This window comes from Stegostoma tigrinum, chromosome 32, assembly GCF_030684315.1.
Source record: "Stegostoma tigrinum isolate sSteTig4 chromosome 32, sSteTig4.hap1, whole genome shotgun sequence".
In the NCBI taxonomy this organism is placed as follows: Eukaryota; Metazoa; Chordata; class Chondrichthyes; order Orectolobiformes; family Stegostomatidae; genus Stegostoma; species Stegostoma tigrinum.
In genome coordinates this window covers 37,649,208-37,721,296 of record NC_081385.1, presented here as the reverse complement: position 1 = coordinate 37,721,296, position 72,089 = coordinate 37,649,208, and the positions used below count along the sequence as shown (strand labels likewise).

At 45.9% G+C, this 72,089-nt stretch overlaps 1 protein-coding gene across 2 annotated transcripts; it reads right to left on the bottom strand.

Moving 5' to 3' along the window:
* Positions 1 to 15,802: 15,802 nt before the first annotated feature.
* tmem45b (transmembrane protein 45B) lies at positions 15,803 to 69,314 on the bottom strand. Of its 2 annotated transcripts, none has more exons than XM_048562141.2 (6): positions 69,158 to 69,314; positions 49,673 to 49,868; positions 31,359 to 31,571; positions 24,778 to 24,962; positions 21,852 to 21,997; positions 15,803 to 16,795 (listed from the first exon to the last, which is right to left on the bottom strand). In XM_048562141.2, exons 2-6 carry the CDS (start codon positions 49,845 to 49,847, stop codon positions 16,687 to 16,689), a joined length of 828 nt encoding a protein of 275 aa, XP_048418098.1. In that variant the 5' UTR covers positions 49,848 to 49,868; positions 69,158 to 69,314; the 3' UTR covers positions 15,803 to 16,686. The 2 variants fall into 2 exon arrangements, with proteins under 2 accessions (XP_048418098.1, XP_048418099.1); XM_048562142.2 differs by lacking the exon at positions 69,158 to 69,314 and adding an exon at positions 68,830 to 69,085.
* Between the last annotated feature and the right edge of the window lie 2,775 nt (positions 69,315 to 72,089).

The following is a 72,089-nucleotide window of genomic DNA, read 5'->3' as shown; positions in this document are numbered from 1 at the left end:
CTCGATCCCCTTGATAATCAAGAACCTATCTATCTCAGTCTTAAATGTACTCGATGACCTGGCCTCTACAGCCTTCTGTGGCAGTGAATTCCATAGATTCACCACTCTCTGGCGAAGAGGTTTCTCCTTATCTCTGTTTTAAAAGGTTTTCCCTTTAAGGCTATGCCCTCGGGTCCTAGTTCCTCCTACCAATGGAAGCATCTTCCCAACATCCATTCTGTCCAAACCATTTAGCATTCTGTAAGTTTCAGTTAGATCCCCTGTCATCCTTCTAAACTCCAATGAGTATAGTCCCAGAGTCTTCAAATAGTCTTTATATGTTAAGCTTTCCATTCCTGGGACAATTCTCGTGAACCTCCTCTGAACGAACTCCAGGGCCAGTACATCCTTCCTGAGATATGGGGCCCAAAACTGCACATAATACTCCATATGTGGCCTACCCAGGGCCTTATAAAGCCTCAGTAGTATATCCCTGCTTTTATATTCAAGTCCTCTCAAAATAAATGCCAACATTGCATTTGCCTTCCTGACTACTAACTCAACCTGCAAGTTTACCTTGGGAGAATCCTGGACTAGAACTCTAAAGTCTCTTTGCAGTTCAGACTTATGCATTTCCTCCCCTCTTAGAAAATATTCCATGTTTTTATTTTCTTACCAAAGTGCATGACCTCACTTTCCCACGTTGGACTCCATCTGCCACTTCTTTGCCCACTCTCCTGACCTGTCTAAATCCTTCTGCAGCCTCACCACCCTCTCAATACTACCTGTCCCTCCACCTATCTTTGTTTCCTCTGCAAACTTAGCCAGAATGCCCACAGTTCCTTCACCTAGGTCATTAATGTATAAAGTGAAAAGTTGTGGTCCGAACACTGACCCTTGTGGAACACCACTTGTCACCAGCTGCCATCCTGAGAAAGACCCCTTTATCCCCACTCTCTGCTTTCTTCCATGCAGCCAATCTTCTAACCGTGTTAGCACCTTGTCTCTGACACCATGGGCTCTTATCTTATTCAGCAGTCTCCTGTGTGGCACCTTGTCAAAGGTCTTCTTGTAGTCCAGGTAGATAACATCTATTGTCTCTCTTTGGTCTATCCTGCTCATTATTTCCTCAAAGAATTCTAGCGGCTTTGTCAGGCGTGACCTCCCCTTGATGAGGCCGTGCTGATTTTGCCCTATTTTACCATACACTTCCAAGTATTCAGAAATTGCATCCTTCACAATGGACTCCAAACTCTTAGCCCCGACTGAGGTTAGGCTAATTGGCCTGTAATTTTCCATGTTTTGCCATACTCCCTTTTTAAACAGAAGTGTCACGTTAGCAATTTTGTAGCCCTCTGGGACCCTCCCTGACTCGAGCGATTCCTGAAAGATCACCACTAACGGTTCCGCTATCTCTTCAGCTATCTCCTTTAGAACTCTGGAGTGTAGCCCATCTGGTCCAGGGAATTTATCCACCTTCAGGCCAATCAGTTTTACCAGCACCTTTTCCTTGGTGAAGGCCACCATACTCAGCTCTGCCCCCTGACTCTCTTGAATTTTTGGGATATTAGTTGTATCTTTTACTGTGAAGACTGACTCAAAAGTAATTATTCAGTTTCTCGCTATTTCCTTGTTCCCCACTACTATCTCGCCGACATCATTTTCCAGTGGTCCAATGTCCACTTTTGCCTCTCTTTTTCCCTTTTTATACCTAAAGAAACTCTGCAGTCTTCATTTATATAACTGGCTAGCTTACCCTCATACTTAATCTTCTCCCTCCTTATTTCTTTTTTTGTTGCCCTCTGTCGGTCTTTGTAAGCTTCCTAGTCCTCTGGTTTCCCACTGCCCTTCACCACATTATATGATTTCTCTTTTGCTTTTATGCTATCCCTGACTTTCTTAATCAGCCATGGTTGCCTCATCCTCCCTGAACTTTTTCCTAGGGATGAATTTTTGCGTCTCCTGAATTACTCCCAGAAACTCCTGCCATTTGCTGTTCCACTGTCTTTCCTGCTAGGCTCCTCTCCCAGTCAGTTCTGCCCAGCTCCTCCCTCATATCTCTGTTGTCACCTTTATTCAGCTGTGATACCGTTACCTCTGTCTGTGCCTCATCTAGAGAGTCCCCTATCACAATCAATCGCTAGGAACCTGGCATACCCTTCGTTATTGCAGAGCAGTCTCAGTACCAGAAACTTGGCAGTCTGTGTTACGTTCCCCTGTCACTTCATCACCCTCTGCATTTTCCGAAACAGAATACTTGTTTGAGATGTGGATAGCCACAGGGAACTCAGGCACTATCTGCCTGCCTTCATCTCCTACCTTTCTTGGACGTAACACATCTACCTGACTGACTCAACGGTATTTCCAATCTTCCTGAAACTACCATCTATCACACCACAGCTCCTTCAAATACCACTCCAACCTATCCTTGTGACCCGATAGGATTAGCAACCAAAAACACTTCTTTTTTCCCTCTGAGATAATGGGAACTGCAGATGTTGGAGAATCCAAGATAACAAAGTGTGGACCTAGATGAACACAGCAGGCCAAGCAGCATCTTAGGAGCACAAAAGCTGACGTTTCGGACCTAGACCCTTCATCAGAAAAGGAGGAGGGGGGAAAGGGTTCTGAAATAAATAGGGAGAGAGGGGAAGGCGGATCGAAGATGGATAGAGGAGAAAATAGGTGGAGAGGAGACAGACAAGTCAAAGAGGTGGGGATGGAGCCAGTAGAGGTGAGTATAGGTGGGGAGGTAGGGAGAAGATAGGTCAGTCCAGGGAGGATGGACAGGTCAAGGGGGCAGGATGATCTCCCCTCCCCCCACTGCATCCCAAAACCATCCCAGCTCGTCCCCACCTCCCTAACCTGCACCCTCTCCCCCCACGTCCTTTTCTGATGAAGGGCCTAGGCCCGAAACGTCAGCTTTTGTGCTCCTAAGATGCTGCTTGGCCTGCTGTGTTCAGCCAGCTCCACACTTTGTTGTCTCTTTTCTTTCTCTATTCACTTGTGGCATGTGGGTGTCACTGGCCGGCCAGCATTCATTGCCTGTCCCTAGTTGCCCTTGAAGAGGAGGTGAGCTGCTGCCTTGAACCACTGCAGTACACCTGTTGTAGGTTGACCCACGGTGCTAATAGGGAGGGAATTTCAAAAATTTGACCCAGTGACAGTGAAGGAATAGCGATATATTTCCAAGTCAGGATGGTGAGTGACTTGGAAGTGGTGGTGGTCCCATATATCTGATACTCTTGTCTTTCTCAATGGAAGTGGTCGTGGGTTTGGAAGGTGCTGTCTGAGGATCTTTGTTGAATTTCTGCAGTGCATCTTGTAGATAGTACACACTGCTGCTTCTGAGCATCAGTGATGGAGGGAACAGATAATTGTGAATGTAGTGCTAATCAAGTGAGCTGCGTTGTCCTGGATGTGTCAAACTTCTTGAGTGTTGTTGGGGCTGCACCCATCCAGGCAAGTGGGGAGTATTCTATCACACTCCTGACTTGTACATTGTAGATGATGGACAGGCTTTGATGAGTTCAGGAGATGTGTTGCTTGGTGTGATATTCCTAGCTTCTGACCTGTTCTTGCAGCCACTGTGTTAATGTGGTGAGTCCAGTTGAGTTTCTGGTCATTGACAATACCCAAGATGTTGATAGTGGAGGACACCATTGAATATCAAGGGACAGTGGTTGTATTGTCTCTGGTGATGGCCATAGCCTAGCATTTGTGTGGCGTGAATATCACTTGCCACTTGTCAGCTCAAGCCTGGATATTGTCCAGATCTTGTTGCGTACGAACATGGACTGCTTCAGTATCTGAGGAGTCATGAATGGTGCCGAGCATTGTACAATCATCAGCGAACATCCTCAATTCTGACTTTATGATAGAAGGAAGGTCATTGATGAAGCAGCCAAAGATGGTTGGACCTAGGACACTACCCTGAGGAACTCCTGCAGAGATAACCTGGAGCTGAGATGATTGACTTCTCACAATCACGACAGATGAAACTGCAGCTTGCAGATTGGTGAGGATGAGTTCAAGGATGTTTTTCCTTCTTGTTGGTTCTTTCACCACCTGCCGCAGACCGGTCGAGCAGCTGTGTCCTTTAGGACTTGACCAGTAGTACTGCTGCCGAGCCACTCTTGGTGGTGAACATTGAAATCCCCCACCCAGAGTACATTTTGTGCCCTTGTCATCCTCAGTGCTGCTTCTGATTGTTGTTTAACATTGAGGAGTACTGATTCATCAGCTGAGGGGGGATGGTATGTGGTAATCAACAGGAGGTTTCCTTGCCTATGTTTAACTCTGAAGCCATGACACTTCATTATGTCCCTAGTCAATGTTGAGGACTCCTAGAGCAACTGTCTCCTGACTGTATGCCACTGTGCTGCCACCTCTGCTGGGTCTCTCCTGCCAGTGAGACAGGACATATCCAGGGATGGTGAGGGTGGTGTCTGGGACATAGTGATACTCACAGAATCGTACCTTGTAGACAATGTCTGTCTGTTGCTTGACTAGTCTGTGAGACAGCTCTCCCAATTTTGGCACTATCCCCCAGATGTTAGTGAGGAGGACTTTGCAGGATCAACAGGACTGTTTCTGCCATTGTCTTTTTCAGTGCCAAGGTCGATACTAGGTGATCCGTTCAGTTTCATTTCTCTGAGACTTTGTTGTGATTGTTACAACTGAATGGCTTGCTTAGCCATTTCAAAGGGAAGTTGAGAGTCAACCACATTACTTTAGAGGTGGAATCACATGTAGGCCAGGCCACATGATGATGTCAGATTCCCTTCCCTGAAGGTCATTTGTGAACCAGATGGGTTTTACTGACAATCAGCAATACTTTCGTGGTGATTAGCAGATTCTTACTTCCACTTTTTAAAAAATTATTGATTTCCAATTGCACCATCTGCCATTGTGGAATTTGACCTTGGGTCTCCAGAACATTAGCTGGCTTTCTGAATTAATAGTCTCGTGACAATACCTTTAGGTCATCGTCTGCTTCTTGTACACATAATCATCATTAACATTGAAATTCTCCCTAATCTCTCTCATCCAACAGGAAGAGCACATCACTCTACCATAGGCCACCTTTGCACCTTCACAATCTACAGACCCAGAAAATAGCAGTCTTATTGCTCTAAAAACACTGCTCTGGGATAACATGGTTTATGTTTTATGTTTTTTAAAAGTTTAATTAAGAAACATGTCTCAATAAAACATATAAACAAAAAACCCCACGTGACTCACTATTGCAGATTTAAAAAAACAAGGTTAGACTTAAAAAAATTAAAACACTTAGTTGTTCCCCTGCTGTGAGTAGTACTCCTGAGGTGCCTCCAAGGTCAGTTGTGAATTTCACTATTTGATGATTTTTCTTGGACAAAACTTGGATGCCCACAGATACTTGAAACTAAACAGCACAGGCAGTCTGCTGTATGAGTTCACTGCCTGGTCTGTCAGCTGTGCAGGTTCGCTGCTCCTTTTTCACCTCCCACGTAGTACCTGCTCTCTCCCTCTTCCCCTCAAAGTTCCAAAACAATGCAACCACTTATAATACAGTAATCATTGCTCCAAGAAATCAAGGGAATCACGAGCAGCTGTTACAGCCTCAATTTTTACCCGTCCTCTATCTTGGATTACCCAGAATCCTAGATGAGGGGAGTGAAGATATGGTGGATAAATTTGCAGATGACACAAAGATAGGTAAGAATATCGCAAAGAGGAAATAAAGAAGTTAATGTTGGATATGCTGTTGGAGAGAATCCTGAGGGATAGGATTTACATGTATTTGGAAAGGCAAGGATTGATTAGATAGTCAACATGACTTTGTACATGGGAAATCATGTCTCACTAATTTAATTGAGTTTATTGAATAAGTAACAAAGAGGATTGATGAGGGAAGGGTGGTAGATGTGATTTATATGGACTTCAGTAAGGTGCTCGACAAGGTTCCTCATGGTAGACTGGTTAGCGAGGTTAGTTTACATGGAACACAGGGAGAATTAGCCATTTGGATATAGAACTGGCTCAAAGATAGAAATAGAGGGTGGTGGAGGGTTGCTTTTCAGACTGGGGGCGTGTGACCAGCGGTGTGTCGCAAGGATCGGTGCTGGTTCCACTGCTTTTTGACATAAATATAAATGATTTGGATGTGAACATAGGAGGTATGGTTAGTAAGTTTGTTGATGACACCAAAATTGGAGGAGTAGTGGGCAGCGAAGAAGGTTACCTTCAGAGTACAATGGCATCATGATCAGATGGGCCTGTGGGCCAAGACTTGGCAGATGGAGTTTAATTTACATAAATATGAGGTGCTGCATTTTGGAAAGGCAAATCAGAGCAGGACTTATACATTTAATGGTAAGGTCCTGGAGAGTGTTGTTGATCAGAGACCTTGGAGTACAGGTTCATAGTTCCTTGAAAGTGGAGTCGCAGGTAGATAGGACGGTGAAGAAGGCATTTGATATGCATGCCTTTATTGGTCAGTGCTTTGAATATAAGAGTTGAGAGGTTATGTTGTGGCTGGACAGGATAGTGGTTGGCCACTTTTGGAGCATTACATTCAATTCTGGTCTCCTTGCTATAGGAAATGTTGTGAAACTAGAAAGGGTTCAGAAAAGACTTATGAGGACCTTTCCAGTGTTGGAGGGTTTGAGCTGTGTAGAGAGGCTGAATGGGCTAAGGCTATTTTCCCTGGAGTTGAAGGCTGAGGGCTGACCTTATAGAGGTTTATAAAATCATGCGGGACATGGATGGGGTAAATAAATAAGGTCTTTTCACCAGGGTGGGTATTCCAAACTTAGAGGGCATAGGTTTAAGATAAGAGGGGGAAGATATAAAAGCGATCTAAGGGTCAACTTTACACAGAGGATAGTGGATGTAGGGAATGAGCTGCAAGAGGAAGTGATGAAGGTGGGTACAATTACAACATAGGGTTTAGAGGGATATGGGCCAAATGTTGGCAAATAGAACTATTTTTTGTTCTGAATGGACAAGTTGGACTGAAAGGTTGTTTCTGTGCTGTATATCTCTGAGACTTAGGTTGAGTGAGCAGACAAAGATCTGCCAGAGTACAAGTTCATTTTGGCAGAAAGAAGAAACTGAGAACAACTGCAGAATTCCAAGGTACGGAGGCATCTCGATGTTTCGGGACAAGAGTCACAGTTACAATTCATTATTCAGAAGGCTAGTGGATTGCTACGTTTTATGAGAGGAATTGAACATAAAAATTAAGGATGTTTTTCTTTGCTTAAGCAGGGCATGGGTGAGTCTATGTCTGCAATACTTTGTGAAATTTGATCACCTTATTTAAGGAAAAAGATTAAAATTATTGAGAGCAGTTCAGACGACAATTACTAGATCGACACCTAATGAGGACAGGTTGGACAGACTGGGTTTGTTTTCACCAGAGTTTAGAAGGGTGAGGGGTGACCTGACTGAAGCGTAATAATCTTGATAGGATAGACATGAAAAAGATATTTCACTTGACAGACTAGAACCATCATTTTAAAATTATTTGTCAGCATCCATTTAGGACAGAGATGAGAATACAACTTAAGAACTCTTTTCCAAAAGGCAGGGTCATAGAAATACTTTTCATAAGAGATCATAGAATCCCTACAGTGTGGAAGCAGGCCCTTTGGCCTAACAAGTCCACACTGACCCTCAGCGTTCCACCCAGACACATCCCCCTAATCTGCTCATCCCCGATCATTGCAGTCAATTTAGCATGGCCAGTCCACCTAACCTGCACATCTGTGGATTGTGAGAGGAAACTGGAGCACCCGGAGGAAACGCACGCAGACACGGGGAGAATGGGCAAACGCCGCACAGACAGTCGCTTGAGAGTGGAATTGAACCCAGGTCTCTAGTGCAGTGAGGCAGCAGTGCGAGCCACTGAGCCACCGTGCTGCCATATTAATGTAGATGTGGATAGATTTTTGTTAGCCAGAGGGATTATAGGTTAATGGGGTTAAATGGGAATGTGGGATTTGTAATACAAACAGATTAACTGTGAGCTTATTGAATAATGGTGCATTCAAACCTAGAGAGGCCAAATGGCTTAGTTCACGTACCCATCTCTCTCATATTTTGACTTCACATGCTGCAGTCTTTCCCTCTTTATATCTTAATATAGATTCCCCTGACACTCCATTGCATATCAAGTCCACACTCCGTTCCCTGCTAAAGTTACATGGTAGCATATTTCCAGGATATTTTGTTAAATAATAGTAAGTATGAGATGGAGTGGAAGGCACTATGATGCATAGTGTGCAGTCTCAGGCTGGAATGAAATTGTCTGATTGCCCAGTGATGAGATCTGAGCTTGATTCTTGTACACATCCAAGCCTACGTGAATAGTTATGAGTGTGGGCTCAATTCTTGCACCAACTGAAGTTACCATGAAGGACTCTCTTTCTCAACCTTTGCCCTCAGCTGAGGTGTGGTCATCCTCAGGTTAAACCACCACTAGATGCCTGTCTGTAATGAGGCAGCCCTATGGTGTGGATTGTGACTTTCATATAAGTTATGAACAGCTTTACCTCTCGCTCTCCAACTGCTAATGCTGTTTTAGTACCTGAGACAGTGCTGGTTGCTGTGAGGTTTCTGTTTGCTGTTGTCTTGTGGTATATTTCCTCACATTTGGTTTCTTATTGCTGTCTGCGTTTTCTGTTATTTTTCCCACAGGTACTGCAAATGCAGTGGGATTTGGTACAAGCTGAGGTCATGGCCAGTGGAGGACATGCATGTTGGTACGAGCTGCTGCTGAGCATGGGATAGAACCCTAACAATCACTAATGTAAAAGCCCACAGGTCAGGAAGAAAACTGGCCTAACCAGTCAAACAGCAATTTTCATACTTGCATCAGGCACAACACATTTAACCTGCAAAGGAATTCCAGCACAAAGCTGTTTGAGAGTCAAATTCTCATTATCAGCAGAAACCAAAAAGATAAAGGAAGGGGAGCCTGAGTCCTAAGTGATTGCATATAGAAACACACTATTTAGCCATGCCGATCTCTGGTTATTCGTGAGATAACAAGGTGTGGAGCTGGATGAATGCAGCAGGCCAAGCAACATCAGAGGAGCAGGAGAACTGATGTTTTGGGCTGAGGCCCTTCTTCACAAGTGGGGGAGGGGAATGGGGTTCTGAAATAAATAGGGAGAGAGGGGGAGGAAAATAGAAGATGGATTAAGGAGAAGATAGGTGGAGAGGAGACAGACAGGTCAAAGAGGTGGGGGTGGAGCCAGTAAAGGTGAGTGTAGGTGGTGAGTTATGGAGGGGATAAGTCAGTCCAGGGAGGACAGACAGGTCAATGACCCCACCCCCGATCACCGAACCATCATCTCCCAAACCATCTGCAACCTCATCACCTCAGGTGACCTTCCACCCACAGCCTCCAACTTCATTGTTCCCCAACCCCGCACCCCCGGCTTCTATCTCCTTCCCAAAATTCACAAACCCACCTGACCTGGTCGACCCATTGTCTCCGCCTGCTCCTGCCACACCAAACTCATCTCCACCTATGTGGACTCCATTTTCTCCCCCTTGGTCTAGGAACTCCCTACCTACATCCGTGACACCACCCACGCCCTCCACCTCCTCCAGAACTTCCAATTCTCTGGTTCCCAACACCTCATTTTTTCTATGGCCGTCCAGCCTCTAAACACCTGCATTCCCCTTACAGCTGGCATAAAGGCCCTCTGCTTCTTCCTGTCCTGCAGGCCCAGCCAGTCCCCCTCCACTGACACCCTCATCCGCTTAGCCGAATTTGTCCTCAACCTCAACAACTTCTCTTTCAATTCCTTCCACAGACAAAAGGGGTGGCCATGGGTACCTGCATGGGCCCAAGCTATGCCTGCCTCTTTGTAGGTTGCGTGGAACAATCCCTCTTCCATACCTACTCTGACCCTAAACCCCACCTCTTACTCCTTCACATTGATGACTGTATCGGCACAGCCTCGTGCTCCCATGAGGAGCTCGAACCACTTCACCAACACCTTCCACCCCAACCTCAAGTTCACCTGGACCATCTCCAACACATCCCTCACCTTCCTGGCCCTCTCTGTCTCCATCTCAGGAAACAACTTAGAAACCGACATCCATTTCAAGGCCACCGACTCCCACAGCTACCTAGAACACAACTCCTCCCACCGACCTTCCTGCAAAAATGCCATCCCCTGCTCCCAATTCCTTCGCCTCTGCCACATCTGCTCCCAGGATGAGGCATTCCACTCCCACACATCTCAGACGTCCTCATTTTTCAAGGACCGCAATTTCCCTCCCGTAGTGATCGAGAATGCCCTCGACCATGTCTCCCACATTTCCCGCAACTCATCCTTCACATCCCGTCCCTGCAATAACCACCAAAAGAGAATCCCCCTCGTCATAATGTACAACCCCACCAACCTCCAAATCCAACGCATCATCCTCTGACACTTCCGCCATCTACAATCTGACCTCACCACCAAAGACATTGTTCCCTCTCCCTTTCTGGGGGGACCATTCTCTCCCTGACTCCCTTGTCTGCTCCGTACTCCCCTCCAGCCCTACCACCCTCGGCACTTTTCCCTGCAACCGCAGGAATTGCTACATCTCGCCCCTCACCTCCATCACAGGCCCTAAGAAGACTTTCCACATCAAGCAGTCATTCACATGCACATCTGCTAATGTGGTATACTGTATCCGCTGTTCCTGTTGTGGCCTCCTCTACATCGGGGAAACCAAGCAGAGGCTTGGGGACTGCTTTGCAGAACACCTACGCTCGGTTCGCACTAAATAATTGCACCTCCCAGTCACGAGCCATTTCAACTCCCCCTCCCATTCGTCACATGTCATGTCCATCCTGGGCCTCCTACAGTGCCACAGTGATGCCACCCGAAGGTTGCAGGAACAGCACCTCATATTTCGCTTGGGAACCCAATGGTATCAATGTGGACTTCACAAGCTTCAAAATCTCCCCTTACCCCACTGCATCCCCAAACTAGTCCAGCTTGTCCCCACCTCCCTAACCTACCCTTCCTCTAAACTATCCCCTCCTCCCACCTCAAGCCCCACCCCCATCTCCTACCTACTAGCCCTCATCCCACCCCCTTGACCTGTCCGTCCTCCCTGGACTGACTTATCTCCTCCCACCTCCCACGTACACTCACCTTTACTGGCTCCATCCCCGCCTCTTTGACCTGTCTGTCTCTTCTCCACCTATCTTCACCTCTATCCACCTTCTATCTGCCTCCCCCTCTCTTCCTATTTATTTCAGAAAGTCCTTTTCCTCCCGCATTTCTGAAGAAAGGTCTGGGCCCAAAACGTCAGCTTTCCTGCTCCTTTGATGCTGCTTGGCCTGCTATGTTCATCCAGCTCCACGCATTGTTATCTCAGAATCTCCAACATCTGCAGTTCCTACTATCTCTCATTATTCATGTTCACTTCGGGTCTCCTACAGTTACCAGAGGTTACAATGTCTAGACAGTAATTTATAGCTCTAAACATATTGCAGTTCAGCTCTGATTTAACTGCAAAAAGATATTTGAATTGTCTGTTTCTTCTTATTCAGCTTCCCTAATGAGCTCTATCCAGCATTAACTTCTGCTCACATAAGATAAGGTGTTGCCTTCTTGTCTTGTACTCAGTGTTTGATTGCCCAAGTCCTCTTTTAATCCCTTGAAGTACTGGTCATCTGACTCAATTAGGCCAGTAATTTCTGACCACACAAACTCAAAAACTGTTTTTTTTCTGTTTACTTGGCAAATTTAAACATCTCGTGCACAACTTTGTGCTTATATTTCCTAACATTTTGTGAGGGCATTCAGTGTTTTCTTGAGCATCTTTGAGCTCCCATTGTTACATTTGTCATTGGTCTTTTATGAACAATAGCAATTGCTGATGTGATGAAGGGTTGACTTTCCTGTTCCTCTGATGTTACCTGACCTGCTGTGTTCCTCCAGCTGCACACCGTATTGACTCTGACTCTGGCATCTGTAGTTCTTGTTTTCCCTTAGAGCCATGCTGTTTTGGTAGGAGGGGTCAGCTGAGAATATGCAGCTTTAATTTCAGAAGTAATTAAACCACAATATTATAAAAGCTTTTTGAGTGAAGCACCTTTAAAATTTACTTATATTTTAGTATAATATCAATTGTAACCTAACATATCGAAGAAGATGTTTGTAAGTTACAGGAAGATATAGATGGGTTGGTCGGATGGGCAGGCCAGTGGTAGATAGTATTTAACCCTGATAAGTGTGAGGTGATGCATTTTGGAAGAAGAAACAAGATGAGAGAATATTTAGTGAAGGATGCAGTTCACTGGATAGCTTCAGAGGAACAGAGGGATCTTTGGGTAATTATTCAGATACCTGAAGTTGGCAGACCACGTGAAGAGGATAGATCAGGACACATATGGGACACTAGGTTTCATTAGTCGTAGCATAGAGTGTAAGATCAAGGAGGTAATGTTGCAGTTGTACAGAAAGATGGTCAGGCCACAGCTAGAGTACTACGTGCTGTCCTGGTCACTTCACTACAGGAAGGATGTGATACCTCTTGAGGGGATCCATAGGAGGTTCACCAAGATGTTGCTTGGAATGAAGAAATTGAGCTGTAAGGAGAGAAAAGATAGGCTTGTATTGCTTTCTTTAGAGCAGAGAAAACTCAGTGGGGACATGACTGAGGTGTATAAGATTATGAGAGTATAGTCAGAGTGAACAGAGAGTAGCTGTTCCACTTGGTTGAGGGGTCAATCATGAGGGGGCAGAGTTTTAGAGTAAGGGGCAGAGGATTCAGAGGGGATTTGTGGGAAAAAAACTTTTTCAGTCAGTGGATGGTGGGAATCAGGAATGCACTGCCAGGGAATGTGGTGGAGGCTGGAAACTTACATTTGGATGAGTACTTCAAATATCCTAACATTCAAGAATATGGGAAAGTGCAGGAAATTGGGATTGGTGCACTTTCGATGGTAGTTATGTCAGTGCAGATTCAATGGGCTGAAAGCACATCTCTGCGCTGTATGAATCTATATTATCAAATGAATCAGTAAAACAATTATTAGTAAATTATCCATAAAAGTCTCACTTAACATTTTGAGGCAAACAATCACTTCACATTGGTTAATGCCAGGAAACCCGCTGTCCCGCTCCAATTTTTTTACATGCCTTGATCAACGGTTTTGTTTTACATTTGATAATGTTTTACACTTACGTAACAACTACAAGTCGCAGTTTTATCTTAGACTCATTGTCATGCAGCATAGAAACAGGTTCTTCAGCCTACCATGTTTATGTACACCAACAAACATCAAGCTACCCTCGATTAGATTAGATTCCCTACAGTGTGGAAACAAGCCCTTCAGCCCAACAAGTCCACACTGCCCCTTGGGGCATCCCACCCAGACCCATCCCCCTATAGCCCACACACCCCTGAACACTACAGGCAATTTAGCATGGCCAGTCCACCTACCCTGCGCATCTTTGGGCTGTGGGAGGAAACTGGAGCACCCAGACGAAACCCACGCAGACATGGGGAGAACGTGCAAACCCTACACAGACAGTTGCCCGAGGCTGGAATTGAACCTGAGTCCCTGGCACTGTGAGGCTGCAGTGCTAATCACTGAGCTACCGTGCTGCCCACTAATCTCAGTTTTGCCTCCACCACTGTCTCGTGCTGCACGTTCTATACTTCTACCATGCTCTGGGTGAAATTGATTTTTTTATATCTGCTAAACCACTCCTCAGCTTGGTAAATATTTCCAGTAAAAGTAGAGAAGTGACTGTCATTCTTTTGCATATGTCTGGGTGGTCTACAGTGTGTTATGTGACCATGAGGTCATGGGGGTGCTGTGGGTTAGAGGAGGTAGAGCAATGAGCTCGCAGGAGTTTGCACGAAATTGGCATAGGGACAATGGAAGCATGGGTTGCATGGAATGTGTGAAGGACATAGAGTGGAAGAGCATAGTTTAGACTGCAGGGTAAAAGATATGTGGAAAAGATGTTTTGATATGGCAAAAAGGTCAGAAGGGATGGTTTAGTGAGGACAGGAGGGATTGAGTTTAACAAAATAACTAGGGCACAGTCCCTGAGAACTGAGTTGGAACATTTAACTGCCCTTAACACTCAGTGCCCCAGGTGACTGCCTCCGACCAGCATCTGGGATAGTAAAGCTGACTACAGCACACAGCTATCCCTACCAGCTCTCTCAAACTAGCAATTATTCCCGAGGTTGGGTGATCAGTGCGCAAGTGGGATCACTGGGTGATCAGTGCGCAAGTGGGATCACTGGGTGATCAGTGCACAAGTGGGATCACTGCACACTTCTTTTGCACTTAAGTAACCTGAAAGTAACGTAGGTTTCTTTGAGATTAGACTTTAGAAGTGAAATGATTATAAATCTGAAAGACTCGCATTTTATTCCCATGCTCAAAGTTATTGAATGTCCTGACCAGCTGTGGAGGAGCAAACCACTCCAGCCTCATCCCTTGGTCATACCAAATATTTTAAAGCTTATTCTTAGAGCACAACTCTATCACTCTTCAATTAAATCCTGATGCTAGTCACAATTGGCGAGTCAAAGAAAAAGAAATTTTGTTTTCCGCTTATCCAAAAATAAGTAATGTTACCCTACACCCAGTAATAGCCACTCGCATAAATGTTCAGAAACTTCTTTTCTAATATTTCCTGAAAACGATTGCAACAATTTATATCAGAAGAAATCTTATTAATTGTGCGAGCAGGGGAAGAAATCAAAAGCTCATCAATTTGAAACATGACCCCTTGATTCCATCTCCACTGGGTGTCTCCAGGATTCTTTGTTTTTGTTTTTATTTGAACGAGCGGCTTTGTCTGGAAAATCAGAATCCTTTTGGTCAATCAGTAGAATGCCGAAATGCGTGTGAAGAAAAGTAGGAATTTAATTAAATGAGTGTAGGCTCAGCCTAGGGCCAAACACCAACAGAAAATATCATAAGAAAAGTGCTTTAAATAGGCCAGGTTTGGCCTTTGTGGGCTTCATGAGCTAACAAATTTTGACAGCACCAACAAACCCTATCTTGGTGCATTCGCTAATTTAGGTAAAAGCTGGATTGGAGCTTGGTTAGACCGCACCTGGAGTACTGTGTGCAGTTTTGGTCTTCTTATCTCAGGAAGCACATGATTGCCATACAGCAAGTAAAATGAACGTGCACCAGGTTTGTTCCTGTGATGGCAGGACTCTGCTATGAAGACAGAATCTGCAAATTGCACCATGACTTAAAGGAACAGGTAGGGTAGATGCAGGTGCTGTTCCTAGTTGGGAGTCTAGAATCAGACCGCAGAATTTTAAAAATACAGGGTGCCATTCAGGACCAAGAAGAGAAGAAACTTTTCACACACAGGGTGGTGAATCTTTAGGAATCCTCTACCTCAGAGGCTGTGGAAGCTCAGTCTTTGTGTTTCTTTAAAGTAGAGATTAATTTATTTTTAGTTAGTGATAGCCTAAGTTGTTATTGGGGTAATGCGGCTAAAAGACATTGAAGTGTTCAATCAGCCATGATCACATTTAAAATGCACAGCAAGCTCAGTGGGCTGAATTGCCTACTCCTGTTCCTATATTCTGACCGCATGAGAATTTAACCAATTTGAGTGTTCCAAAAGGAAGTTCCTGGGCAGATCCATTCTCTATAGTAATTGCCATTGACGGCGTTATAATTCAGAAAAAAATCAAAACTCAAAAAAATCATTTGTGGCTCAAAAATGTACCAAATGCAGCAGCTTCATTTTCAGACCAGAATGTCTGGGGCATAGGGAGAGGATAGTGTGGAGAAAGACTAAAGTTAGCATCAAGTTAGTCCACACGGTCATGACAATGCACTCATTTATTGAAAGTTAACGTTGCCTTGTTTTGGAAACAATGAGCACACCAGCAATTTGCAGCCACATCTTGGAAGAAAATTTTGAAGAAATCTTAGACTTACTTCAAAAGGTCATAATTTACATAATAGTCCATAAATTGGACAAGTAATAAACTATTGAAATAAATTAAAGACTAGAGTGTGTTAATTGAAACGAGAGAGTGACCAGAATTTTATCAGTCGAGGGTCCTGTGCTTATCCCTGAACTTATCCCAGGGAAATGAAGATACGGCTCACCCTCGCAGATAGTTCATGCAAATTTTTATTGAAAATGCTGCTTTGCTTATTGAGAAAAAGGATATGAGGAGGCAAGGCAAATGCACTGGGCGGGGTGGGGTAAGACCTGCACACAGCCTGACTTTGCATTTTAAGCTCAGTGATTCAGTCACCTGTAAAATCTTCCCATTTACCCCAGGAGATATAGTCTGGGGTGTTGGCTGTCTGAGTTGTTTTCTTCTGTAAATTCTAACATTCCCTCAATGTGAAAATATTGATTCACAAAATTTCCATCATTAAGGAAGGAATTCTAACTCAAACCCTGCTCCTGACTGATTGCTGTGAGCCTTAACCACCCCTAAGAAATCCAATCTGTTGGTGACGGTGAGGCTGACATTTCTAGGACAAGCCCTGTCTGAACTCCTACCCTGCCAGCCAGGAGTACAGTGTCAGTCCATTGCTGTTGCATGCCCCCTTCTGCTCATTTTTAGTCCCTATTCCCCCTTCCACCCTCCCCCTCACAATCAGCAATCAGCAGAAGGAAGTGGTGTTTTTTGAAAAAAAGTTCACAGTTCAAAATAATTGGATAAAATTGAACAACTTCTCGATCAGAGTCCTCATTCCTCATCAGAGCTGTTCAGCAGATTGATGTGAGAGTTCTTCTCTGAGCTCTTTAGCTGCCCCAGCTCCATTGCACCAGACTTCCTGGATTTTGTCTGTACAAACCTACAAGGAAACCATGAGATTCACAGTTTAGAGAGTAACACAATCTGTGCCACATTCCACCCTCCTGACTTTGCAGAAATGCTGGTACAGAAGTCTTAATCAGATATTTTCTGTCTGGGAGTCAATAGTCAATAGGAGTCTGCCAGTACCGTGGGTATCGATGATAATGGGAACTGCAGATGCTGGAGAATCCAAGATACTAAAATGTGAGGCTGGATGAACACAGCAGGCCCAGCAGTATCTCAGGAGCACAAAAGCTGACGTTTTGGGCCTAGACCCTTCATCAGAGAGGGGGATGGGGTGAGGGTTCTGGAATAAATAGGGGGATAATGGGCAGCACGGTGGCTCAGTGGTTAGCACTGCAGCCTCACAGCGCCAGGGACCTGGGTTCGATTCCAGCCTCGGGCGACTGTCTGTGTGGAGTTTGCACATTCTCCCCGGGTCTGCGTGGGTTTCCTCCGGGTGCTCCGGTTTCTTCCCACAGTCCAAAGATGTGCAGGCTAGGTGGATTGGCCATGCTAAATTGCCCGTAGTGTTCAGGCGTGTTTGGGGTATGGGGGATGGGTCTGGGTGGGATTCTTCAAGGGGTGGTGTGGACCTGTTGGGCCGAAGGGCCTGTTTCCACACTGCAGATAATCTAATAATCTAATCTAATAAATAGGGAATATATAGGAACCTGTTCTTCCTCTCACCCATCCCTTCCTCCCACCCCAAGCCGCACCTCCATCTCCTACCTACTAACCTCATCCCACCTCCTTGACATGTCCGTCTTCCCTGGACTGACCTATCCCCTCCCTACCTCCCCACCAATACTCTCCTCTCCGTCTATCTTCTTTTCTCTCTATCTTCGGTCCGCCTCACCCTCTCTCCCTATTTATTCCAGAACCCTCACCCCATCCCCCTCTCTGATGAAGGGTCTAGGCCCGAAACGTCAGCTTTTGTGCTCCTGAGATGCTGCTTGGCCTGCTGTGTTCATCCAGCCTCACATTTTGTTACCATGGGTATCACGCCCCTTTTGGCATTTATTAGTCATCTCTAGTTGCCCTTTATATTGAATGACAGAACATATTTAATGGGCTGAATAGCCCACTTCTGCTGTTATGTCTCCAGTGTTATGTTGATAAAGTTTCTCTTGAACTGCTACAGTCCATGTGATGAAGGTGTTATTCAGGAAAGAGTTCTAGGATTTTGACCCAGTGATGAGGTCATGTTGGAGATTGTGGGAGGGCTCGGGAGGGTGCAGTGAGGGTGTTGGTGAGTACTGTCTCCTAACTAAAGTTTCCTGTCACTGACACATTATGTGGAGGTGCTGGTGTTGGACGGGGGTGGACAAGATCAGAAATCTCATGACATCATGTTACAGTGCAACAGGTTTATTTGAAATCACAAGCTTTCGGAGCTTTGCTCCTTCTTCAGGTGTTAGTGAGTGAGGCAGTATCAGCCACATAATTTATAAGTAAAAGATCAAATTTTTTTTGATGAGGATGTACTAAACAAACCTAAGAGGCTGTTAAATCTTTAATCAGTTAAAATTGATTAATATGCATGTGTAAATCCTTGAATTCATTTCATGTCATGGTCCTGAGAGAACTAAAGGTTTTAGGAAGAGGTGACATTTTAGGTTAGACAATGCATGTTAGGTGTGAAACCTTGTTTAGAATGTATTTGCGTTTTCGTTTGGAGTCAGATTGGTTTTATTTCTAAAGTAGGAATTTATAAAATGCTCTATTGACTGACTGTCTATAAATTGTCTGCTTTTTGAATAAAATGAAATGTATCTGCAAATACAAATTCACCCCATAAATTCACGTGTGTGTGTGTGTGTGTGTGTGTGTGTGTGTGTGTGTGAGTGAGAGAGAGAGAGAGAGAGAGAGAGAGAGAGATTGTATAGCGTGGTGGAGTCACCTATAGTGTGACATGAACCCAAGATCCCAGTTGAGGCCGCCCTCGTGGGTACAGAACTTGGATGTCAGCCTCTGCTTGGTGTCTCTGTATTGTTGTGTATCCCAAAGTGTGCACCTTGCAGGATGTTTACCCGAAGATCTGAGGCAGAATGTCCTTGACTGCTGAAGTGTTCCCCACTGGGAGGGAAGGTGGAATAGTTTCTCCACTGCTGGAAAGTACTGGACAACGTAGGACACCCTTTCGGATGCATCCATGTCTGTCTTCTGAGGACGTCATTGAGGTTTATCGCCGTGGATTGCCGGAACTGGCGATCAATGAATGGACATTGTATCCTGTTCCTGTCTGGTGTGCGGTGTCCATTTATCTGTTGTTGTAGTGTCTGCATGGTTTCGCCAATATACCATGCCTCGGGGTCTCCTTGCCTGCAGTGTATGAGATAGACAATGTTGGCTGAGTCACATGAACTTGGTGGGTGGTGTCCCCACATGTGGTGGTAGTGTCCATGTTGATAATCTGACCTGTCCTGCAGAGGTTACCGTTGCAGAGTTGTGTGGTATTGTGGTCGATGTTGTTGTGAAGGCTGGGTAGTTTGCTGTGAACTATGGTCTGTTTAAGGTTTGGTGGTTGTTCAAAGGCAAGAGGTGGAGGCGTGCGGATGGTCTTGGGGAGGTGCTCATCATCATCGATAATGTATTGAAGGCTGTGAAGAACATGGAATAGTTTCTCCACTCCTGGGAAGTACTGGACAACGTAGGATACCCTTTTGGATGCATCCATGTCTGTCTTCTGAGGACGTCATTGAGGTTTATCGCTGTGGATTGCTGGAACTGGCGATCAATGAATGGAGCATTGTATCCTGTTCCTAACATACATTGTCTGACCTAAAATGTCACCTCTTCCTAACACTGATAAAACGTTCAATCCCCTCAGGACCATGACTTGAAAGGAATTTGGGGATTTACATATGCATATTAATCAATTAAAACCTTCTAACTGATTAAAGATTTAACAGAATCTTAGGTTTGTTTAGTACATCCTCATCAGTGGTATGAACCTTTGATCCTATACTTATAAATTCTGTGTCTGATACTACATCACTCACTGACATCTGAAGGAGGAGTAAAGCTCCGAAAGCTTGTGCTTTCAAATAAACCTGTTGAACTATAACCTGGTGCCATTTGATTTCTGACACTGACACAGTAAGCAGCCGTTATGATGGCTTTGAAATGACAGCCAGAATGTTGAACAAACAACAGCACAGGAACAGGCCCTTCGGCCCTCCAAGCCTGAGCCGATCCAGATCCTCTGCCTAAACTTGTCGCCTATTTTCCATGGATCTGTATCCCTCTGCTCCCTGCCCATTCATGTATCTGTCTAGATACATCTTAAATGACACTATTGTGTCCACCTCTACCACTTCCACTGGCAACGTGTTCCAGGCACCCACCACCCTCTGCGTAAAGAACTATCCATGCATATCTCCCTTAAACCATTCCCCTCTCACCTTAAAATCATGACCCCTAGTAATTGAGTCCCCCACTCTGGGAAAAAGCTTCTTGCTATCTACCTTGTCTATACCCCTCATGATTTTGTAGACCTGAATCAGGTCCCCCCTCAATCTCCATCTTTCTAATGTAAATAACCCTAATCTACTCAACCTCTCTTCATAGCTAGGGCCCTCCATACCAGGCAACATCCTGGTAAACCTTCTCTGCACCCTCTCCAAAGCATCCACATCTTTTTGGTAATGTGGCGACCAGGACTGTACGCAGTACTTAAGTCCTATACAACTGTAACATGACCTGCCAACTCTTGTATTCAATACCCCGTCCAATGAATGAAAGCATGCCGTATGACTTCTTGACCACTGTATCGACCAGTGTTGCCACCTTCAGGGTGTAATGGACCTGAACACCCAGATCTCTCTGTGCATCAATTTTCCCAGGGCTTTTCCATTTACTGCCTAGTTCGCTCTTGAATTGGATCTTCCAAAATACATCACCTCACATCTACTATTTCTCCGCCCAACTCTCAAATCTATCTATATTCTGCTGCATTCTCCAACAGTCCTCTTCACTATTTGCTACTCCACCAATCTTAGTGTCATCTGCAAACTCGTTAATCAGACCATCTATACCTTCCTCCAGATCATTCATGTATATCCAAAACAACAGTGGTCCCAACACGGGACCTGTGGAACACGACTGGTCACAGTTCTCCATTTTGAGAAACTCCTTTCCACTACAACTCTCTGTCTCCTGTTGCCCAGCCAGTTCTTCATCCATCCAGTTCGTACAGCCTGGGCCCCATGAGACTTCACTTTCTCCATCAGCCTATCATAGGGAATCTTATCAAATGCCTTACTGAAGTCCATGTATATGACATTTACAGCCCTTCCTTCGTCTATCAACTTTGTCACTTCCTCAAAGAGTTGTATCAAGTTGGTAAGACATGACTTTCCCTGCACAAAACCATGCTGCCTATCACTAATAAGCCCATTTTCTTCCAAATGTAAATAGGTCCTATCCCTCAGTATCTTCTCCAGCAGCTTCCCCATCACTGACGTCAAGCTCACGGTCTATAACTACCTGGATTATCCTTGCTACCCTTCTTAAACAAGGGGACAACATTAGCAATTCTCCAGTCCTCTGGGACCTCACCCATGCTCAAGGATGCTGCAAAGATATCTGTCAAGGTCTCAGCTATTTCCTCTCTTGCTTCTCTCCTAGGCTAGATCCCAGAGATAGTGGGAACTGCAGATGCTGGAGGATCTGAGATAACAAGGTGTTGAGTTGAATGAACACAGCAGGCCAAGCAGCATCAGAGGATCAGGAAGTTTTGGGCCTAGACCCTTCTTCTGCTGAAATGTCAGCCTTCCTGCTCCTCTGATGCTGCTTGGCCTGCTGTGTTCATCCAGCTCCACACCTTGTTATCTGAGATAGATCCCATCCGGACTTGGGGACTTGTCCGCCCTAATGCCTTTTGGAACACCCAACACCTCTCCCCTCCTTATGCCGATTTGACCTAGAGTAATCAAATATCTATCCCTAACCTCAACATTAGTCATCCAACAATTTTCTGTTCATTCAATGAAACAGAGTGTGAGATGTGTGCTAACCTCTTTCATACCTAGTTTTCAGTGTGGACTCACCAGTACATCAGTATGTAACTGACAGCCATGATAGTAAGTGCCACTGCAAAATGCCAACAGAAACACAGCGTAATGAACATGATATTTCCATGGTCAGTTTCGTTCCACTTGGGCCCACCACTGGGAGGGTACAGCACAAAGCCAATCTGAAAAGAGCAGACACATCTGTTAGCACAAATGCTTTTAAATGTCACCTCGCCCCAATGCAGGCACCATAATAGGGGATTGAGGAGGGAGTGCATAACTATGAATGTTTATGTTACTAGTCAGCACCACTTCTACCATGAGCCAGTTTTCTATAAGTGCGAACAACAATAGGCAGAATGGTGAGCATTGCAGAGAATTGAAACAATGAAAATTTCCTTGCAGACTGCTAACCCCTGAGGCACAAGACTGAGGCAGTTTCACCTTGGCATCCGTTCTCCCCCAGCACTCCAAACCTCGCGTCCCCCCTCCAGAATATGGCATAAATGCTGGTTGTCTCTTTCACTGTGTGCATCTTTGTTGCTCTATATTTCAGTGCTGGTAATCAACAAGGTGTTTGTCAAAATTTTCTTTCACAGCCATGTTCCTTTTCTCAGAGATAGCAAGAACAGCAGATGTAAGATGGTGGCAGGGTACATCGCACCTTTTGGAGCTCCACTCTGCATTCTTTTTTCTTGCTTTTCTCCTCCTCCTCTCTCCTCTCTGTAGTAATTCAATCCCGCACCAATCCCGCCATTTTAACTACCTACCTAAGGAGGCGAGAAGGAGCCAGGTCACGTACTTGCAACCGCGTGATGGAAACTGAACACACGGGCCCTGTCCAGCAGCGATGGCAGATCCAAGTGTGGGCCGAGGGATGTCGGAGGTGAGGCAGTGGGAGATGACAGCGAGAGCGGACGGCGAGGCAATGGGAGCGGGTCGATTGGCAGTGAGAGCGGGTGGTGAGGCGGCGGGAGCGGGTGGTGAGGCAGCGGGGGATGGCGGTGAGGTGGTAGGAGATGGTGTCCTCGCGATTCGAGCAGCTCCTGCACTGTTATGGAGATGGGGCTTGGGACCCTGAGATCTGCACTTTGTTTTTCTCATTTCCCTTTTGACTCCGTTAAATCTTTTAATTCTGATCTTCATTACCAATTGGGTGCCGGTGAATGGCGACTTTTTGTACTTCTGGCTGTATTTTATTTATTCCTATACTCAGGATGTGACAAATAAATAAATGTAAATCTAAAAGACGCTGGAGTCAGAGTCAACACAGTGTGGAGCTGGAGGAACACAGCAGGACAGGCAGCCTCAGTGAAGCAGGAAAGTTGACATTCGGGTTTATACTCTTCAGTAGCACTCCTGATGAAGGGTGTAAAGCTGAAACACCGACTTTCCTGCTCCTCTGACGCTGCCTTTCCTTTCTCAGAAACTTCCAATGACTCAGGCTTACATCGCATGGATTTCAACTCAAGTTTCACCCTTCATGTTTTGAATCTACCCAGGATTACAAGTATCTCCAGGACATGCAGTGTTATTCAGATTGCTGTTGCTGCTGGATTCTGTGATCCACAGTCAATGCCATCGCTGTCACATGTGCATGCTCGACTTCACTCTGCAGCAACATCAACTCACCCTCTCTCAAAGCTGTGCCCTTCCCCAGTCTCTTTTCATCCTGTGTCTCAATGAAAGACTTTTTGTTGGAGTTTGTGTGCCTTGTTGCCTCCAGCAACTTATGAACTCCAACATCTGTCCTGCACCACCCCCGTCCCCACCCTGCCATTGCCTCTCAGACTACACCCTTTGCTTACTATTATCTGCCTTCACTGCTCATAAACAAAGCTTTTCATTGTATTTTGGTACAAGTGACAATAATTAATCAATTGATCAATCAGTCAGTCAATCCCTTCCTGTCACATAGAGCCAATCCCTTACCGCCCCTTAGCACTCATACCCTTCCAGCCCTCTGAGGCCATCACTTTCTGACCCTGAGGCCACCACCCCCAAGCTCAGCCCTTGCTGTGTTTTCATCGTACCTCCTGACCTTCCCTCTCTGAGGCTGATTTTACTGTCCTCGGCAAAGGACTTAGCTTCATAGATTTACGCACCCCGCCCCCCCCGCCTGAATGAATTTCAGGCTCGCCGAGATATTGAGCAGTTTTTCCACTATTTCCATGCTCACTTCTACAGGTAGGACCCCCCACACACCCACCATCCTTGTTCCACAGATCCCTTCACCTGCTGCAGTATTCACCCTCTACTTGGACCCCTTCTCCGGCTTCTTACCTGCTCTCAATGTCTTCATTGAAAACTGCCAGTGTGACATCGGCTGTCTCAGTTTCTCAGCTCCTCTCACCTATTCCCCAGGCCCCTTCTGAAATTACTTCTCTCTGTTAGATCCAACCTTAACTTTGTTATCAAACCTGCTGACAAACGTGGTGCTGTTGTAGCCTGGCGTGCTCGTCTTCACCTTGTGGAGACTCAATGCCAACTCTGAGACTTCTTCCTATCCTCTGGACCATGATCCACCTTAGGGTGCTGTAACTCCTCACCTTCAGGGTGTTGTACACCCCCTCACCTCAGGGTGCTGTCCACCCTCTCACCTCAGGGTGCTGTATCCCCCACCTCAGGGTGCTGTATCCCCATTACCTCAGCATGCTGTATTCCCCCACTTTAGGGTGCTGTACCCCCCATCTCAGGGTGCTGTTCCCTCCATCTCAGGGTGCTGTTTCCCCCACCTCATGGTACTGTATCCCCCCACCTCAGGGTGCTATACACCCCCCACCTCTGGGTGCTGTATCCCCCCACCTTAGGGTGCTATACCCCCCACCTCAGGATGCTGTTCCCCCCACCTCATGGTACTGTATCCCCCCACCTCAGGGTGCTGTAATCCACCCCTCATTGGGTGTTGAGCCAAATGGAGTCACAGTTAGCAGGCTGGGTGGGGATGTTATGTACAACTCACCTGCCAGAACCAGGTGCCCTGCAAGATTGCCAGGCTGGTTCGGAATAACTCCAAGATGACGTTATCTCTCAGGAAAACCTCTAACATTATGATTATGGAGCCTCCGAATACTGCGGTGAGTAGCAAGGAGTGGATATGCTGATCGAGAGGGTTTCGATTTTGGACATGGAAATAAAATAAAAACCCTGCAGAAAGTAAGGGAGACATCAATAAGCAATCACATGAAGCCTGAGATGCACAGTTGAAATCACACTAATGCTGATTTCCAAAACATGAACACCTGAAGCTGGGATAATTTGGATAGTGAGTCATCATTTTCCTCCTGGCTGATTAGCTCTGATAGATTTTGGGTTTTTGTTTTGAAATCTGCTGCACTTATTTCTGATGGAACATGTCCACGATGGAAACTAAAGTTTTGCCTTTGAGGAGATCCCATTTGCTATTTTGTGTGATTTTTAGTTGAGCAGGATTTTTAATTTTTGAAGGGGACATTGGATTCTTATTTTTAAAAGAATGCCTTTGATTTAGGGACCAAAAAGACCTGTTTCTTATGTTTTCAAAAAGACTTCTAAAGAAGAGTCAGTGAGCTTGAAACTTAGCTCTGTTCTCTCTACATAGATGCTGCCAGACCTGCTGAGTTTCTCGATCAATTTCTGTTTTTATGTGTATCTACACAGAAGGTGGATACAGGGTGCAGGAATTTTCTTCCACAGTCTGACTCTGTCATGGTCCCCAATTTTTTTTCAATTCATCTGTGGGATGTGGGTGTTGCTGGCTGGCCAGCATTTCATGCCCACCCCTAGTTGACCTTGAGAAGGTGGAGGTGAGCTGCCTTCTTGAACCGTTGCAGTTCTCCTGCTGCAGGTTGACCCTCAATGGCTTTAGCGAGGGAATTCCAGGATTTTGACCCAGTGACAGTGAAGGAACAGCGATATATTTCCAAATCAGGATGGTGAGTGGCTTGGAGGGTAACTTGGAGGGGGGTGGTGTTCCCGTATGTCTGATGCCCTTGTCCTTCTAGATAGAAGTGGTTGTGAGTTTAGAAGGCTCTGTCTGAGGATCTTTGGTGATTTTTTGCTGTGCATCTTGTACATAGCACATACTGCTGCTACAGAGCATTGGTGGAGGGAGTGAATGCTTGTGGGTGTAGTGACAATCAAGCAGGGTGGTGTCAAGCTTCTTGACTGTTGTTGGGGCTGCACTCATCCAGGCAAGTGGGCAGTATTCCATCACACTCCCGACTTGTGCCTTGTAGGTGGTGGACAGGCTTTGAGGAGTCAGGAGGTCAATTACTTGCTGCAGTATTCCTAGCTTCTGACCTGCTCTTGTAACCAATGTGTTAATGTGGTGAGTCCAGTTGAGTTTCTGGTCAATGCTAACCCCCAGGAAGTGGATAGTGGGGGTTTCAGTGATGGTAATATTGAATGTCAAGGGGCGGTGGTTAGATTGTCTCTTATTAGGTATGGTCATAGCCTGGCATTTGTGTGGTGCAAATGTCACTTGCCACTGGTCAGCCCAAGTCTGGATATTGTCCAGATCTTGTTGCATATGAACATGGACTGCTTCAGTATCTGAGGAGTCACGAATGGTGCTGAACCTTGTGCAATCATCAGCGAATATCCCCACTTCTGACCTTATGATGGAGGGAAGCAGCCAAAGATGGTTGGACCTAGGACACTACCCTGATGAACTCCTGCAGAGATGTCCTAGAGTTGAGATGATTGACCTCCCACAACCCTGACCGTCTTCCTATGTGTCAGGTATGACTCCAACCACTGGAGAGTTTGCCCCCAATACCCATTGATTCCAGTTTTGCTCGGCCTTCTTGATGCCACATGTGGTTGAATGCAGCCTTGATACCAAGGGCTGTGACTCTTACCTCACCTCTGTAAGTCAGCTCTTGTATCCATGTTTGAACGAAGGCTGTAATGAGGTCACGAACTGAGTGGCCCTGGCAGAACTCAAATTAGGCATCACTGAGCAGGTTATTGCTGAGCAGGTGCTGCTTGATAACACTGTTAGTAACACCTTCCATCACTTTACTGATGATTGAGAGTGGACTGATGGGACGATAATTGGCCGGGTTGGATTTGTTTTGCTTTTTGAGTACAGGACATACTTGGGCAATTTTCCACATTGTTGAGGGATTGCCAGTGTTATATCTGTACTGGAACAGCTTGGCTAGGGGGAGCAGCATGTTCTGGAGCACAAGTCTTCAGTACTATTGATGGAATGTTGTCAGGGCCCGTAGCCTTTGCAGGGTCCACTGTCTCCAACCGTTTCTTGATATCACGTAGAGTGAATCAAATTGGCTGAAGACTGGTATCTGTAATGCTGGGGACCACTTGAGGAGGCTGAGATGGATCATCTACTCAGGACTTCTGGCTGAAGATTGATGAGAATGCTTCAGCCTTAATCTTTTGCACTGATGTTCTGGGCTTTTTCATCATTGAGGATGGGGATATTTGTGGAGCCTCCTCCTCCTCCAATGAGTTGTTTAATTGTCCACCACCATTCACAACTGGCTGAAACAGGACTGCAGAGCCTGGATTTGATCCGTTGGTTGTAGTGTCACTTAGCTCTGTCTGTCACCTGCTGCTTTTACTGTTTGGTGTGCAAGTAGTCCTGTTTGGTAGCTTCACCAGGTTGATACCTCAACTTCAGGCATGCCTGGTGCTGCTCATGGCATGCTGTCCTGCACTCTCCATTGAACCAGGGTTGATCCCTGGCTTGATGGTAATGGTTGAGTGGGGGATATGCCGGTCCATGGGGTTACAGATTGTCCTGGAGTACAATTTTGCTGCTGTTGATGGCCCATGAATGCCCAGCCTTGAGTTGCTAGATCTGCGCGAAGTCTGTCCCATTTAGCATGGTGATAATGCCACACAACACTTTGGACATTATTCTCAATGGTAATGCGAGACTTAGTCTCTGCAAGGACTTTGCAATGGTCACTCTTACCGATACTATGATGGACAGGTGCCACTGCAGCTGACAGATTAGTAAGGATGAGTTCAAGTATGTTTTTCCCTCTTGTTGGTTCCCTCATCACCTGCCGCAGACCCGGTCTAACAGCTATGTCCTTTAGGACCCGACCAGTAGTTTTGCTGCTGAGCCACTCTTGGTGGTGGACATTGAAATGCCCTACCCAGAGTACATTTTGTGCCCTTGTCATCCTCAGTGTTTCCTCCAAGTGTTGTTTAACATTGAGGAGTACTGATTCATCAGCTGATGCCCATGTTTAACCTGAAGCTAAGTGACTCCATAGGGTCCTGAGTCAATGTTGAGGACTCTTAGAGCAACACCCTCCTGCCTGTATACCGCTGTGCTGCCACCTCTGTTCTGTGACAGGACATATCCAGGGATCGTGATCGTGGTGTCTGGGGCATTGTCTGTACGATATGATTCTGTGAGCATGACTATGTCAGGCTGTTGCTTGACTAGTTTGTGAGACAGCTGTCCCAATTTTGGCACTATCCCCCAGATGTTAGTGAGGAGGACTTTGCAGGATCAACAGGGCTGTTTCTGCCATTGTCTTTTCTGGTGCATAGGTAGATGCCAGGTGATCGGTCTGGTTTCATTTCTTTGAGACTTGTAGGGATTGGTACATCTGAGTGGCTTGCTAGGCCATTTCAGTGCACAACTGAGAGTCAACCACATTGCAAGATAATAAAATGTGAGGCTGGATGAACACAGCAGGCCAAGCAGCATCTCAGGAGCACAAAAGCTGACGTTTTGGGCCTAGACCCTTCATCAGAGAGGGGGATGGGGAGAGGGAACTGGAATAAATAGGGAGAGAGGGGGAGGCGGACCGAAGATGGAGAGAAAAGAAGACAGGTGGAGAGAGTATAGGTGGGGAGGTAGAGAGGGGATAGGTCAGTCCAGGGAAGACGGACAGGTCAAGGAGGTGGGATGAGGTTAGTAGGTAGATGGGGGTGCGGCTTGGGGTGGGAGGAAGGGATGGGTGAGAGGAAGAACCGGTTAGGGAGGCAGAGACAGGTTGGACTGGTTTTGGGATGCAGTGGGTGGAGGGGAAGAGCTGGGCTGGTTGTGTGGTGCCGTGGGGGGAGGGGACGAACTGGGCTGGTTTAGGGATGCGGTGGGGGAAGGGGAGATTTTGAAGCTGGTGAAGTCCACATTGATACCATTGGGCTGCAGGGTTCCCAAGCGGAATATGAGTTGCTGTTCCTGCAACCTTCGGGTGGCATCATTGTGGCAGTGCAGGAGGCCCATGACGGACATGTCATCTAGAGAATGGGAGGGGGAGTGGAAATTGTTTGCGACTGGGAGGTGCAGTTGTTTGTTGCGAACTGAGCGGAGGTGTTCTGCAAAGCGGTCTCCAAGCCTCCGCTTGGTTTCCCCAATGTAGAGGAAGCCGCACCGGGTACAGTGGATGCAGTATACCACATTGGCAGATGTGCAGGTGAACCTCTGCTTAATGTGGAATGTCATCTTGGGGCCTGGGATAGGGGTGAGGGAGGAGGTGTGGGGGCAAGTGTAGCATTTCCTGCGGTTGCAGGGGAAGGTGCTGGGTGTGGTGGAGTTGGAGGGCAGTGTGGAGCGAACAAGGGAGTCACGGAGTGAGTGGTCTCTCCGGAAAGCAGACAGGGGTGGGGATGGAAAAATGTCTTGGGTGGTGGGGTCGGATTGTAAATGGCGGAAGTGTCATCCACATTGCTGTGGGCTTGGAGTCACACATAGGCCAGACCAGGTGAGGGTGGCAGATTCTGTCCCATGAAGAGCATTAGTGAAACAGATTCTTTTTTCTGACAATCAGCGATGATTTCATGGTGATCAGTGGATTCTTAATTCCAGACTTTTTTTTTTGAATTCCAATTCCACCATCCGCCATGGTGGGATTCTAACCCGGGTCCCCAAAACATCAACTGGGTTTCTGGAATAATAGTTTAAGCAATAATACCACCAGGGCATCGCCTACACAGTCGATGCCAGCTGACCCTCTGTGGGATCAAGTTGAACAGATGGGAATCTACTGCTTCAAATAGAGAGTTCTGCTGATACCCCAGGGGTTTTTAATGAAGCAGGAGAGAGGTTCTTCATGTGTGTTTGAGGTTTTATAAAAGTCACTGTTCTGGAGATCAAGGAGGAGATTTTTTCACTGAAAACAAAATATCAAGGTGAGGGATCATGCCACTGAATGGCAGAGGTGAGAAATGTTCCAGTTACTGGGATTGTTCTGTTCAAAATTTATGTGAACAGGAACAAAAACAGAAGTTGCTAGAAAAGTTCAGCCGGTCTGGCAGCATCTGGGAAGAAAAAAAATCAGAGTTAACATTTCGGGTCCAGTGACACTTATTCAGAACAGAGAAAGAACTCCGATTGCTAGTCCCAATTCAAGGACAATTAGGAGTCAGCCACATTGCTGGATGACTGGAATGATATTGACGCCAGACTAGGTGAGGATGGCAGATTTCCTTCCTCAAAGGGCTTTACAAACTAGACAGGTTTACAGCAATCAACAATTACATTTTCACCCTTCGGTCATCTTTTGTCCCAAATGTTTATTGAATAAAAATTGTACCATTTGTCATGGTCACATGAAATATTAGCCTGGCTTCTGGATTCCAAACACAATGACGTTACCACTACATCTGTTTGTAATACTGAGAAGGTTTGGGGCAAAATGCAAAGTGTTTTACACACTGGGTGTGACTTTGGCAAATGAATTTCATAAGAGGTAAGTGCAGCAGCAGGATGAATGGAGAGGTCAAACAAGATCAAGAAAATCAGTGTATGAAGGGGGTGGCGCATAATCTCCCGGGTTATTGCTTGAGGAGAGAGATCCGTTGTGACTGAGGTAAAGATGATATTAATATCAGGAAAACCAAAATTACTTGGCTCAGCAATCTCAATAGGCCTCTTAAAGCTTCACAGTGATTGGTTACTTAAACTGGAAGACATATCAACAGATTGAAAACCTCCAGGTCACTGGATAAGTCCAACTGAAGGTTAGGGGTCACTGTAGAGCACACCAATGAAGGTCAGGGGTCAGAGTGGAGCAAGTCATTTGGGGGAGGGGTCAATGTGGGGCAGGTCAATGAGGATCAAGGTCAGCATGGAGCAGAGTCAGAGGGTCAGGTATAGTGCGGAGTGAGTCAGTGAAGGTCATGGGTTAATGTGGAGCAAAGTCAATGAGGGGGATGAATTGGTGTGGATGGGTCATTGAGGGTTAGTGTGGAACAAGTCCATTGAGGGTCAGAGGTTAGTGTAGGGCAGATCAATTAAGGTGAGGCATCAGTGTGAGGTAACATATTGACGGTCAAGTGTCAGTGTGGAACAAAGGCAATGAGGGGTTTGGTCTGTGTGGGTTGGGTCCTTGAAGATCAGGGGTCAGTGTATGACAAGTCATTGCGAGTTTGGGGGTAGTATGGGGCATGTCATTGAGGGTTTGAGGTTAGTATGGGGCAAGTCATTGAATGTTCGGGGTCAGCGGCGTTGTGGGGCAGTAGTCAGTGCAATGTAAATGCCATTACATCCAGGACAGGTGCTGACCTTGTGAGCTGGTATTGGTGCAACATTGTGTGTTGGTGGGTCACGTAGATGAGCACAGAGCCACTCACCTTCATTAAATACAGCCAGTGAAAGGACAAGACGGTCAAGGCCAATGGGCAGTCGGAGTGAGGAGAACGTCAGGATGTCCACAATCCCAGAAATGCCAAAGAACAGGTACATGGTGCTGTGCTGCCAGTTCATCAGTTTGACCCAGGAGTCTCTGTCTGCACTCAGTAGGTGTAGGTGAGGCCCATCAGGCACAAACTGCTCGGCCAGAATTCCTAGAGTTAGACACGTGCACAAGAGGAGAACTGAAATCTCTGACATCTGTCCATTGCTAACCAGTTAGAGCAACCAATAGAACAGGGCACCACCTGAACTGTGGCCAGTCCCTCTGTTGAATGTGGATTGTAAAGTCCTCTCTAAGATCATCACCAACCGGGTCAGGTCTGTTCTGGGATTGATGATCCACCCCTGCCAAACCTGTGCTTTACCAGGGAGGACAATTTCTGTGGGCTTATGCTCCTCACGGATACAATTGGCCTTGTGCAGGGCAGGGGTGTGGATACCTGCCTTATCAGCCTGGATCGGGAGAAGGCCTTTGACAGGATATTGCACATGTGGGATTTACTGGGGAGGGAATTGCAATTGGATCCGATTGGTCTAACCAACATCGTTAGTGTAGTCTCAATCAATGGGTGAAAATCAAAAAGCTTCTCAATCAGACCTAGGTTCAGGCAAGGCTGCCCCCTCTCTGCTGCCATGTTTGTGTGTTGTATAGAACATTTTAACAAACCCAAGAGATAGGATCTGAGCCTGAGAGGCGTGACTATTCCAGGCAGTGGCGCCCTGCAGGTCAAAGCCCCCCTGCACATAGTTGACGTTGCTGTTTTCTGCTCTGATCCACCGTCAGCGCACAGACTCATGAGCATCTGCAACAAGTTTAAATTGGCCTCAGGAGCCAAGGTAAATCAAAGCAAGTGCAAGCCCAAGTTCTTTGAGAATGTGCCTTTGCAAAGAAAGTCTGGAGAGAGATGCAGTGGTTTTTGTTGAGGTTTGTCCTGAGCAGGTCCACAACTATTCCCAAGACGCACATGGGACAAGTATCAACTCCACCTGGAGGACCATCAACCCAGTGAAAGATGCTGTTTTGGTCTGCCCAGAGCAAAGAGTTGACCTTGAATGAGTCTTGCAGACTGGCATGTTCCAAGATTCAGGACAAGTGCACTAAATCATGGGACAGCTGGCACCAAGGTGCAGTAGGGAAAGACTCACATTCGAGGATCTTTCTGCCAAAATATAATAACAATCCATTCAGTTGTCAAACCCTCTTGGTATCTCCAAATGAACATCAATAGTTTCCTGCGTAATGAATTTGGCTTTGCAACTAGAGTGAAGTTCTGCAAATGCCAAAAATTCCAATGGTTCGGTTTTTATGTCTCTGCAGAGACTGTTCAGAACTCATCATTGTATGCACTTTTAGATTTTTTTTATGAATAAAGTATATATTAAATAAGAAATAATACCAAAAAGTGATTGATCTGACTTTCTCACTGATTGAGAGAAGCAGAGGCAAGGATAAGGAAGTGAAATGTTTCCTTGCCCTTGTGGGTGAGGTATATAGTGATGGACAGACTGTGCTCATTATTATGCCCACACAATACTGACCCATGAGGCAGAAAATGCATAAATGAAGTCTCAATCAGAAACAAACACTTTCCCATCAAACAAAATGGAGTTGAGAGGTCAGGTGACTTACTTGCATGACAGTGATGCAAATAATTAATGTGCAAATTATCCTTCCTGTAGCTCACGATAAATTTGAATGACTGCTCTCACAGTACTGTTTTTGACTCTTTCAGTCCCAAATTGAAATTCAGGGACAGGATCGAAAAGCTGCAGTTTATCAAAGACCGTGTGTGAATCAGTGACACCTGAACTCTGTTTCCCAGCAATGGCCCCAAACTATCACAAAACAAACTGACGAGAACAGTACTGTAGTCACCTGACGAAGACCAGGTTTCCATTCCAGAAGTTTAGTGAGAACATAATCTAAACAAAACCGAACTGAGATTACCAGCAAAAGGAAAGTAACTGCTGGAGGCAGAGACTCAGCTTGGCCTTAAACTCTGTACCTGAGGACCAGACCAACAACTTCTGGGTTTTCATCAATTGCCTTGAATCCCAATAATTTCCTGAAGAGATAATGGGAACTGCAGATGCTGGAGAATCCAAGATAATAAAATGTGAGGCTGGATGAACACAGCAGGCCAAGCAGCATCTCAGGAGCACAAAAGCTGACGTTTTGGGCCTAGACCCTTCATCAGAGAGGGGGATGGGGAGAGGGAACTGGAATAAATAGGGAGAGAGGGGGAGGCGGACCGAAGATGGAGAGTAAAGAAGATAGGTGGAGAGAGTGTAGGTGGGGAGGTAGGGAGGGGATAGGTCAGTCCAGGGAAGACGGACAGGTCAAGGAGGTGGGATGAGGTTAGTAGGTAGCTGGGGGTGCGGCTTGGGGTGGGAGGAAGGGATGGGTGAGAGGAAGAACAGGTTAGGGAGGCAGAGACAGGTTGGACTGGTTTTGGGATGCGGTGGGTGTGGGGGAAGAGCTGGGCTGGTTGTGTGGTGCAGTCGGGGGAGGGGACGAACTGGGCTGGTTTAGGGATGCAGTAGGGGAAGGGGAGATTTTGAAGCTGGTGAAGTCCACATTGATACCATTAGGCTGCAGGGTTCCCAGCCGGAATATGAGTTGCTGTTCCTGCAACCTTCGGGTGGCATCATTGTGGCACTGCAGGAGGCCCATGATGGACATGTCATCTAGAGAATGGGAGGGGGAGTGGAAATGGTTTGTGACTGGGAGTTGCAGTTGTTTGTTGCGAACTGAGCGGAGGTGTTCTGCAAAGCGGTCCCCAAGCCTCCGCTTGGTTTCCCCAATGTAGAGGAAGCCGCACCGGGTACAGTGGATGCAGTATACCACATTGGCAGATGTGCAGGTGAACCTCTGCTTAATGTGGAATTTCATCTTGGGGCCTGGGATGGGGGTGAGGGAGGAGGTGTGGGGACAAGTGTAGCATTTCCTGCGGTTGCAGGGGAAGGTGCCGGGTGTGGTGGGGTTGGAGGGCAGTGTGGAGCCAACAAGGGAATCACGGAGAGAGTGGTCTCTCCGGAAAGCAGACAGGGGAGGGGATGGAAAAATGTCTTGGGTGGTGGGGTCGGATTGTAAATGGCGGAAGTGTCGGAGGATAATGCATTGTATCCGGAGGTTGGTAGGGTGGTGTGTGAGAACGAGGGGGATCCTCTTGGGGCAGTTGTGGCGGGGGCGGGGTGTGAGGGATGTGTTGCGGGAAATACGGGAGACGCGGTCAAGGGCGTTCTCGATCACTGTGGGGGGAAAGTTGCGGTCCTTAAAGAACTTGGACATCTGGGATGTGCGGGAGTGGAATGTCTTATCGTGGGAGCAGATGCGGCGGAGGCGGAGGAATTGGGAATGGGGGATGGAATTTGTGCAGGAGGGTGGGTGGGAGGAGGTGTATTCTAGGTAGCTGTGGGAGTCGGTGGGCTTGAAATGGACATCAGTTACAAGCTGGTTGCCTGAGATGGAGACTGAGAGGTCCAGGAAGGCGAGGGATGTGCTGGAGATGGCCCAGGTGAACTGAAGGTTGGGGTGGAAGGTGTTGGTGAAGTGGATGAACTGTTCGAGCTCCTCTGGGGAGCAAGAGGCGGCGCCGATACAGTCATGAATGTACCGGAGGAAGAGGTGGGTTTTGGGGCCTGTGTAGGTGCGGAAGAGGGACTGTTCCACGTAACCTACAAAGAGGCAGGCATAGCTGGGGCCCATGCGGGTGCCCATGGCCACCCCCTTAGTCTGTAGGAAGTGGGAGGAGTCAAAAGAGAAGTTGTTGAGTGTGAGGACGAGTTCAGCTAGGCGGATGAGAGTGTCGGTGGAGGGGGACTGGTCGGGCCTGCGGGACAGGAAGAAGCGGAAGGCCTTGAGGCCATCTCCATGCGGAATACAGGTGTACAGGGACTGGACGTCCATGGTGAATATGAGGTGTTGGGGACCAGGGAATTTGAAGTCCTGGAGGAGGTGGAGGGCGTGGGTGGTGTCACGGACGTAGGTGGGGAGTTCCTGGACCAAAGGGGAGAAAATGGAGTCCAGATAGGTGGAGATGAGTTCGGTGGGGCAAGAGCAGGCTGAGACGATGGGTCGACCAGGGCAGGCAGGTTTGTGGATTTTGGGAAGGAGATAGAAACGGGCTGTGCGGGGTTGGGGAACAATGAGGTTGGAGGCTGTGGGTGGGAGGTCCCCTGAGGTGATGAGGTCGTGAATGGTGTTGGAGATGATGGTTTGGTGCTCGGGTGTGGGGTCATGATCGAGGAGGCGGTAGGAGGTGGTGTCGGAGAGTTGGCGTCTGGCCTCGGCGATGTAGAGGTCAGTGCGCCATACTACCGCTGCGCCACCCTTGTCTGCGGGTTTGATGGTGAGGTTGGGGTTGAAGCGGAGGGAGCGGAGGGCGCAGTGGTAGTATGGCGCACTGACCTCTACATCGCCGAGGCCAGGCGCCAACTCTCCGACACCACCTCCTACCGCCTCCTCGATCATGACCCCACACCCGAGCACCAAACCATCATCTCCAACACCATTTACGACCTCATCACCACAGGGGACCTCCCACCCACAGCCTCCAACCTCATTGTTCCCCAACCCCGCACAGCCCGTTTCTATCTCCTTCCCAAAATCCACAAACCTGCCTGCCCTGGTCGACCCATCGTCTCAGCCTGCTCCTGCCCCACCGAACTCATCTCCACCTATCTGGACTCCATTTTCTCCCCTGTGGTCCAGGAACTCCCCACCTACGTCCGTGACACCACCCACGCCCTCCACCACCTCCAGGACTTCCAATTCCCTGGCCCCCAACACCTCATATTCACCATGGACGTCCAGTCCCTGTACACCTGCATTCCGCATGGAGATGGCCTCAAGGCCCTCCGCTTCTTCCTGTCCCGCAGGCCCGACCAGTCGCCCTCCACCGACACTCTCATCCGCCTAGCTGAACTCGTCCTCACACTCAACAACTTCTCTTTTGACTCCTCCCACTTCCTACAGACTAAGGGGGTGGCCATGGGCACCCGCATGGGCCCCAGCTATGCCTGCCTCTTTGTAGGTTACGTGGAACAGTCCCTCTTCCGCACCTACACAGGCCCCAAACCCCACCTCTTCCTCCGGTACATTGATGACTGTATCGGCGCCGCCTCTTGCTCCCCAGAGGAGCTCGAACAGTTCATCCACTTCACCAACACCTTCCACCCCAACCTTCAGTTCACCTGGGCCATCTCCAGCACATCCCTCACCTTCCTGGACCTCTCAGTCTCCATCTTTGGCAACCAGCTTGTAACTGATGCCCATTTCAAGCCCACCGACTCCCACAGCTACCTAGAATACACCTCCTCCCACCCACCCTCCTGCAAAAATTCCATCCCCTATTCCCAATTCCTCCTCCTCCGCCGCATCTGCTCCCACGATAAGACATTCCACTCCCGCACATCCCAGATGTCCAAGTTCTTTAAGGACCGCAACTTTCCCCCCACAGTGATCGAGAACGCCCTTGACCGCGTCTCCCGTATTTCCCGCAACACATCCCTCACACCCCGCCCCCGCCACAACCGCCCAAAGAGGATCCCCCTCGTTCTCACACACCACCCTACCAACCTCCGGATACAACGCATCATCCTCCGACACTTCCGCCATTTACAATCCGACCCCACCACCCAAGACATTTTTCCATCCCCTCCCCTGTCAGCTTTCTGGAGAGACCACTCTCTCCGTGACTCCCTTGTTCGCTCCACACTGCCCTCCAACCCCACCACACCCGGCACCTTCCCCTGCAACCGCAGGAAATGCTACACTTGTCCCCACACCTCCTCCCTCACCCCCATCCCAGGCCCCAAGATGAAATTCCACATTAAGCAGAGGTTCACCTGCACATCTGCCAATGTGGTATACTGCATCCACTGTACCCGGTGTGGCTTCCTCTACATTGGGGAAACCAAGCGGAGGCTTGGGGACTGCTTTGCAGAACACCTCCGCTCAGTTCGCAACAAACAACTGCACCTCCCAGTCGCAAACCATTTCCACTCCCCCTCCCATTCTCTCGATGACATGTCCATCATGGGCCTCCTGCAGTGCCACAATGATGCCACCCGAAGGTTGCAGGAACAGCAACTCATATTCCGCCTGGGAACCCTGCAGCCTAATGGTATCAATGTGGACTTCACCAGTTTCAAAATCTCCCCTTCCCCTACTGCATCCCTAAACCAGCCCAGTTCGTCCCCTCCCCCCACTGCACCACACAACCAGCCCAGCTCTTCCCCCCCACCCACTGCATCCCGAAACCAGTCCAACCTGTCTCTGTCTTCCTAACCTGTTCTTCCTCTCACCCATCCCTTCCTCCCACCCCAAGCCGCACCCCCAGCTACCTACTAACCTCATCCCACCTCCTTGACCTGTCCGTCTTCCCTGGACTGACCTATCCCCTCCCTACCTCCCCACCTACACTCTCTCCACCTATCTTCTTTACTCTCCATCTTCGGTCCGCCTCCCCCTCTCTCCCTATTTATTCCAGTTCCCTCTCCCCATCCCCCTCTCTGATGAAGGGTCTAGGCCCGAAACGTCAGCTTTTGTGCTCCTGAGATGCTGCTTGGCCTGCTGTGTTCATCCAGCCTCACATTTTATTATCTCAATTTCCTGAAGAGTGTTACAGTGTCCACAATTTCATTTCTGCTACAGTTCCATTTGTTTAAAAAGTAAAGTCACTACAGTCTCTGATATTTATAAGAGAGACAGAGGCTTGTGCCGGTTTAACTTGAGGGTCACCATGCCTCAGAATGGGGTTAGTGGGTGGGTTGGGGTTGGGGTGGGGGGTGGGGTGGTTTTTTGAGAAAGAGAATGCTTCATGTGACCTCAGCCATGAACCCATGCTGTTAGTGTTGCAAATCATCTGTCCAGCCAACTGAGCCTGACTCCAACAACACCCAGCTAGGTACGTGGACCCTCCGATTGAAAGATTGATTCTCGACTGACTGAGCTCCCCAGGCATCTTCATTACATGCTTCTTTAACCCTTCCCAAAATTACAATTGATTACCCTCAAAGTAAACCCTAATGTTGCTCCGCATGGTGGGAATCAGAGCTAGAACACTCAGAATCCGCATCCTCCTGGGAAAACCCCTGGCATTACTTTCAAAAATAATCTGTTTTTATTCACACGAGGGAGGTGAACATATTGTCAATCCATAGTTAGCCTTGAGAAGATAGTAGTGAGCTGTGTTCATGAATTGCTGCAGTCCACATGCTGTAGCCATAATATCCACAGGGAGGGAATTCCAAGGCTTTGACCCAGCAACAGTGAAGGACAGTGATATATTTCCAAGTCAGGATGGTGAGTGGCTTGGAGGGGAACTTGCAAGTGATGGTGTATCTGCTGTTCTTGCCCTTCTGCAAGGAAGTGTTTGTGGGTTTGGATCATGCTATCTAAGAATCATTGGTGAATTTCTGCAGTGTATCTTGTAGATAATAACACTGCTGCTATTGAGTGTCATTGATGGAGGGAGTGGATGCTTGTGGATGTAATGCAAATCAAGTGGACTGCTTTGGGCTGGATAATGCCAAGCATCTTGAGTGTTGTTGGAGCTCTCCCCCCTAGTCAAATATTCCATCATACTGTCAACTTGCGTCTTGTAGATGATAGACAGGCTTTGGGAAGTCAACAATTGACACACTCCCACCTTAGTTCTGCAATTCAGCACTTGTGTCCTTGTCTGAACTAAGGCTGTCATGAAGCTAGGAGCTGAGTGGCCCTGGTGGAAGCCAAACTGGGCATCACTGAGCAGGTTATTGCTGAGCAGGTGCTGCTTGATATCATTGAGAGCATATTGATGGGGCAGTAATTGGCCGGGTTACATTTGTCCTGCTCTTTATGTACAGGACATACCCAGAAAACTTTTTACATTGTCAGGTAGATGCCAGTATTGTAACTGTCCTAGAACAGCTTGGCCAGACGAGTGGCAAGTTCTGGATTACAAGCCTTTGGTAACATTGCTGGAATGTTCTATTGTGACAGCGTGTTAGTAAATCTGCAAGGTAACTGTGTCACTGTAACCCTGTGTTAATGTGAGTGCAGAGTCACTGTGACAGTGTGTTAGTACCTGAGGAGTTAGTATGGGATATTTAAATGCAATCGGTATGGCACTCTGAGTGTGAGGGTCACTGTGACAGAGTGTGTATTTGTCTATTACACAGATTTAATGTTGGGCCAGTGTGATACTGTGTGTGTGCACAGCACCTCACATTTATCCAGATTGAATTCTATTTGTCACCTATCAGCCTTTTATTTCCTCTTGTAACTTTTTGACACTTCACCGATGTTTGTATCAATATAGATCACTTACTGATAACTTACTGATCGACCTTCCAACATTCAAGTGTAAATCATTCACATATTACCACAAACAGCAAGGACCCCAACGTGGGCCCCTAATGTGGGAAGCATGTTGGCACAGTGGTTAGCTCTTCTCTCTCACAGCGCAAAGGGCACAAGTTCAATTCCACCCTTAGGAGACTGTGTGATGTTTGCAAATTCTCCCTGAGCTGCACGGGTTTCCTCCGGGTGCTCTGATTTTGTCCCAATTTCCAAAGGTGTGCAGGTCGGTGGATTAGCTACTCTAAATTGCATGTACTGTCCAGTAGGTTAGGTGGGTTAGCCCATGGTAAATGTGGAGTTACAGGGATAGGATAGAAGGATGAGTCCAGGTGGGATGGTCTGCAGACAGTTGGTGTAGACTTGATGGGCTGAATGCACTGTAGGGATTCTATGACTCCTGTGGGACCCCACTGGACACAGTACAGGCTGCATGTGGAGAAACACTCCCCAACCATCACCCTCTGCTTTGTGCTACTCAGACAATTGTGAATCAAATTTCCAATGTCTTTTACCTTTGCTATCAATCTCCCAAGCAGGACCTCATCAAAATCCTTGCTGAAGTCTTAACAGACTGTATCAAAAACATTGACCTCATCTACACACCTGGTCATCTCTGACAAATTCAATCATTTGGTCAGATCGGACCTTTTCTTAGCAAAACTATGCTGACTGTTCTTGATTATTCCCTGTGTCTCCAAAAGCAGATTAATTCTGTCCCTCAGAATAGTTTCCAATAGTTTCCCCCCTACCAAGTCTAGACTGACTGGCTTGTCATTTCCTGGTTCATCCCTTGCTCCCTTCTTGAATAATGGTACCACTTTGGCTGTCCTCCAATCCCCCAACACTTTCCCCATGGCCAGAGAGGAATTGAAAATTATTGTCAGCACGCTGAAGGTGGGTAAATTAACCAGACTAGGCGGACTACACACCAGGGTTCTGAAGAAGATAGCTGAGGAGATTGTGGATGCACTGGTGATTATCTTTGAAGAATCAGTGGAGTCAGGGAGGGACCCAGAGGATTGAAAAATAGCTAATGGAACACCCCTGTTTAAAAAGAGAGGGAGCCAGAAAACAGGAAACTATTGGCCAGTTAGCCTGACCTCATAGATAAGACCTTGGTAAGATTTTAGAGTCTATTATTAAGGATAAGATTGTGGAGTGCTTGGAAGTGCATCGTAAAGTGAGGCAGAGCCAGCAAAGGGAGGTTATACCTGTCAAATCTGTTCAAATTCTTTGAGAACGTAACAAGCAAGTTAGACAAAGGAGAGCCAGTGGAAGTGATCTATTTTGATTTCCAGAAGAATTTTGATAGGGTGCCCCACAGGAGGCTGCTAAAAATGATGAGAGCCCATAGTGTTAGGGGCAAGATACGGCATGAGTAGAGGATTGGCTGACTGGCAGAAGACAGAGAGTAGGGATAAAGGGTTTTTTTTTCCGGGATGGCAGCAAGTCACCAATGGAGTTCTGCAGGGGTTAGTGCTGGGATGACAACTATTCATGTTCATAGAATTCCTACAGTGTGGAAACAGGCCCTTCGGCCGAACAAGTCAACACCGACCCTTGGAGAATCTCACCCAGACCTACCCCCTTATAACCCACCTAAGCCACATATCCGTGAACACTACAGGCAATTTAGCCTGGCCAATCCACTTAGCCTGCACATCTTTGGACTGTGGGAGGAAACTGGAGCACCTGGAGGAAACCCATACAGACACGGGGAGAATGTGCAAGCTCCACATGGACAGTTGCTCGAGGGTGGAATTGAACCCAGGTCCCTGGCACTTTGAGACAGCAGTGCCAATCACTGAGCCACCATGCCACCTTATACATGAATTTCAGAATGAAGGAACTAAAGGCATTGTTGCAAAGTTTGCAGATGACACAAAGGTAGGTGAAGGGATTGGTAGTGTTGAGGAGGCAGGGAGACTGTAGAAGACTTTGACAGCTGTGGAGACAGAGCAAAGATCTATCAACCATGATTGTATGGTGGAGAAGACTCTACAGGCCAAATGGCTTAATTCAGCTCCTATATCTTATGGTCTGATAGCCTCTTCTTTATTTTTTCAGCCAAATGGATAATTTCCCACTTTTCCACATTATACTCCTTTTGTCAAATCTTTATCCATTCATTGAACCTTTCTATATTTCTTTGTAGGCTCCTTATGTCCTCTTCACAAGCCACTTTCCTCCCAATCTTGATATCATCAGTAAATTTAGCTACAATATCCTCAGTCCCCTTCACCCAAATCATTTCTATAAATTGGAAAGAATTGAGGTCTCAGAACTGACCCGTGTGGCACACCACTTGTGACATCCTACCAGACTGAAAACCCATTTATTTCTGCACTCTGCTTCTTGATAGCCAGCCAATCTTCTATCTATATTATTCCTCACGTCATGAGTTTTTAATTTCCTCAATAACTTTTGACGTGGTACCTTATCAAATGTCTTCTTAAAACCTAATATATCCGTTAGTTCCCCTCCACGTACAGTACAAGCTGCTGCTTCAGTGAACTCCATAAATTAATTAAACATGATTTCCCTATGGCAAAACCATGTTGGCTGTGCCAGTTTACCATGAACTTAACCAAGTGCCTTGTTAATAACATGTTTAATCATAGCTTCTAACATTTATCTTATGACAGACATGATGTGGGGGTACTGGTGTTGGACTGGGGTAAACAAAATCAGAAGTCACACAACATCATGTTAAAGTCTAACGGAGTTATTTGAAACCATAAGCTTTCAGAGTGTAGCTCCTTTGTCAGATGAAGTGGTCACTATTCTTTTTTTCCCCCTCATCTGTTTGATATCTTTTGGGGCGGCCACCCAGATGCCAAATCCTCTGGTAGTGGGTTGGGGGCAAAGCCAGAGTCTGTTTGAGTATATAATGGAGTAAACTTACTGGTGCATGGAACACTGCGAAACTAAAAAAAACTAATTAATTTTAAATAATTAACTAAGTAGAGATGGCAGGCCAGGTGATGTGTTGTAGCTGAATGATGTGGGAGCTGGCTGATCCCATTGGGAATGGCAGTGACCATATCTGCAGCAAGTGTTGCTGTTTGAGGAGCTCTGGCTCAGAACTGATGAGCTGGAATCCAAACTCCAAACACTGCGGCACATCTGGGAAGGGGAGAAATACCTGGATACTGTGCTCCAGGAGGCAGTCACAGCTGGTAGATTAACTGGTGTTAATTCGATCAGCGGCCAGGGGCAGCAGTGTGTGACTGCGAGTGAGGCAGGTAGAGGGACCCTGCAGACAGAAACACAGGAGCCGCAGCCCTTGACATTCTCCCACAGGTATAAGGCACTTGCTCCCTGCCTGGATGAGGAATAGGGCTGTAGGAAAGATGAGTCGACTGAGCATGGCACCATGGTTCAGGAGGCCATTCAAGAGGGAAGAGCTAAAGGACAGATTGTAGTTGTAGGGGATTCCATCATCAAGGGAATAGACTGTATCCTCTGTGAGCAGGATAGAGAATCCTGCATGGTGTGTTGCCTGCCCGGTGCCAGGGTGCAAAAGATCTCTGACCGGCTTGAGAGGACACTGGAGAAGGAGGGGGAGGATCCATTTGTTGTGGTCCATGTAGGTACCAACAACATAGGCAGGACTAGGGAAAAATACCTGTTTCAGGATTATGTAAAGCTAGGAACAAAATTTAAAAAAAGGTCTTCAAGAATCATAATCTCTGGATTGCTGCCCAAACCACGTGCAAATTGGCATAGGGAGGCGAGGATCAGGGAGGTAAACACATGGCTAAAATAGTGGTGGGGGAAAGAGGGTTTCCTTTTCATGGGGCACTGGCATCAGTTCTGGAACAGGAGGGATCTATACCGTTGGGATGGACTCCACCGGAACAGGACCGGGTCCAGTGTTCTGGCAAAAACGGTATATAGGGTGGTCAATAGGACTTTAAACTAGTAAGTAGGGGGGGAAGGGAGAAATGAGCGTAGACCATAAGACCATAAGACATAGGAGTGGAAGTAAGGCCGTCTGGCCCATCAAGTCCACGCTGCCATTTAAATCATGGCTGATGGGCATTTCAACTCCACTCCCTGCACTCTCCCTGCAGCCCTTGATTCCTTCTGAGATCAAGAATTTGTCGATCTCTGCCTTGAAGGCATCCAACTTCCCGGCCTCCACTGCACTCCGTGGCAATGAATTCCACAAGCCCACCACTCTCTGGCTGAAGAAATGTCATCTCATTTCAGTTTTAAATTTACCCCCACTAATTTTAAGGCTGTGCCCACGGGTCCTAGTCTCCCTGCCTAACGGAAACAACTTCCTAGCTTCCACCCCTTCTAAACCATATATTATCTTGTAAGTTTCTGTTAGATCTCCCCTCAACCTTCTAAACTGTAATGAGTACAATCCCAGGATCCTTAGCCGTTCATCATACGTTAAACCTACCATTCCAGGGATCATCCATGTGAATCTCCGCTGGACATGCTCCAGGACTAATATGTCCTTCCTGTGGGGCCCAAAATTGGACACAGTCTTCTAAATGGGGCCTAACTAGAGCTTTATAAAGCCTCAGAAGCACATCGCTGCTTTTATATTCCAACCCTCTTGAGATAAATGACAACATTACATTCACTTTCTTAATTACAGACTCTACCTGCAAGTTAACCTTTAGAGAATCCTGGACCAACACTCCCAGATCCCTTTGTACTTCTGCTTTACGAATTTTCTCACCATTTAGAAAACAGTCCATGCCTGTATTCTTTTTTCCAAAGTGCAAAACCTCACATTTACTCACATTGAATTTCATTAGCCATTTCCTGGACCAATCTCCTAAACTGTCAAAATCTTTCTGCAGCTTCCCCACCTCTTCAGTACTACCTGCCTGTCCGCCTATCTTTGTATCATCGGCAAACTTCACCAGAATAACCCCAGTCCCTTCATCCAAGTTATTAATGTATAAGCTTGGCCCCAACACTGAACCCTCTGGGACACCACTGATCACTGGTTGCCATTCTGAAAAAGAGCCTTTTATCCCAACTCTCTGCCTTCTGTCAGACAGCCAATCCTCAATCCAAGCCAGTAGCTCACCTCGAACACCATGGGCCCTCACCTTGCTCAGCAGCCTCCCATGAGGCACCGTATCAAAGGCCTTTTGGAAGTCTAGATAGATAACAACTACTGGGTTTCCCTGGTCTAACATACTTGTTACCTTCAAAGAATTCTAACAGGTTTGTCAGGCACGACTTCCCCTTACTAAAACCATGCTGACTTGTTCTAATCTGACCCTGCACTTCCAGGAATTTAGAAATCTCATCCTTGACAATGGATTCTAGAATTTTACCAACTACCGAGGTTAGGCTAATTGGCCTATAATTTTCCATCTTTTGCCTTGGTCCTTTCTTAAACAAGGGGGTTACAACAGCAATTTTCCAATCATCTGGGACTTTCCCTGACTCCAGTGACTTTTGAAAGATCACGACCAAAGCCTCCGCTATTTCCTCAGCCACCTCCCTCAGAACTCTAGGATGTAGCCAATCGGGGCTAGGAGATTTATCAATTTTTAGACCTTTTAGCTTTTCTAGCACTTTCTCTTTTGTAATGCCTACTGTACTCAACTCTGTCCCCTGACTCTCCCTAATTGTTGGCATACTACTCATGTCTTCCACTGTGAAGACTGACGCAAAGTACTTATGAAGTTCTTCAGCTATTTCCTTATCTCCCATCACTAGCCTTCCAGCATCAATTTGGAGCGGCCCAATATCTACTTTTGCCCCTCGTTTGTTTCTTATATATTGGAAAAAGCTTTTACTATCATTTCTAATATTACTAGCTAGCCTACCTTCATATTTGATCCTCTCCTTCCTTATTGCTCTCTTTGTTATCGTCTGTTTGTTTTTGTAGCCTTCCCAGTCTTCTGATTTCCCAGTGCTCTTGGACACTTTATAGGCTATCTCTTTGTCTTTGATATATTTCCTGACTTCCTTTGTCAGCCATGGCTGTCTAATCCCACCATGGATAATCTTTCTTTTCTTTGGGATGAACCTCTGTACTGTGTCCTCGATTACACCCAGAAACTCCTGCCAATGTTGGTCTACTGTCTTCCCCGCTAGGCTCTGCGTCCAGTCAATTTTTGTCAATTCCTCTCTCATGCCCCTGTAATTACCTTTATTTAGGTAGAGGGAGAATAACAATTAAAGCAAAGCAGCAGGTTCACAGGTGACGAGGAAGCTTCAACTCCATTAAAAAGTAGGATAAAAGTTAAAGGGAAGGAGAACTCAAGTTATAGAGGTGATAGGACCCAAAAAGAAAATGCAAAAACTGGCATAAGGGCACTTTATCTGAATGCTCGGACCATTTGAAACAAGGTGGATGAGTTGACGGCACAAATCATGGCAAATAGGTGTGATTTCGTGACCATTACAGAGACATTGTTACAGGATGGTCATGTCTGGGAGTTAAATATCTAGGGCTATCAAACTGTTCGGAAGGACAGACAGGGTGGCGTCCCTCTGATTTTTTAGGATGATATCAGGGCGGTAGTGAGAGATGATACAGGTTCTACCGAACAAAATGGTGAATCCATTTGGGTGGAAATTAAGAATAGCAGGGAGAAGATGTCATTGTTAGGTGTGGTCTATAGGCCACCAAATAATGACATCATGGTGGGGCGGACAATAAACATAGAAGTAGCTCATGCATGTAAAAATGGTACAGCAATTATCATGGGGGATTTTAATCTACATATCGATTGGTCAAACCAGGTCAGTCATGGCAGCCTTATGGAGGGGTTCATAGAATGCATCCCCGATAATTTCCTTGAACAATATGTAATGAATCCTACGAGGGAGGAAGCTATCCTAGATCTGGTCCTGTGTAATCAGACAGGAATGATTAATGATCTCACAGTGAGGGATCCTATCGGAAGGAGCGATCACAGTTTGGTTGAATTTAAAATACAGATGGAGTGTGAGGAGGTTAAATTCAGTACCCATGTCCTGTGCTTAAACAAAGGAGACGATGAAGGAATGAGGTAGGAGTTAGCTAAGGTAGAATGGGAGCAAAAACTTTATGGTGGGTCAATTGAAAAACAGTGGAGGACTTTCAAAACAATTTTTCACAGTGCTCAGCAGAAGCATATTCCAGTGATAAGGAAGAACTGTAGGAAGAGAGACAGCCAACCATGGATGCCTAAGGAAATAAAGGAAAATATCAGATTGAAAAAAGTCACATACAAAAAAGCAAAGAGTAGTGGGGAGCTAGTAGACTGGGAAATCTTTAAAGGCTAACAGAAAGCTACAAAAAAAAGTTACAAAGAAAAGTGAGCTAGATTATGAGAGTAAACTAGCTCAGAATATCAAAACAGGCGGCAAAAGTTTCTATAAATATGTAAATCATAAAAATATAGCGAAGGTAAACATTGGTGCTTCAGGAGGATGAGAGGCCCATTTAATAACTGGGAATGAGGAAATAGCCAAGACATTATGCAGTTTTTTCGTGTCGGTCTTCACAGTGGAAGACACAAATAACATGCCGAAAACTAATGGCAAGGAAGTGCCATTATAGCAGATGAGGAGCTAGAAACTATCATTATCACCAAGAAGGCAATGCTGAGTAAGCTAATGGGGCTAAAGGTAGACAAGTCTCCTGGCCCTGATGAAATGCATCCCAGGGTACTAAAAGAAGTGATGGGGGAAATAGCAAATACACTAGTAATTATTCACCAAAATTCACTGGACTCTGAGGTGATTCCCGCAGATTGAAAAATAGCCAATGTGATGCCACTGTTTAAAAAAGGAAGTAGACAAAAAGCAGGTAATTATAGGCCAGTTAGCTTAACTTTGGTAGTGGGGAAAATGCTTGAATCTATCATTAACGAAGAAATAGCAAGACATCTGGATATAAATTGTCCCATTGGGAGCACCCAGCATGGGTTCATGAAGGTTAGGTCATGTTTAACTAATTTGGTGGAATTCTTTGAGGACATTACTTGCATGGTGGGCAATGGGGAACCTGTGGATGTGGTGTATCTGGATTTCCAGAAGGCATTTGACAAGGTGCCATACCAAAGACTGCTACATAAGATAAAGCTGCATGGTATTACAGGTAATGTGTTAGCATGGATAGAGGATTGGTTGACCAGTAGAAAGCAAAGGGTAGGGGGTAAATGGGTGTTTTTCTGGTTGGCAGTCAGTTGCTAGTGGTGTACCTCAGGGATCAGTGTTGGGACCTCAATTGTTTACAATTTACACAGATGATTTTGAGTTGGGGACTCAGTGTGGTGTGTCAAAATTTGCAGATGACGCTAAGATAAGTGATAGAGCAAAATGTGAAGAAGACACTGAAAATCTGCAGAGGGATATAGATAGTCTAAGTGAGTGGGGAAAGATCTGGCAGATGGAGTACAATGTGATAAGTGTGAGGTCATCCGTTTTGGTAGGAATAACAGCAAAATGGACTAATTTTTAAATGGTAAAAAATTGCAGCATGATGCTGTGCAGAGGGACTTGTGTGTCCTTGTGCATGAACCGCTGAAAGTAGGATTGCAGGTGCAGCAGGTAATTAAAAAGTCAAATGGAATTTTGTCTGCCATTGCTAGAGGGATGGAGTTTAAAAACAGGGAGTCTATGCTGCAGCTGTATAGGTTCCTGGTGAGGCCACACCTGGAGTACTGTGTGCAGTTTTGGTCTCCTTACTTGAGAAGGGATATATTAGCACTGGACGGGGTGCAGAGGAGATTCACTCAATTGATTCCAGAGTTGAGAGGGTTGGATTATGAAGAGAAACTGAGTAGACTGCGATTATAGTCATTGGAGTTCAGAAGAATGAGGGGAGATCTTAAAGAAACATATAAGATTATGAAGGGCATAGATAAAGCGGAGACAGGGAGGTTGTTTCCGCTCGCAGGTGAAACTAGGACTAGAGGGCATAGCCTCAAAGTAAAGGGAAGCAGATGTACGACTGAGATCAGGAGGAACTTCTTCACCCAAAGGGTTGTGAATTTGTGGAATTCCCTGCCCAGTGAAGCGGTTAAAACTACGTCGCTGAATGTTTTTAAGGCAAGGCTAGATATATTTTTGAACAGTAAAGGAATTAAGGGTTATGGTGAGTGGGTGGGTAAGTGGAGCTGGGTCTCAAAAAGATCAGCCATGATCTTATTAAATGGTGGGGCAGGCTCGAGGGGCCGGATGGCCTGCTCCTGCTCCGAGTTCTTATGTTCTTATGATTTCAAATAAAGCTGTTGGACTATATCCTGGTTTTGTGTAACTTGCGATTATGACATTATTAAGCTCACTGGCCTTTCGTTTTCAGCAATATTCCCAGAAAGATGACAAGACAAGACAGCAGTTCATAAAACATTCAATGTTCTCAGCTGTATCAATTGGAACATAGAGAACAAGAGCAATGAAATGATATTAAATTTGATACCTGTTCAACATCACTTGGAGTATTGTGACCAGTGGAGGAACATTATAGGAAAGATGAACATGCATTGAAGAGAGTGTTGAAGTGATTCACTAGAATGATTCTAAGAATGAGAAAGGTGGATGTCAGGGTGAGAGGGTGTGTTAGAGTGTGTGTGGTAGGCTGGAGGGTAAGTGTGAAAGGGTGGGAGTTTGTGAGTGAGTTTGTGCATGAGGAGGAGATTGGGTATGAAGGAGGGTGTGAGGGTGAGAGGGTGTGAGTGAGGGTGACAGGATGTGTGAGAGAGTTTGAGGGAGGGTGTGGGTATGGGAGGGTTTGAGGGAGGATATGAGGGTGAGTGAGTGTGTGAGGGTGAGTATGTGAGAGGGGCTGGAAGGGTGTGAAAGTAAGAGTGTGTGAGGGAGGGTGTGGGGTGTGTGCACACCTACTTTGAGGATAAATACCAGCTTGCTCACCATATGATCAGTCCCTTCTCTGGCAGCAATAATTCCTCAAAGACTGAGAATACTCACCGACCAGTGAGAAAACAGCTTTGGCTATCCCCTCGGCGAATTCCACCCGCTCAAAGCACAGTCGGGATGATTTTTTCTTCTTCAGTAAGAATTTGAGTGGATACTTTACAGACCACCAGAGTCCAAAGAGCAGGAAGAAGCTGCCCGGCAGAGCATGTCCTTTGAAATTTGCCATGAGTTGATTTGGACTCAAACCCTGTGTAGACAGATTTTCCATTAAATTGCTGGCTGCGAGAGTCCAGGCCCACATTAATCTTGCATCATATGCAGCATTGGGATTAACCATTGCTAACAACAACTTCCAATTTACATAGTATCTTTAATGTACTAACGTAATAATAACGTACCTCCCAGGAATATCATCAAGCAAAGATTTTTCACTGAGCTACATATTGGGATAAGTGACCAACAAAATAGACTTTTAAGAACATCATAAAAGAAGTGAGGTTTAAGGAGGGAATTCTAGAATTTAGGTCACAGGGAGCCGATGGCACGGCAACCAATGGAAGAGCGATTAATATCTAGGGTATTCATTTCGGGAAAATTAGAGGAGATCATGAAGGTGACTGCAGCTAGTGGAAATCACAGAGATCCAGATGGTTGAGATTGTGAAGGGATTTGGAAAGAAGATGGGAATTTTAAAATCAAGCAATAGTTAATCTGGAAGCCATTAAGTTAGAGAAAGTTCTGTTTCTTGCTCAACAGATGCTGTCAGATCTACTCAGTTTCTCCAGTACTCTCTGTGCTTGCTTCAGATTTCCAGTATTTGTAGCATTTTGCTCTTGATGAATAGTTATATTTGACTCTTTCTTCCAGCTCTGTAAACACTGTGGAAGCAAAGTACCTGGGGCCAAGCTGTTCAATCAACTAGCCATTCAAGTTAAATTAAATATTTATCTTTTGCCCTTAGAGATATAATTTGCCCTTGGGTTGTACCAAATACTCCTTTGAATGATTTCTATATACATTTATCTATATACTTCTCAATTAATTGTTCAGTTTGGTTACTCCATTCAGTTACCATCTCAGGCTTTTAAAATTAGTCTCACTTAACTTTAAAGCCTGGTTTTGTCAATCTCTCACTTTTCCCTCTCAAACTTAAAATCAACTTTAATATTATGGTCACTATTCACAAAATGTTCCCCTATCATCCAGGCATTTGCTAATTCTAGTTGGTTACTTGAAATTAGATTCAACTTGATGCACACCATCATAAGTTTGCTTTATTCTAGGAAACAATTCCAAATATATTCTATAAATTAATTGCCTTGATTACTTTTGTTTCTTTCAGTTTATGTGAAAATTAAAGTCTTTATACTTTTACTTAATACTTTACTTTTTAGTCGATGTTTTCCAGATTTCCCTAATGAATGAACTCTCCTGACTTCATTGACATATCCACCTTGGAGGTGTGCAGTCAAGAAGGAAATATGGAGATTACAGAGCTAGAGCTAACATGTTCCAATTAAAAAAAAAGATGGAATGATCAAATGTAAACCCGGATATCAAGGGATACACATCACTGAATTGAGAGAAGTAAAGGGAGGCTTATGGCACATAGCAGGTGCTCAAAATGGCAGAAGCCCTAGAGGAATATAGAATGTGCAAGAGGCAACTTAGAAGGGAGTTCAGGAGAGTAAAAAGGGGACATGAAAGGATTCTGGCAGTTAAAATAAAACCAAATCATAACATGTTTTTAACAGGTACAATAAGGGTAAAAGGAGAATGAGGGAACGTGTAGGGTCCATTAAGGACCAGAGTGCTAATTTGTGTGTGGAGCCGAGGATGTAGGTAGGGTTCTAAATAGAACATAGAACATTACAGCACAGTACAGGCCCTCGACGTTGTGCTGACCTGTCACACCGATCTCAAGCCCATCTAACCTACACTATTCCATGTATGTCCATATGCCTGTCCAATGAAGACTTAAATGTACCTAAAGTTGGCGAATCTACTACCGTTGCAGGCAAAGCGTTCCATTCCCTTACTACTCTCTGAGTAAAGAAACTACCTCTGACATCTGTCCTATATCTTTCACCCCTCAATTTAAAGCTATGCCCCCTCGTGCTCGCCGTCACCATCCTGGGAAAATGGCTCTCCCTATCCACCCTATCTAACCTTCTGATTATTTTATATGTGTCAATTAAGTCACCTCTCAACCTTCTTCTCTCTAATGAAAACAGCCTCAAGTCCCTCAGCCTTTCCTCGTAAGACCTTCCCTCCATACCAGGCAACATCCTAGTAAATCTCCTCTGCACCCTTTCCAAAGCTTCCACATCCTTCTTATAATGCGGTGACCAGAACTGTACACAATACTCCAAGTGCGGCCGCACCAGAGTTTTGTACAGCTTCACCCTAACCTCATGGTTCCGGAACTCGATCCCTCTATTAATAAAAGCGAAAACACTATATGCCTTCTTAACAGCCCTGTCAACCTGGGTGGCAACTTTCAATGATCTGTGTACATGGACACCAAGATCTCTCTGCTCATCTACACCACCAAAAATCTTACCATTAGCCCAGTACTTTGCCTTCCGGCTACTCCTACCAAAGTGCATCACCTCACACTTGTCCGCATTAAACTCCATTTGCCACCTCTCAGCCCAGCTCTGCAGCTTACCTATGTCTCTCTGCAACCTACAACATCCTTCATCACTATCCACAACTCCACCGACTTTAGTGTCGTCTGCAAATTTACTAACCCATCCTTCTACACCCTCATCCAGGTCATTTATAAAAATGACAAACAGCAGTGGACCTAACACCAACCCTTGCGGCACACCACCAGTAACTGGTCTCCAGGATGAACATTTCCCATCAACCACCACCCTCTGTCTTCTTTCAGCAAGCCAATTTCCGATCCAAACTGCTACATCTCCCACAATTCCATTCCTCCGCATTTTGTACAATAGCCTATTGTGGGGAACCTTATCGAACACCTTGCTGAAATCCATATACACCACATCAACCGGTTTACTCTCATCTACCTGTTTGGTCACCTTCTCAAAGAACTCAATAAGGTTTGTGAAGCACGACCTTCCCTTCACAAAACCATGCTGACTATCCCTAATCAATTTATTCTTTTCTAGATGATTATAAATCCTATCCCTCATAACCTTTTCTAACACTTAACCAACAATCCACACTATGATTATTTTTTGTTGGTGTTCGCTCGTGAGAGGGACAATAGATAGGTAGAAACCAGGGAGATGGCCTGTAAAACAATTAAAGAGATTAGCATATGCCGATAGGAGGTTCTGAGTGCTCTGGCAGACTTAAAACTAGATAAATCTCTAGAGCTGGTTGAAATTAAAATTAAAATTAAAATTAAAATTAAAATCGCCTCTTATAGGAAGGATATGCAAGCATTGGAAAGGGTGCAGAGGAGATTTAGTAGGATGTTGCCTTGTATGGATGGAAGGTCTTCTGAGGAAAGGCTGAGGGACTTGAGGCTGTTTTCGTTTGAGAGAAGAAGGTTAAGAGGTGACGTAATACAGACATACAAGAGGAATAGATAGGGTGGACAGTGAGAGCCTTTTTCCTCGAACAGAGATGGCTGGCACAAGGGGACATAGCTTTAAATTGAGGAGTGATACATATCGGACAGATGTCAGAGGTAGGTTCTTTACTCAGAGAGTAGTAAGGGCGTGGAATGCCCTGCTGGCAACAGTAGTAGACTCACCAAGTTTAAGGGCATTTAAATGGTCATTGGATAAACATATGGATGATAACGGAATAGTGTAGGTTAGATGGGCTTCAGTTTGGTTTCACAGGCCAGCGCAACATTGAGGGCTGAAGGGCTGCAGTGTACTATGTTCTATGTTCTAAATGTGCCCCATGTTACTTGAGTGAGGCAAAGGAGGAAATAGTAAGGACATTTCCAAAGATTTTCAATTCCCATCTGGCCACAAGAGAGGTGCTGGAGGACAGCCAATGTGAAACCATTATTTAAGAATGGAGCAAGGGATAAACCAGGAAACTACAGGCCGATCAGTCTAACTTCTGTGGTGGAGTAGCTATTGGAATGAATTCTGAGGGACAAAATTAATCTGCATTTGGAGAGGAAGTGATTTATCAAGCACATTCAGTATGGTTTTCTTAAGGGGATCTCATATCTGACCAACTTGATGACTAACTCGAAGAGGTGACCAGGTGTGTAAATGAGGGCAATGCTCTTGAAATAGTCTACTTGGATTTCAGCAAGGCTTTTGTTAAGGTAAGGTAAAAGCCCATGAGATCCAATGAAATTTGGCAAATTGCATCCACAATTAGCCGAGCGGCTGGAAGTAGAGATGATAGTTGAAAGATTTTTCTGACTGGAGGACTGTGTGCACTGGAGTCCCACATGGGTCAGTGTTGGGGTCCTTGCTGTTTATCATCAAAGACTTCAATGTTAGAGGGCTGATCAATAAGTTCACAGGTGATACAAAAATTGGTGGGGTGGTAAATAGCGGTGAAGATAGTCTTAGATTACAGGAGGATGTAGGCGGGGTAGTCAGATGGGATGATCAGTGGCAAATGGAATTCATTCTTGATAAATGTAAGGTGATACACTTGGGAAGGACAAACACAGGCAAGGGAATACATGATGAATGATTGGACTCCGGGAAGGATCAGAGGGACCTTGCTATGCATGTACACCAATCCTTTAAGGTACCGGGAAAGGTGGATAAAATGGTTAAAAAAGCATATGGTATATTTCCCTTTATTATTTGAGGCACAGAGTTTAAGAGAAGGGAGAATACACTGGAGCTATATTAAATGTTGATTAGGCCATAGCTAGAGTATTGTGCATAATTCTGGAATCTACATTATAGGAGTGTAGTGATAGTTCTGGAGAAGGTTCAAAAGAGGTTTACCATGATGTTACTTAGGTTGGAGAGATTCACTTACAAAGAGAGATTGGACAGACTGCGATTGTTTTCCTTAGAGCAGAGGAGATTGAGAGGGAGCATGATTAAGATGTATAAAATTATGGGGGGCATAGACAGGGTAGACAGGAAGAAAAGTATTCCCCTTGATGGGGGTATCAATGACCAGAGGTCATAGATTCAAAATAATGGGCAGAAGGTTTTGAGGAGATGTGAAGAAAAACGGTTCCACCCAGAGGTTTATCAGTGTAATGAGAATGTTTTATCTGATATATGAATTTAGAATATCATTAATTGGATGTATCTATATGTTGTGGATTTTTTGGAATTAAAACGGTGCAAAGGAAATGAGACAGTTTGAACCAAGGAAAATGTTGCATTTGCAAAGAAGACAAGCTGTTTGACATGAGTCACTGAGTTGACAATATGTCTGATAAATCTCACGTGAACCTGTTTATGGGTATAATAAAGTTATTCTGTTTTTTGACCACTGTAAAAGTCTGAGATAATTTGCCTCGGGAGGAGTAGCCTTTGACCTCTATCTTTCTGTGAAAGCCATATCAAATTTTGAGAGGTGAAACCCACTGGAAGACCTTATCACCACAATAGGAAGGTTCCTACAGAAACCTAAGTTTAGCAGCTTTAACAGATCCCAAAAGAGACCCAGAACCACCAGCTTGTGTGCAAAGAAACTTTACCTATGCAGTAATCTGTTCTTTTTTTCTCTGAATTTAACTGTTATTTGCCAAAGTATTCTTAAAATAGCACTTTTGTAGAATTTTTTTTATCATTTTCCGCAGAATTTGAGGTTGAGTGTTAGGTTTCAAGAAGGATAGTTGTACATATTTCCACAGTTTAAATCTTTTGTTAAAAATCTTTACAACTTTACTTGAGTAGCTTTTATTTGCATTAAGCTAGTTTGTATTTGTTTTATACATATTTGGAAGTTTTTAAATTCAAACTGTTGTAGCTCGTGCAGCAAAGAATAAGGAAATGAGTTTTAAAAATTACACAAAGAGCTGTGGATGTTGGAAATATAGGTCTGACTGCATCTGTACAGAGTGAATCAGAATTAATATTTCAAGTCCAGTGATTCTTTATGAGAACTGAAAATAGCTGGGAAAGGAGGAAGTGAGTGGGGCACAGGGAAATAGAGACAGAGAGAGAAAAAGACAAAGAGGTATGGACATAGTGGGAAGGGTAATGAATGTAGATGAGGGTGATCATGATCTTAAGCCTTGAATGAGGTAGGGTGATGTAAGGCAAATGATGAGCTGTTGTTCTTCAAATTTGCACTGAGCTTCGCTGGAGAACTGCAACAAGCCTGAGAAAGAAATGTTGGCATGGAACATGGTGGTGTTTTGAAGTGGCAGGCAACAGGGTCGCTTTTATAGACTGAGTGTCGGTGTTTAGATTAGATTAGATTCCCTACAGTGTGGAAACAGGCTGTTCAGCTCAACAAGTCCACACTGTCCCTTGAAGCATCCCACCCAGACCCATCCCCCTATAACCCACACACCCCTGACCACCACAGGATATTTAGCGAGGCTGATCCACCTAGCCTGCACATCTTTGGACTGTGGGAGGAAACACATGCAGATACAGGGAGAATGTGCAAACTCTGCACAGTCAGTCACCCAAGGCTGGGATCGAACCTGGGCCCCTGGCACTGTGAGGCTGCAGTGCTAACCACTGAGCCACCGTGCTGTTGCAAAGCAGTAACCCAGTCTGCATCTCCCCAATTTAGAGCAAACCACATAGCCAGCAGCAAATGCAGTAGACGGTTTCACTTGAAAGGCGTACATGGGCCCTTGGGTAGTGAAAGGGGAAGAAGTAAATGGGAAGTAAATTACACTTTCTGTAATTACATGGGGTATGAAGAGTTAGTGGGAACGGAAGGCAAGTGGCCTGGAGTCTGCTGGAGGGAATGGTCCCTTCAGAGTGCTATCAACATGGACAGGTGATTATGTGTCTGGTGGCGGTATCCTGGTAGAGGTAATGGAAATGGCAGCTGATGGTCATTTGAATGCTTGATGGGGTGGAAAGTGAGGACAGGGGACCCTATTGCTTTGTGGGAGGAAAGAGAAGGGGTGAGGGCTGAACTGCGGGACAGCCCTGTCAATCACAGTGGCAGGGAATCTTCATGCATTCATAGATTCATACAGTGCAGAAATGGCCCTTCAGCCCAAGAACATGCACCAACAATAACTACCACTAAACATGTGCAATTCCCAATTTTCTGCACTTGTTATGATATTGCAAGTGCTCATCCAAATATTTTCAACCTATGCCACAACTGATGAAAGCAAATGTTCTATTTGCCTTCCTAACTACCTTATTCACAAGGTCTGCTGCCTTCAAAGGTCTTTGAACAATTACCCAAAGATTCCTCTGTTTCTCTCAGCTACCCAATGACCTGCCATTCATTAAATACTCCCTCATCTTGCTTCTTCTTTCAAAGTGCACCATCTTGCACTTATCAGGTTGAAATATCACCTGCCACTGGTCTGCCCATTTGACCAACCTATCTATATCTTCCTGTAACATACAACCATCTTCTTCACTACTAACCACTCTGCCATTCTTGGCGTCATCTGCAAATTTGGTCGACATTCCTCTCATATTTTCATCTCTATCATTTATGTATATAACAAACAGTAATCCTTGTGGTACAGCACTGGGCACCACCCTCCAGTCACGCAAACAACCTACTACCACTGCCCTTTGTCTCCTGTTACCAAGCCAGTTTCTGAACCATCTCACTAAGTTTCCCTCAATTCCGTGTGCTTTAACATTCTCAATCAATTTGCCATGTTGTCAAAAGCTTTTCTGAAATCCATATAAACTACATTAACTGAACTTTTCTGATCCACACACTTGATCACGTGTTCAAAAAATTCTAGCAAATTTATTGGGCATGACCTCCCTCTGACAAAGCAATGCTGATTGTCCCTAATTAGCCCATGTCTTTCCAAGTGGGTATTGAGTTGCTCCTTTAGAAGAGACTCACTGGTCTGTAATTTCCTGGTTCATCTCTACCACCCCTGTTAAAAAGTGGAACCACATCAACCACCCCCCAGTCCTCTCACACTTCCTTGAGGCCAGAGGGGAAATAAAAATGCGTGCCAGATCTCCTGCAATTTCCTGCCTTGCCTCCCACTGCAGCCTGGGATGCAGTCCATCCAGATCAGGGGACTTGTCTGTTTTTAAGCCTGACGGAGTGTCCAATACCTCTCCACTATGTCAAACTGCGTAAGTTCCTCACAGTCCCTCTTCCTGAATTCCATATCTAGGTTCTCCTTTTCCTGAGCGAAGACTGAAGAGAAGTATTTGTTCAACATCCTTCTAATATCTAGCAACATTACACATAGGGTGAGCCCATGATTCCCTTTGGACCCACACTTTTCCTGGTTAACCTCTTCCCTTTAATGAATTTATAAAATATTCCGAGATTCTCCGTAATCCTGTATGTGAGACCTTTCTTGCACCCTTTTTGCTCCTCTAATTGTTTTCTTAAGTTTCCTCCTGCTCTTCTTGTATTCCTTCTGGTGCCATAGCTGAATTGCTGCCTTTGGACTTTCTAAAAGCCCTACGCTTCTTCCTCATCTGGCCCTGAATTGTCCAAGACATCCAGGGTCCTGTGAACTTATTGCTCCCACATTTCCCTGTAAATGGTACAGGGCCTATATTCTCTCCAGCTCCTTTTTGAATGCCCCCACTGTTCCTTGGTTGAGGGAAACGGTAGACATTTCTGATGCCTCGCCTGTAGAAGATGGCATTACCAGAACAGGTGCAACAGAGATGGAGGTGAAGGTGAGGCCAGGATGAAACATAGAAATGAAATTGACAATTTCTTTTCCTCAGAAACGAGAGACAGCAGAGTACCGATGATGTCATTGATATACCAGAGAAAGAATTGTTGGGAGAGACTCAAGTAGGGCTGGAACAAGGAATGTTCCATGTACCCCACTAAGACACAGGCAAGATAACAACCAAAGAGAAAGGGGTTAGTTCTCCATCTAACTCAGCTGTAACCATAGAACATAGAACACAGAACAGTGGAGCACAGTACAGGCCCTTTGGCCCACAATGTTGTGCTGAGCTATTATCCTACTAAGATCAAACTACCCTGCATACCCTACATTACACTATCAGCCATGTGCCCATCCAACAGTTGCTTAAAATTCTGTAATGTATCTGACTCCACTACCACTGCCAGCGACACATTCCATGCGCCCACCACTCTCTGTGTGAAGAACCTACCTCTGACATCTCCCCTATACCTTACACCAATCACTTTAAGATTATTCCCCCTCGTAATGGTCATTTCTGCCCTGGGAATAAGTCTCTGACTATCCACTCTATCTATGCTTCTCATTATCTTATACACCTCTATCAAGTCATCTCTCATCCTTCTTTGCTCAATGAAAAAAACCCTAGCTCCCTCAATTTTCCCTCATAAGACCTGCCCTCCAATCCAAACAGCATCCTGGTAAATCTCCTCAAAGCTTCCACATCCTTCCTATAAATGAGGTAACCAGAACTGAACACAATATTCCATGATAATAAAATGTGAGGCTGGATGAACACAGCAGGCCAAGCAGCATCTCAGGAGCACAAAAACTGATGTTTCGTGCCTAGACCCTTCATCAGAGAGGGGGATGGGGAGAGGGAACTGGAATAAATAGGGAGAGAGGGGGAGGCGGACCGAAGATGGAGAGTAAAGAAGATAGGTGGAGAGAGTATAGGTGGGGAGGTAGGGAGGGGATAGGTCAGTCCAGGGAAGACGGACAGGTCAAGGAGGTGGGATGAGGTTAGTAGGTAGCTGGGGGTGCAGCTTGGGGTGGGAGGAAGGGATTGGTGAGAGGAAGAACCGGTTAGGGAGGCAGAGACAGGTTGGACTGGTTTTGGGATGCAGTGGGTGGGGGGGAAGAGCTGGGCTGGTTGTGTGGTGCAGTCGGGGGAGGGGACGAACTGGGCTGGTTTAGGGATGCAGTAGGGGAAGGGGAGATTTTGAAACTGGTGAAGTCCACATTGATACCATATGGCTGCAGGGTTCCCAGGCGGAATATGAGTTGCTGTTCCTGCAACCTTCGGGCGGCATCATTGTGGCAGTGCAGGAGGCCCATGATGGACATGTCATCAAGAGAATGGGAGGGGGAGTGGAAATGGTTTGCGACTGGGAGGTGCAGTTGTTTGTTGCGAACTGAGCGGAGGTGTTCTGCAAAGCGGTCCCCAAGCCTCCGCTTGGTTTCCCCAATGTAGAGGAAGCCGCACCGGGTACAGTGGATGCAGTATACCACATTGACAGATGTGCAGGTGAACCTCTGCTTAATGTGGAATGTCATCTTGGGGCCTGGGATAGGGGTGAGGGAGGAGGTGTGGGGACAAGTGTAGCATTTCCTGCGGTTGCAGGGGAAGGTGCCGGGTGTGGTGGGGTTGGAGGGCAGTGTGGAGCGAACAAGGGAGTCACGGAGAGAGTGGTCTCTCCGGAAAGCAGACAGGGGAGGGGATGGAAAAATGTCTTGGGTGGTGGGGTCGGATTGTAAATGGCGGAAGTGTCGGAGGATGATGCGTTGTATCCGGAGGTTGGTAGGGTGGTGTGAGAGAACGAGGGGGATCCTCTTAGGGCGGTTGTGGCGGGGGCGGGGTGTGAGGGATGTGTTGCGGGAAATACGGGAGACGCGGTCAAGGGCGTTCTCGATCACTGTGGGGGGAAAGTTGCGGTCCTTAAAGAACTTGGACATCTGGCAGCCCTCCACTCCCTCTGCTCCAACCCCAACCTCACCATCAAACCCGCAGACAAGGGTGGCGCAGTGGTAGTATGGCGCACTGACCTCTACATCGCCGAGGCCAGACGCCAACTCTCCGACACCACCTCCTACCGCCTCCTCGATCATGACCCCACACCCGAGCACCAAACCATCATCTCCAACACCATTCACGACCTCATCACCTCAGGGGACCTCCCACCCACAGCCTCCAACCTCATTGTTCCCCAACCCCGCACGGCCCGTTTCTATCTCCTTCCCAAAATCCACAAACCTGCCTGCCCTGGTCGACCCATCGTCTCAGCCTGCTCCTGCCCCACCGAACTCATCTCCACCTATCTGGACTCCATTTTCTCCCCTTTGGTCCAGGAACTCCCCACCTACGTCCGTGACACCACCCACGCCCTCCACCTCCTCCAGGACTTCAAATTCCCTGGCCCCCAACACCTCATATTCACCATGGACGTCCAGTCCCTGTACACCTGCATTCCGCATGGAGATGGCCTCAAGGCCCTCCGCTTCTTCCTGTCCCGCAGGCCCGACCAGTCGCCCTCCACCGACACTCTCATCCGCCTAGCTGAACTCGTCCTCACACTCAACAACTTCTCTTTTGACTCCTCCCACTTCCTACAGACTAAGGGGGTGGCCATGGGCACCCGCATGGGCCCCAGCTATGCCTGCGTCTTTGTAGGTTACGTGGAACAGTCCCTCTTCCGCACCTACACAGGCCCCAAACCCCACCTCTTCCTCCGGTACATTGATGACTGTATCGGCGCCGCCTCTTGCTCCCCAGAGGAGCTCGAACAGTTCATCCACTTCACCAACACCTTCCACCCCAACCTTCAGTTCACCTGGGCCATCTCCAGCACATCCCTCACCTTCCTGGACCTCTCAGTCTCCATCTCAGGCAACCAGCTTGTAACTGATGTCCATTTCAAGCCCACCGACTCCCACAGCTACCTAGAATACACCTCCTCCCACCCACCTTCCTGCACAAATTCCATCCCCCATTCCCAATTCCTCCGCCTCCGCCGCATCTGCTCCCACGATAAGACATTCCACTCCCGCACATCCCAGATGTCCAAGTTCTTTAAGGACCGCAACTTTCCCCCCACAGTGATCGAGAATGCCCTTGACCGCGTCTCCCGTATTTCCCGCAACACATCCCTCACACCCCGCCCCCGCCACAACCGCCCCAAGAGGATCCCCCTCGTTCTCACACACCACCCTACCAACCTCCGGATACAACGCATCATCCTCCGACACTTCCGCCATTTACAATCCGACCCCACCACCCAAGACATTTTTCCATCCCCTCCCCTGTCTGCTTTCCGGAGAGACCACTCTCTCCGTGACTCCCTTGTTCGCTCCACACTGCCCTCCAACCCCACCACATCCGGCACCTTCCCCTGCAACCGCAGGAAATGCTACACTTGTCCCCACACCTCCTCCCTCACCCCTATCCCAGGCCCCAAGATGACATTCCACATTAAGCAGAGGTTCACCTGCACATCTGCCAATGTGGTATACTGCATCCACTGTACCCGGTGCGGCTTGCTCTACATTGGGGAAACCAAGCGGTGGCTTGGGGACCGCTTTGCAAAACACCTCCGCTCAGTTCGCAACAAACAACTGCACCTCCCAGTCGCAAACCATTTCCACTCCCCCTCCCATTCTCTAGATGACATGTCCATCATGGGCCTCCTGCAGTGCCACAATGATGCCACCCGAAGGTTGCAGGAACAGCAACTCATATTCCGCCTGGGAACCCTGCAGCCATATGGTATCAATGTGGACTTCACCAGTTTCAAAATCTCCCCTTCCCCTACTGCATCCCTAAACCAGCCTAGTTCGTCCCCTCCCCCGACTGCACCACACAACCAGCCCAGCTCTTCCCCCCCACCCACTGCATCCCAAAACCAGTCCAACCTGTCTCTGCCTCCCTAACCGGTTCTTCCTCTCACCCATCCCTTCCTCCCACCCCAAGCCGCACCCCCAGCTACCTACTAACCTCATCCCACCTCCTTGACCTGTCCGTCTTCCCTGGACTGACCTATCCCCTCCCTACCTCCCCACCTATACTCTCTCCACCTATCTTCTTTACTCTCCATCTTCAGTCCGCCTCCCCTCTCTCCCTATTTATTCCAGTTCCCTCTCCCCATCCCCCTCTCTGATGAAGGGTCTAGGCCCGAAACGTCAGCTTTTGTGCTCCTGAGATGCTGCTTGGCCTGCTGTGTTCATCCAGCCTCACATTTTATTATCTTGGAATTCTCCAGCATCTGCAGTTCCCATTATCTCTGATACAATATTCCATGTTTGGTCTAACTAAAGTTTTAAAGAGCTGCAGCATAACCTCACAGCTCTTAAACTCAATTCCCCTGCCAATGAAAGCCAACACATCATACGCTTTCTTTACAACCTTATCAACTTGGGTAGCAACTTTGAGGGATTTATGGATGTGAACCCCAAGATCCCTCTGTTCCTCCACATTGCCGAGAATCCTGCCGTTGACCCTGTCTTGTGCATTCAAATTTGACCTTCCAAAATGAATCACTTCAAATTTTACTGGGTCAAATTCCATCTGCCACTTCTTTGCCCAGTTCTGCATCTTGTCAATGTCCCATTGCAACTTACAACAGCTCTCCACACTATCCACAACTCCATGAACCTTCGTGTCATTGGCAAACTTACTAACCCACTCTTCCACTTCCTCATCCAAGTCATTTATAAAGATCACAAAGAGCAGAGGTCTCCGAACAGATCCCCACGGAACACCAATGGTCACCGAGCTCTAGGCTGAATACTTTCCATCTACTGCCACCCTCTGTCTTCTATTGGACAGCTAGTTTTGTATCCAGACATTTCCCTGAATCCCATGCATCCTTACTTTCTGAATGAGCCAACCATGGGGAACCTTATCAAACGCCTTGCTAACATCCATATACACCACATCCACTGCTCTACCTTCATCCATGTGTTTTGTCACATCCTCAAAGAATTCAATAAGGCTTGTGAGGAATGACCTGCCCCTCACAAAGCCATGCTGACTATCCCTAATCAAACTGCTTTTCCAAATAATCATAAATACTATCTCTCAGAATCCTCTCCAATAATTTGCCCACCACAGAAGTAAGGCTGGCCGGCCTGTAATTCCCAGGATTATCCCTATTCCCTTCCTTGAACAAGGACGTTTGTCATCCTCAAATCATCTGGTACTACTCCAGTGGATGATGAGAATGCAAAGATCATTGCCAACGACACAGCAATCTCTTCTCACATCTCCTGTAATAACTTTGGGTATACCCCGTCTGGCCCAGGGGACTTTATCTATCCTCATGTCTTTCCAAATTTCTAACACATCCTCCTTCCTAACATTAACCTGTTCGAGCATAACTGCCTGTTTTATGTTGTCCTCATAAATGTCAAGGTCCCGCTCATTGGTGAATACTAAAGCAAAGTATTCATTGAGGACCTCCTCTGACTCCACACATACATTCTCTCCACTATCCCTGATTGGCCCTACCCTCACTCTAGCCATCAACTTGTTCCTCACATAAGCATAGAACACCTTTGGGTTTTCCTTGATTCTACCTGCCAAGGGTTTTTCATACCCCCTTCCAGCTCTCCTAAGTCCATTCTTCAGTTCCTTTCTGGCTACTTTGTAGCCCTCTATAGCCCTGTCCGATCCCTGCTTCCTCCACTTGAGTAAGCTGTCTTCTTTCTCTTGACTAGATGTTCCACATGTCCTGTCATCCAAGGTTCCTACACCTTCCCATCCCTTCCTTGCCTCAATGGGACAAACCTTGTAGCAACTGCTCCCTAAATAAGCTCCACATTTCTGCCTGCTTTTCCCTGAGAACATCTGTTCCCAATTTATGCTCCACAGTTCTTGCATTATAATTCCTCCTCCCCCAATTAAATACTGTCTGTTCCTATTCCTCTCCATGACTATAGTAAAGCGCAGGGAGTTGTGATCACTGTCGCCAAAATGTTCTCCCACCGAGAGATCTGACACCTGGCCTGGTTCGTTGCCAAGCACCAAATCCAACATGGCCGCCCTTCTAGTTGGCCTATCTACATATGAATCAGAAACCCTTCCTGGACATGCCTGACAAAATCTGCTCCATCTAAACTATGTGCATTTAGGAGGTTCCAGTCTATATTCAGGAAGTTGAAGGCACCCATGATAACAACCCTATTACTTCTGCACGTTTCCACAATCTGAAGGGTCTAGGCCTGAAACTTCGGCTTTTGTGCTCCTAAGATGCTACTTGGCCTGCTGTGTTCATCCAGCTTCACACTTTATTATCTCTGTCTCCCAATCTGTTCCTCAGTGTCCCTGTTGCTACTGGGGGGGGGGGGGGGGGGGGGGGGTCTATAGAAACCTCCCGATAGAGTGACTGCTCCTTTTCTGTTTCAGACTTCTTCCCATTCTGACTCAGTGGAGAAACACTCCTCCACAACTTCCCTTTCTGCAGCTGTAATACCATCCCAGATTAGCAATGCCACTCCCCCACCTCTTTCACCTCCCTCCCTATTTCTTTTGAAACCTCTAAACCCCAGAACACCCAACAACCATTACTGCTCCTGTGTTATCGAAGTCTCCGTAATGGCCACAACACGGTAGTTCCAAGTACTGATCCATGTTCTCAGTTTGTCACCGGCATTCCTGACACTTTTTGCCTTAAGATAGACACACTTCAACCCATTGCACTGACTGCAACATTGCCCTATCAACTGTCTGTCCTTCCTCACAGGCTCTCTGCATGCTGTATCTGCCTGTACACCATCTTCTGATCTGTAGCTCCAATTCCCATCCCCCTGCCAAACTAGCTCAAACCCTCCCAAAGAGCTCTAGCAAACCTCCTGCCCAGGATATTGGTGCCCCTCCAGTTCAGGTGCAACCTGTCCTTCCTGTACGGATCCCACCTTCCCCAGAAGGTATCCCAATGACCCACATATCTAAAACCCTCCCTCCTACACCAGCTCTGTAGTCATGTGTTCAGTTGCATTTGGTCTCTATTCCTGGCCTCACTAGCCCATGGCACCGGTAGTAATCCTGAGATTACTACTCTGCTCGTCCTCCCTTTTAGCTTCCATTCTAACTTCCTATGCTCACTTTTCAGGTCCTCATCCCATTTCCTAGCTGTGTCACTCTCCCCCTTAAGAATCCTGCAGACTCAATCCGAGACATCCCCGACCCTGGCACTTGGGAGGCAACATACCATCTGGGAATCTTGCTCAGGACCACAGAATCTCCTGTCTGTTCCCCTAACCATTGATTTCCCGATCACTATCACTCTCCTATTCTCCCCCCTTCCCCTCCGAGCCACAGGGTCAGGCTCAGTGCCAGAGACCTGGCTGCTATGGTCACGTCCCCTACCAATAGTATCCAAAGTGGTTCCCACAGTTTCATAATTTCTATTTTGTTTTTGCTAGTTATGTTGGTTATCACTTCCTATTGTTTATTCTGAACATGGATACTAACACAATCACTGTTTACGATTGGTTCTTTTTTTTAATTTTATCTTTAGATTGTTAGGTTTAACTATTGCTCTTTCTAATCTCCTCCCTCTCTGTTGATTTAAAGTTCTTTCCACATATCTATCCTTCCTGTGTAAACCTTGATCCTGTTGAATGGGTGGAGTCCACTCCAATGGATACAGTTTCTTCCTGTGATCGTGTTCACTGTTTATATGAGAGTGTCAGTTATTAGTCTCCAGCTTTGTGGAAGACCTGATGTGCTATTTCAAGTTTGTTAAAAGCACAATATAATTTCCAGCAAGTTTAATAGCAATAGAAATGTTTTCATGTTTTTTATCCAAGTGAAAACTCTTAGGGACAGATACTGGGGCTCACCAAGCACTGAAACACAAGAAATAGGAGCAGAATTAGACCATTTAGCCCATTTAGCCTAGTGTGTTGATGGCTGATCTCGACGTTCAATTTCCTTTACCTGATTGTACAATATGGATTTTGATTTCCTGAGACTCTTCTCAATGGCTGACCCTTCAGCCAAGACCCCGTCATCATGTTTTTGGTTCCCAGCCAAGAGAATTATTTTCTCAGACCGAGACACAGGTCCTTTCTAAGATGGCGATGAAGGAATAGACAATAGACAATATGTGCAGGAGTAGGCCATTCGGCCCTTTAAGCCAGCACCATCATTCATTATGATAATGGCTGATCATCCACAATCAGTATCCTGTTCCTGTCTTATCCCCACAACCCTTGATTCCACTGTCTGTAAGTGCTCTATCCATCTCTTTCTTGAATAGGCAGCATCTGGGCTCCTGTGCCCAGGCTCCATCTGTTTCTTTCTCTTTTCTTTTTCTCATTTCTTTCTCATATTCTGTCTCTGTTTTTTGGCACAAGGTATGATGAAGATGTCTTTGCTGGGGTTCGAAGCATGGCGATGGTTGGTGAACTTGGAGTGGGACCTGGAGGACGGAGTAGAGGGGTATGGTGAGTCTGGAGCAGAACTCTGGAATTGGTGTGGAGGAAGCAGCTGGTGGAAGGATGAGCTTTTGGGCCCAGTATCAGCAGCTACATCAAAGGAGCTGGTGGCAGCTTCGACGTTGAGGTGGTTCCAGCTCAGCATCCAGCAGCCCAGGAATCCTTTGGGTGGCTTTTCCCAGGATTGGCACTGAGATTGGCCCTTGGAGCGACTTCCGTACAGTCTTGCGGCCTAGGATTCCAGCTGTCTGGTGGTACTTTCTTCTTGAGCCCAAGAGCCAGGATTTGAATTAAGGCGGACTTTGTCTTCATTATGTGTGATTTTTTTCTAACCTTCGCCTTCTGTTATTAATATAAGCAACATGGCATGGCGGCTTAAACACTTTTCACTTTTTCTTTGTAAAGTAATACAAGTGAAAATAAATGACTACTGTATTCTTCTGTACACTGTCAAGCTGCTAAGAATGGGATATTTCAGTGAAATCACCAGGAAGGTTAGAAAAAGATCACTCGGTTCCCCCCTCTAAGTCATTGATGTAGCTTGTAAATAAGCGATACCTCAGTATTAATTCTTGTGGCACAGCCATTGCAAAAAGGGCCTGGTTATTCCAACTGCAATATGTTGGCCAATCCTTAAACTATGCTAATACATTGTTTTCAATACATGAGCCCTCCTGCACATTACAAACCTTTGTGTGGAACCTGATTTCCTTTCTGAAAATTCAAATATGTTACATCTTTTGGCCCATCCTTTTCTAAGTCTGCTGGTCACATGTTCAACAAACAATATTAGATTAATCAAATATGATTTCCCTTCCATATGACTGTTTTGACAACCATATTTTGATTTTCCAAATTACCCGTTACTACTTTCTAAATGAACACGTCGTAACATTTTCCATCCTACTGAAGTAAGGCTAACTGACCCATAACTGCTTCTTCTCTGATCTGCAGGGTTATGTTTGCTGCTCCTAATGCATAGGATCATTCCAGAATCTTGGGAATTCCAGAAGAATAAGACTCAGAGATCCACTTTTTCAATTTCTCTGCAGTTGCCTTTTTAAAACAAAAATTTTAGGATGATAACTGGCCAATCAAGGAATCTCTTCATTTTTCCACTTCTTTCTCTTTACTAGCAGTGACTATCTTAGGTCCCTCAGTCTCATTAGAATTTCTCCTATTTCCAAACATGAAAGATTTGTTTAATGTTCTTGTCACTATTCCCCATCTGTTATAAAATAATGGCACGATATGGCCCCCTAATGTGCTGAAACACAGATTGTAATTTCTCCTGCCTCACCCTATGAAGTGCCCAGTTATTTTAGCTATTCTTTCCATTTTTGCATTCTTGGAGAAATGATTCAAATCTGTTTTTTTTGTGGTGATTTTCCTCTTTTTTATTTATTCCCTCTTCAACAACTTCTTTTGTCCTTTTCCAACTTTAAAACCCCTCCAAGTCCTTGTGTTTACTAATCTTTTAACTTAATACCATCCTTTCAATTTAATACCATCCTGAACGTTGCTACTTTGCCATGGCTGGACCACTTTCTCAGCGAAGTTATTAATCCCCAAGATATTTTCCTGAAAACTTTGAGTTATTTCTTTAAATGTTGGCTACATCTTTTAACCTATTTCTCAGTTGCCCTCAGTAAATGCGCCCCTCATACCTCTATTAGATGTTCAACTTAAGATCCCAGTTTCAGACTTCCCATATCTTTCTCATACTTAATCTGAAAAGAAACTTAAGACCCTTGACCTGAGAGGATCCTTCACTATAACTAACTCGACTGTGCATGCAGCTCTTGGGCTGAGTTCTCAGCAACACTTTCTCACCAAGAAGTCTCTTCCAATTACCTCACTGTATGAAAGCTGCATTGACTGAAGTTCGATTCTGCTCCCACCCCCACATGGTCTGTCTCAGTCTTAATACCTTAACTAGTTGCAAGAGCTATTGTTTAATTTGTTAATTAAAGCTATCTTTATCACATAATTAGTCACCTTTTGTACGTTTTACTTTATCTTCAATCATAATGAACATAAAAATTGTGCTTGTACTCACATACGCAACCCTCCCTGCTGCTGGCTGGCTGCTATGTTGTTGTCCCACAGCCAAAACTCAAAAGGTTTGAACTTGTTTCATGCCAAGTGTGTGTTTGCATTTCAGAACTTTTAAAATTACTTCCAAATTAATTCTTCATTTCCTTTACAAATCAAAACACCAATAGAATTGATGAACATAGTACAGAGTCTGAATCGTGAATGCTTTAGGTTCCTTGTTCTGTCCAGTTCAATAACCTTTAGTTCACATTCTAGTGTCTGAACCTGGGCAGCTACTGATAGACACGCACCGCAGACACACACTGTCGATACACATACTGCAAACTTACCAATATTTGAGTTTACTGAAGTACTGTGAAATGAAATGCTCGTTTCTTTTGATCTGTTAACTTCCTCACACGTCTCCAGGTCTTCCCTAGTTTCACAATAACAGGTGCAGGGTACACCTGTCTCCCAGGAAGGAGCTGTGTGTTACTTTGCCACTCCCTGAAGCCAGCCTGTTAGAACACTGCCACCATTTGGTCTAGGCTGGCATGACAGAATATTGGTCTTGAAGTGGAACTCCACCCAGTACATGCACACTCACTGACCCATAATGGCTTCCATCATCTAATCAAACCGGTTCTTTAAAAAAAATCAACAAAAAAAGTCCTCCACAATTGTATCCACTGCCCATGAAATGTTTTAGCAACACTCTGACAGGAAATTCTTCTCAGTGTCTCCTGTAAATTATTCATTTATAGAATCATCGAAACAGAAGAGACCTTTCAGCCCATTGTGCCTGTGCTCTGCTCTTTGTTTACCAATTAGTTCTTTCCTTTTCTCCACAGTCTTATATTTTTCTTCATGAGTATATCTAGTTCTCACAATGGCTTCTTCCAATATCCTGGTAAAACTTTTAAATACTTCTCTTTCTGATATTAATGCCAATTAGTTATTTCTTCTTTGGTTAGATCCCTTCTCTGTCTGCTCAGTTTCTCAGTCCTGTGGAGTTGTAGCCTGACCTACTGTCTCCATTGTATGTTCATTGTGAGTCCAGACTGAACATTGTATTGACATGAACTCTGATCAGGATTTAGGGACATATTTTAACCTTAATTGTTGGATGACAAATGACCAATGGAGAATTAATGTCTGGACTAAATCTTACTTACTTTCGCTAAGTCTGAGTTGTGTCATTGTTTTTAGAGATTTTCTCACATGAGGCCTGGCAAGTTATAGAGTCATGGAGAGCTACAACACAGGAAAGTGCCCTTCAGTCCATTGACTCTGCACTGGACCAAAACAACTACCTAACTATTCTAATCCCATTTTCCAGTACTTGGCCCATAGCCTTGGCGTCGCAAGTGCACATCAAAATACTTCTGAAATATTTTGAGGGGTTCTGTCTCTACCACCCTTACAGGCAGTGAGTTCCAGATTCCCACCACCCTCTGGGTTAAAATATCTTTCCTCATGTTGCCTTTAAAGCTTCTGTCCCTTATTAAAAACCAATGCCCTTCTAGGTCTTTGATTCCCTCACTGAGGAGAACATTTCTCCCTGTTTAATCTATATGTACCCTTCATAAGTTTATACACCCCCTCTCTGACTTAGAAATTGATGGAGAAACTCAGCAGACCTGGCAGCATCTGTGGAAAGAGAAACAGAATTAATGTTGCAGGTTTTGGTACAAAAGAAGGATCACTGGACTCAATGCTACCTCTTCTTCTCTCTCCAAAGATGCTGACAGGCCTGCAGATTTACTCCAGGTGCCGCACAGTTTGCTGCTAAATAAGATAGGATCCCATGGTGGGATTTGGACTCAGGTCCCCAGAACATCAGCTGAGTTTCCTAAACAAATAGGCCTTGTAATAATATCTCTAGACCAGCTTCTCCCCTGGTTAAAGCAGTCTCAGTATCTGAAAGATTTCCCAGCACTGGAGGAAAATGATCAATGCCCTTCTCTACCCTGTCAGGTTTTTTTTTGGAACAGCTTATGGCATGCCCTATTAGGGAATAGGCAATTCTGGATTTGGTGATGTTGTAATCAGACAGATTTAATTAGGGAGCTGTGGGCGAAGGAACCTCTAGGGGGTCAGTGACAATCATCGGAAAGAATTCACCCTGCAGTTTGAGAGGGGAAGGTGGAATCAGATGTAACTGTATTACAATTGAGTAAAGGTAGTGACAAAGACTTGAGGGAGGAGCTGGCAGAGTTGAGTGGAAGGGAAGCCTAGGAGAAAAATGGTGGAGCAGCTTTGAAAGATGTTTTGGGGGATAATTTGAGAGGCATATCAGAAATTCATCCCAAGGGAAAATAAATTGGCTAAGGGCAGGATGAAGCAGTCATGGCTGATGAAGGAAGTCAAGAACTGCATAAAAGTAAAAAAGAATGTTGTGAAGATTAGTGGGACGCCTTTAAAAACCAGCAGAGAATGACTAAAATAGCTATAAGAAGGGAGAAGCTGAAATATGAGAGTAAGGTATGTAGTAATATAAAAGAAGGTTGCAAGAATTTTTGGGTATGTGAAAAAGCTAAGAGATAGGTAAGAGTGGACCTTAGACTGCTGGAAAATGAGGCTGGAGAAGTTGTAATAGGAACAAAGAAATGGCACAGGAAATAATATAATCATACCAGAACTTTGAGATATTAATGGGCAGGATGGTGTTGCGAAAGCTGAAAGGTCTGAAGGTACATAAATCAACTGGACCATTTGGACAACATCCCAGATTTTTGAAGGAGATAGCTGTGGAGATTGTAAAGTGGTGATTTGCAGTGACCTTTCAGAAAATAGCTCATATAACACCCCGGTTTAAGAAGGGAGGAACACAGGAAACGGGAAATTATAGGCCAGTCAGTCTGACCTTGGTTGTTGGTAAAATTTTAGGGTCCATAATTAAGGATGAGATTGTGGAGTATTTAGAAATGCACAGTTAAATAGGGTTGAACCAGCATGGGTTTATGAAGGGGCGGTCACACCTGACAAATCTGTTAGAAATATTTGAGGAGGTAGATGAGAGTAAATCGGTTGATGTGGTGTATATGGATTTCAGCAAGGCGTTCGATAAGGTTCCCCACAGTAGGCTATTGTACAAAATGTGGAGGAATGGGATTGTGAGAGATATAGCAGTTTGGATCAGAAATTGGCTTGCTGAAAGAAGACAGAGGGTGGTAGATGATGGGAAATGTTCATCCTGGAGACCAGTTACTAGAGGTGTACCGCAAGGGTCGGTGTTGGGTCCACTGCTGTTTGTCATTTTTATAAATGACCTGGATGACG

What these genes read in the sequence shown, in the direction of transcription:
- tmem45b (XM_048562141.2), bottom strand. Translation starts at nt 49,847, where the DNA reads ATGGCAAATTTCAAAGGACATGCTCTGCCGGGCAGCTTCTTCCTGCTC. An exon ending in AGGGCACCTGGTTCTGGCAG is followed by an intron (nt 21,998 to 24,777) that starts GTGAGTTGTACA and finishes TGCTCTTTTCAG; the next exon opens with ATTGGCTTTGTGCTGTACCC. An exon ending in AGTTACATACTGATGTACTG is followed by an intron (nt 16,796 to 21,851) that starts GTGAGTCCACAC and finishes GTTTCCTTGTAG; the next exon opens with GTTTGTACAGACAAAATCCA.